The sequence below is a fragment of the Schistocerca nitens genome, chromosome 2, assembly GCF_023898315.1.
Source record: "Schistocerca nitens isolate TAMUIC-IGC-003100 chromosome 2, iqSchNite1.1, whole genome shotgun sequence".
Classification (NCBI taxonomy): domain Eukaryota; kingdom Metazoa; phylum Arthropoda; class Insecta; order Orthoptera; family Acrididae; genus Schistocerca; species Schistocerca nitens.
This window is the reverse complement of record NC_064615.1, coordinates 235,853,595-235,925,683: the sequence shown is the minus strand read 5'-3', so window position 1 is coordinate 235,925,683 and position 72,089 is coordinate 235,853,595.

The following is a 72,089-nucleotide window of genomic DNA, read 5'->3' as shown; positions in this document are numbered from 1 at the left end:
AAGCACAAGTGTAACTGTTCTGTGTGTGGAAATATGACTCAACGTACGCATCTGGCACGGTTCTTCTTCAACAACACAAGAAATTTTAAATATCACTTATACTGAATTAATTAAAGAAAATAAAAATACCATAATTACTCAAGAGAACCAGAATTACACTCTAATCCAAGAACACAAGCCAGATGCTTTGTTGACTGAACCTCTAATGACGCATTATTTAAGACACTGAAATAATAAAAAAAAAACACGGAATATTTTACCTTCATATATATTGACGAAAAGCACTCTGATCATTACAGTATTTCCATTCGAACCATCTGATGTCTAGCCCATCAAACAACTGCATAAAACATGGAACAAGCACTCCTTACTACAACATCTCGACAAGCCTTGCCCACTAGCACATCTCAACACGAACTGACTACCACGAGTCCTCGACAGGCACTGCCCACTACGACATCTCAATGATCACTGCCAGTGGAGGCGGCGGAACAATACTCTCTAGCGCGATCTCTGGCGCTGTGGCTCAGTGTAGCCACCTTTCATATGCCCTTCCTCCACGGGCTAGAATTTGATGGTATTTTTGCCAGCATTGGTGGTGAAAATACCACCAAATTCGTCAAAAAAAATACAGACAAAAGTAAAAGATAATATTAATGCGTAAATATCATATAACTAGATAAAATTTTGGCTTTGCACTGAACTTTCAATAACCTAATATATGCAATACAGTAAGCAATACAAATTCTTTCATACATGTGGCTTTACATAATAGTTTACACAAGTATTATGTGGTTAAACAATTCAATCAATAGCGTCGGCAATGACGAATATGTGCAGGTAAGAGTCTAACTTTTCACAAATAGTGATACACAAAAAATCAGTTTATACAAATATTCACATAAACGCTTTCCATAGCCCAAGAAACAAGTAGTTGACAGTTCCAGCAGTAGCACTCAGCAATGGTCAACAGGTGCAAATACCAACAAGTAACATTTTTTCAATAGAAGCAGTCCATCAGTGGCACCCAGCAATGTTAAAAAGGTGCAGACACCAACAAGTAACACCATTTCAGTATAAGCAGTTCCATTAGTGGCACCAGCAATGTTGAGCAGGTGCACACAGCAACATTGCTATATTCTGAATTGAAGAGTAGTTATGACAACAAAACAGAAATGTGTAAATATGCAATCCATACGCAAAGCAGCAAATATGTATCTTACATAATAAACAGGTCATCATCATCATATCAGCATAAGCAAATAAATGTTCATACGTAATCTTAATAAGTAAACATGAAGGCGCAAGCAGATAAATCACAAAGTATAACTTACATACATAACCACAGTCAGCACAATTAATCAGTTGACAATTACAATTTAAATAAATAAGCACAGCAGGCACATAATAAAAAAATATGACATCAGTGAAAAAGCATAGCAGCCAAGCGATGCATAATATACGCAAGTAATAACACTGTTCATTAATAAAACATTGTCAAAATCAGTAAATGTACGCAAGCACTTCGCTTCACAAGTAAATTCATAGAACATGAAATTAGCACGTAATCGTGAGCAGCAAATTACATCTAAAATACGTACCTAAGTGGAATTATGTTACCTGAAAAATAAACTCAATTAATAGTTACCCTTTTTTAATTTATTACTTCTTTTTTTTTGACATTACATTCTTCCTGAAATTTTCTCCATAGCAAGTCGTCTTAACGTCGGACACGCACAGAATTTACCTGAAGGTCTTAAATATTTTATACAACGATATCCTGAAAAATACTGAATGTTAATAACATAATTTATGAAGTCACCATAGCTTCATACAGAATTTAGTCGGAGAAATTAGACTGTGTATTTGTTTACGTCTGTCAGTGCATTCGCACTGTGCGCTCGATCAGCTGTAGGCGCGTGACGTAGGAGGTGATTGTTTGCGGTCAACGACTGCTTTGTGCGGCGCGCAGACTTCACTGTTGCTTTGAGTATCTGCCGCCGCCGGAACACGGCGCGGTATCCTTGTATTCTCTGCATGTTTACATGTAGCTGTTAAGTTTCTCTAAAGTATGTCATTCCACAAAAATTTTTACGTTCGATATATGATGTATTCCCTTAGAGCGTCGAGATTTAAGAGTTTCTACATCAACAGTGTTATCATGGATAATTTTGCGAATTCTGTATGGACCGTTATAAAGCAGAAAAAATTTGCGACATAAGCCTTTTCCTTTATGAGACAAACGATGAGATTTAATTAACACCTTCTGACCAACTGACAAAATTTTTAAACGACCAGGACGTTTAGCTGATTTCTCTCTTCTTGCAGCCGCAGACGCAATATTTCGTAGAGCCAGGTTGACAACTTCAGAATGCCGCAGTTTCCGTGAAGGCGGAAAAGGAAAGATTTCAGAAATGCGATTTGTTGGTACTTTATTTTTTAATATCAATAGAGGCGGTAAAGAAGTTGAGTCATTAGGAAGTTCATTCAGAATGTTTTGAAAAATATGAAGATACAGATCCCAAGTTCTGTGATTCTGATGACAATACAGTCGACACAATTTATTGATTTCCTTCATCCATCTCTCTGAAGCGTTAGATTGAGGGTGAAAAAGTGAAATAAAAATTGGTTTAATCTTACGACGCCGTAGAGTACGAAGCCAAATTTTAGAGCGAAACTGTGATCCAGTATCTGATATAACCTTGTCAACATGACCCACTTCTTTAAGAAAATGTTTGATGAAAGCGTTAGATACTGAACGAGCTGTTGCTTTACGTAAAACACACATATTTTGATGTCAATTCCACTGCTACGAAAATGTACGCAAAACCATTAGTAGAACGAACCACCGGACCGAACAAATCGACTGCAGCCATGTCCTTTAATTTCGCTGGAATGATAGGAAACAACGGTGCTCTGTGAGAAATCGTTGGAGGCTTAGCCTTTTGACATAATTTGCATTTGGCCAGAACCGATCGAATACGTTTTTCCATATTACTGAAGTAGCAATTTTCTCGTAATTTATGAAAGCATTTTCTGGGACCAAAGTGCGCATAACTGAAATGTGTAAACGAGGTGTGGCCAAATCATCCAATCTAACAAAGCGTCTAAGACAATTACAGACACCAAGGAAACTACGAACAGCACGTTTTGTGGAAGGAACAGCATAATTACGAATAGCGTCTAGTTTCTCTGGATCAGGGAGAATACCTTCTGTAGAAATAATGTGACCGAGAAATTTCACCTGAGAACGACCAAATTCAGATTTTTCCAAGTTCACTGTAATGCCAACTCTTGCAAAGATACGTAATAATGAATCCAAAATTTTGTTGTGCTCACTCCAAGAATGTTTAGCAATAAGAATGTCGTCAACATATGAAGTAATATTGTCACGAAGATAAACAGGTAAAATTTCGTTTAAACTACGAATGAATGCTGCAGAAAATATAGTAAGTCCAAACGGTAATTTCCAAAGTCAATTTTGGGTAAAACAGCCAAATCCGGTTATTGTTTACTTACTGTCTACATAGATGGATAGTAGAAGAATTGTTTTTATAGGTGCAAAGAATAGTGAAAGAGTAGGCAGCGGTTCAGAAAACTAAAAGGGAAATAGCACCACTACAGCTCGGGGCCCTGTGAACGCTACGGCACATATTCACTTAGTATAGTGAATCCCCTGAGGACTTTAATAGCTGCACATAATTTCCAGTTTGTGACTTTGTGGCAAACATGGCGGAAGTGCGTACGTAAATTGATCTAACCATGCACATGGATCTATGTCATTCTTGGAATTGCGGAAGATCTTAAATTTCCGAACAGTTAAAAAGTGTTTATAGTCAAAGTTTTCGCCTCGTGGCGACAAAGACCTACCGCGTCTGTCCCAGTCCCAGTGTTGATTATTGTCAAGTTCTCGCGTCTGGTGCTCTCTTATTGCATACCGTAAATGAAACAAATTACTTTCTTCAAACCCCCCTGGTATCTGTGATCCTAAATTTCTTTTGCTGTCTTTTCCTACGATTTCGCCTTCAATTTGTTTGACTTGCTTCCGTAATGCCTCAACTTCCCTTTTAACGCGTTCATTAAATTTTCCCTGATTTTCAACATGTTTATTTATGTTCTGGTACTCTTCAGTTTCCGCAAATGGCGATGGAGCTGTATCATCCGAATATCTGTCCCCATGTAAACTAAGATTTGTCAATTTATCAAAAATCTCCTCAACTCTTTCCGATAAGTCACCTATTTTTTCTTTCTATTTACTTACATCTTCCGTAAGTGTCGCGACTCGGGTTTCAGTGTTGACACATTTGGTAGTTAACTGTTCATATTGTTGTGTTAGATTCTTTATTCTGTCATTTGGTACGGATTCCTCGATTCTCTCAAATATTTCTTCCTTATCGTGTGCACGTTGTAAATTTAACTCTGAAAATTTTTGTACTATCACGCGATCTCTTTCTTCCTGTTCTCTATCCTGTTCCCTTTGTCTAATCTCTACTGCAATTAATCTATTATTGTGAGCATTCAAAATCGGTTGTACTTCCTCTCTAATCTCTTTCTTTAATTCATCCTTCATGTTTTTGAAACATGTCCCTATTCGCGAATCTAACCGTGTTTCCATTGTTTTTAATTCAGATCCTAACTGTGATCCCAGTGAGTCAAAACGTGTTTCCATTGTTCCCGTATCAGTTTTAATTGTTCCTATATCAGTTTTAATTTCAGATCGCAAAGTTCCCATCTCTGTTTTAAATTCAGATCCTAACTGTGTTTCCATTGTTCCCATCCGTGTTTCCAGATTTAATATTGCACCCATCAACTGCTCCATAATAGCCGGTTCGAAATTCTTTTCGCCCCTAACATTTCCTGCGAAACCAACTTCTTTCGTCATAGCTGTAAAGCTATCTGTGTTCGATACTATTCCAGAATCTTCTGTCGTTAATCTCGAATTCTGAAAATTTTCTGATTGAGAAAAGTTTTGAAATGGTTCCGGATATTTTCCCGACTTATTAAATTGTTTTCCACTTCATTATTCATGATACTGTTTTCCTCTGTTGGCGAGTTCGCCATGTTAACAATTTCGTCATTCTCACTATTCATCATATTTGCCTTTTTCATCGATCACGTAATCATTTACAAAATATACAAAACTCGTCACTATACGAAATTTACACACAATGACACTATATCTCCAACAATATCATTCACACTAAATGCTTCCCTCAATCACGATTAACGAACAATTGAAATCTTCCTAACTGCACAAAATTGTCAAACCCGTATACAAGATAACAAAGTTAAATTCTGAAAAAAATGCCATTAGGAGAATGACAATTACCAAATCTACACATGCAAAATAGACTACAATTACTAAACTACCAATTACTACAACAATACTACTGTCTCCTATTTTTTCAATCAGAAGAATTCCAAGGGACGATCTTGGCAGGGTCGCCACGTGCATGGGGGCTTAATTAAAATAAAATGCAAATAATTTTAATTTTTCGTAGCTGTCTGTCCGATTACGAAGTCTCGTAAACGGTTGGCCCTGACTAGTATTATTACGCAATCTGACTGCATAGAACAACAACAAAGAATGAAATGGAAATTTTCGTTAACACAATTAATTAATTAAGTCCCCAGCAACTATAAAACCTACGAAACCAAAGCACAAGTGTAACTGTTCTGTGTGTGGAAATATGACTCAACGTACGCATCTGGCACGGTTCTTCTTCAACAACACAAGAAATTTTAAATATCATTTATACTGAATTAATTAAAGAAAATAAAAATACCATAATTACTCAAGAGAACCAGAATTGCACTCTAATCCAAGAATACAAGCCAGATGCTTTGTTGACTGAACCTGTAATGACGCATTATTTTGACACTGAAATAATAAAAAAAAAACACGGAATATTTTACCTTCATATATATTGACGAAAAGCACTCTGATCATTACAGTATTTCCATTCGAACCATCTGCTGTCTAGCCCATCAAACAACTGCATAAAACATGGAACAAGCACTCCTTACTACAACCTCTCGACAAGCCTTGCCCACTAGCACATCTCAACACGAACTGACTACTACGAGTCCTCGACAGGCACTGCCCACTACGACATCTCAATGATCACTGCCAGTGGAGGCGGCGGAACAATACTCTCTAGCGCGATCTCTGGCGCTGTGGCTCAGTGTAGCCACCTTTCACCACAGAGCTTTTGAATAATGTTGTTTCTTGTCATTAATTTTTCGGCAGTCTTTGTTAGGTGCTCTTTAAAAGATAGTGTTCTGTCCAGAGTCACCCCCAAGCACTTCAGAATTTTATTGTGCCTGAGAATGGTGTTTGAAAACAGAATGTTGAGTTCCTTTCCAGCGTGTTTGTTGTTGAGATGGAAGGAACTAACCTCTGTTTTGGAAGCATCTGATTGAAGTCTCCACTTACGGAAATATTCACCCTTTATCTTCAGGTCTTTCGTTAGGAAGTCCTCAGATGCTTCAATTGTGCTACATCTTGTAGCGAGGGCCCAATCGTCAGCATACCCGAACTTTCTTGATTGTGTTTCCGGCAGGTCTGCAATATAGAGGCTAAACAGCAGTGGTGCGAGCACTGATCCTTGTGGTAAGCCATTCTTTAGTTTTTTGATGGAGCTGTAGTCAGTGCCCATACTTATTTGGAACACGCTATTATTGAGCATGCTGTCTATTAAGTGTGCTACAGATCTGCGAGTAATTACTCGGATAATTTTTTACATGATGCCTTCTCTCCACACAGTGTCGTAAGTGTAGTGGACTGTTAAGGCAGCCAGTCCACAGTGAAGTAGCCGAAAGGGCACGCGTCAACTCACGCCGTCTGGCGTTAAGTCTGGAACAGGATTCGTAATGAATGTGATAAAGAAAAGAACGTAGCTACTAGAACACTTAACTTTTATATTGTCCTTTGGTATACAGCATTCTGGATGATACAAGTGAGACTCTATCTTGAGGTACATGCAACGTTACAAATGGTTAATGGCGCCTTGCTAGGTCGTAGCCATTAACTTAGCTGAAGGCTATTCTAACTGTCTCTCGGCAAATGAGAGAAAGGCTTCGTCAGTGTAGTCGCTAGCAACGTCGTCGTACAACTGGGGCGAGTGCTAGTACGTCTCTCGAGACCTGCCTTGTGGTGGCGCTCGGTCTGCGATCCTGACAGTGGCGACACTTGGGTCCGACATGTACTAATGGACCGCGGTCGATTTAAGCTACCACCTAGCAAGTGTGGTGTCTGGCGGTGACACCACAGTAAGCTGCTGAGAGGTCAATAAAGGCCACTAATGTTTTCAATTTTCTCTGGAATCCCACCTCAATGTAAGTAGTGAGTGACAACACCTGGTCAGTACAACTTCTTCCTGGCCAAAAGCGTGCCTGTTCAACTAGTATCACCCTGAACAATTCTGGGCTAATTCTGTTATATATAAGCCTCTCTAGTAATTTGTAAATTACAGATGGCAGGGCAATTGGTCTGTAGCTTTTTGGGTTGTCAGCTGGCTTCCCAGGCTTTAGAATATATATTTCCTCAGAGCGTTTGAGTTCTTGTGGGATATTGCCAGTTTGCATGAAGTTTGTGAAAAATCGAGCCAGCCATACTTTTGTATACTTGCCACAGTTTATTATGAATTCAGGGTGAACATTGTCGAAACATGATGCCTTTGTTGGTTTGACATCTTTCAGAGCTTTCTCTATGTCTTCTCTAGAGAAAGGGCGAGAGTGTTCAGGTTCCGTGGCTTTATTTTTTTAAGATTTTGAGTTCTCGCTTCACTTGGATTGTATGTGTTTTACCCTTTGGTGTCCTAGACGTGTTAACTAGATGTGCAGCTATGGCATTTGGTCTTACAGCTGCTTTTTGTCGTTGTGCTGGTGGGCCGCTCCCTAGTTATCTCAGCAGTGACCATGCTTGCCTGCTAGATGATTGGAAATTGCGTCTTTCTACAGTTTCCGTCCACTTTTGTCTTCTGGCAGCATCCAAGATGTGAAGCAGTTCATCCGCTATTTCCTGATCTCCGGATTCAAGGAAGCTCTGGTATAACGCTTCGCTGGTTTGGGGCCATCCAGGGATGTATTCTTTGCGGTACCCTCTTGGTATGTGCTTCTTGGCCGTGCTTATCATGGCACAAACAAATCTTTGGTAATTTTTGCTAGTAGGTGGTATTCATCTCAAAGATTTGTCTAGATCTGCGGAGAACCCAGTCCAATTGGCTTTTTTAAAATTCCATCGTGGGCGAGGGATAGAGGTAATTAAGGAAATTTGAGTTCCTACCTCTGTTATGATTGGACGGTGTTGACTGTGCGGGAAGTCGAGCAGAACTCTGCGCGAGGCCATGAGAGGTTGGTCTCTGTTGTTAGACGAGACGAAACACAGGTCAGGGTTGTATTCCTGTCTCCAGGCAGCTGATCTAAACGTAACTCGATCCTTAGCATCGAATACATGGTATAAGTATTCGTCTTCTGCCCATTTTGCTAATGCTTCTCCATTTACATCATTGTCTTAATACTTCCACTGTTCATGATGACTATTGAAATCCTCAACGTATAGAGCAGGATGTGGTTGAGTTTGGAGAGCGTGGGCTGGCCAATGTGTAGCAGGTGGCTTATAAATACTGGAGACGGTAATGGTTCCGATTTTTGTGACAACAATATGAATGTCTTCGTTGGTGGATGTAGAAATTAGGAAAGCGTTTTCAATATCTTGTTTGACATACGTGGCTACTCCATAAGTCACTCCATATGTCACTCTCAACTGCTTATAGCCTGGTATTATGCACTTTTTATTTAGTTGTTGCACTGTATCACAATGCGTTTCCTGTATAGCAACCAAGTCAATGTAGTCATTTTTTAATATTTTTGATAGAAACTGGCATTTAGCATAGCTTATGGCTTCTATGTTTATGTGACAAATTCGAACCACAGGTCCGAGTTTCCTGGTCAGAGGGACCACAGAAGGGCCGTTTGGTCTGTCTGGTGACATAACTCTTTCTGAAAGTGTATTATAGTCAGGAGATCCTCAGATTATCTGACTGCCAGTATGCGCTAGTTCATTTAGCGTTACCCAGGGTGCACGTGTAGTGCTATACTACGGACGCGAACTAGATTTACACCCGAGTACCTCGAAGAAAACGATTTATTGACACATAGCACGGATTCAGAAAATATCGTTCACACGAAACGAAACTAGCTCCTTATACTCATGAAGTAATGAATGCTATCGACAGGTTATGTCAAATTGACTCCATATTTTCAGATTTCCAGAAGGCTTTCGCCACCGTTCCTCACATGCGTCTTATAACCAAACTGCGTGCCTATGGAATATCACCTCAGTTATGCGACTGGATTCGTGATTTCCTGTCAGAAAGATCACATTTCGTAGTAATAGACGGAACGTCGTCGAGTGAAACAGAAGTAACATCCGGCGTTGCCCAAGGATGTGTTATAGGCCCTCTATTGTTCCTGACCTATATTAGCGACATAGGAGACAATCTGAGTAGCCGTCTTAGATTATTTGAAGATGATGCTGTCATTTACCGTCTTTTAAAGTCAATAGATGACCAAAACGAATTGCAAAATGATTTAGATAAGATATCTGTATGGTGCGAAAAGTGGCAGTTGACCCTCAATAAAGAATAGTGTGAAGTTATTCACATGAGTACTAAAAGAAATCTTGTAAATTTCGATTACGCAATTAAGTCACACAAGTCTGAAGGCTGTAAATTCAACTAAATACTTACGGATTACAATTACAAACAACATAAAGTGGAACGATCACATAGATTATGTTGTGGGTAGAGAAAACCAAAGAATGCGATTCATTGGCAGAACACTTGGAAGGTGCAACAGATCTGCTAAAGATACTGCTTACACCACAATTGTCCGCTCTATCCTGGAGTAATGCTTTGTGGCGTGGGATCCGCATCAGGTGAGACTGACGGATGACATCGAAAAAGTACAAAGGAGGGCAGCTCGTTTTTTATCATCGCGAAACAGGGGAGATAGTGCCAGACATGATATGTGAATTGGAATGGAAACCATTAAAACAGAGGCGTTTTTCGTTGCGACGGGGTCTTCTCATGAAATTTCGATCACCAGTTTTCTTCTCCAATTGTGACAACATTCTTTTGGCACCCACTTACATAGAGGAAAATGATCATCACGATAAAATAAGAGAAATCAGGGCTCGCGCAGAAAAATTTAAGTGCTAGTTTTTCCCGCGCGTTGTTCGAGAGTGGAAGTTAGAGAGACAGCTTGAAGGTGATTGATTGAACCCGCTGCGAGGCACGTAATTGTGAACAGCAGAGTAACAACGTAGATGTAGCTGTAGATGTCTCTGGTGGAAAATCAACATTAAATTGGACCCATGAATATGGAGAAGAGTGAGAGAGTGACTCGTTCTCTTTCAAAATAAATGCAGTTTCTTCTTCGTTGGTAAGATGGCAGAACAATGGAACGTGTCGCAAGGGTCGCAGTGGATGTGCGTGGTTCGAATAGCAGCAGGACAAGTTTTCTGTACTCCGCTTGCCACTAAACATGCTGGATTAAAACCCAGTATAGAATCTAAGGGGCCAACTCGATCATACTGTACGCGCCATAGATCCTCATCCGAGGAACCTAGTGTATCTGACCACGACAGCGTAGTCATCATGGCTCAACGTCCTTCACGCCTTGCAACGGTCTTCCCCAGGAAGAAATTTCATTCGGGTTTTTGACCGGTCGTCACACTTGCGTGACTGTATTTTAATGTTCAAATATACGCAGCTACTGTACTTGGATTGCTTATTTGTGTAGTTGTCTCTGACATTACACTGACGCAACCTAAAGACTCGCCTAAATTAGAGTACTGGCGGGCTACATCCGTGGCAAATGGTTACTGTGACAGACGTGTCGATAAAGCAGCAGTGATACAGTCTACACACATACAACAGCTAAGGTACTAGATAAGTGAAACCTAAAACGTCGGTTTTAATGAGTTAACTTTGCCTCTAATGAGAATTACTAAGGTGTATGTGCACTGAGTAGCTGATGAAGCTGACACGTCTTATTGCGGTGATGCTGTTACCTACACAACAATTGTGATTCCCCTTTCGGTGATTTCCTCTGCAGCATACACACCTGCCCTGAAGAAACGAAGAGTGTTTATCAGATAAACTGCTGTAAGAAACTACCAAATGAAAGAAAGTCGTAGAACGGAACCTCGGTTATATTGTCTCTTTTAAATACAACTTGCGGTGCCAAATCCGTAATAAGTACAGTCTGAAATGCGACTGTCAAACGTAAAGCACAATCACTCTTCGTATTCAGTTTAAATTCTCAACCGTGTCCTGGTACCGCAAACACATACGGAATTTTTTATGGATCAAATACTGTCTCAGCACTCTATGACTGTTCACTTTGAACTATCAGGTACGACTAGACAGCAGAGAACGTTATATTACATTTATATGAAATGGAAAACTTTGCCATTTACGTTCTGGGGATGTTATACGTCCGAATTTGTGATGTGATATTCACCTATAACTAGAATGACAACCCAGTTGTATTCTGCCCTATTTACCAATATAATAAGGAGCTCACGAATTGTCCGGTGCATAAGAGGTTGTCGCTGGTGGGAGTGAGGTGTGGGGGGGGGAAGGAATGAAGCAACGTTATGAGGAATATTACTGAAGAACATTTGCTGTTCACATACTCTATTTCCCTTTTTAATTTCTCTAGCCTACCTTTCTGATAAATGGAGGTAATATTCCACGCTTTATACCAGTAGAAAGCCAATACAGTTCTTTTTTAATTCATCCTCTTTTTTTGTCGCCTCAGTTACACATTTATTTTAATGATATGGCCAGTTTCAATCTAATTTTGTTCGTTTACGATTTCAGTGCGATGACTTGTTTGATGCAGCACTTCACACTCCTTTATTCTGCGCAAGACTCTTCAGCTCTGAATGACCACCGCCATCTACATCCAGCTTACTTTATTCATCACTTGGTGTCCTTCTACAATTTTTACTCCTCACACTTCTCTCCAGTAATTAAATGATGATTTCTTGATGTGTCTGAATGAGTCGTATTAACCAGTCTATTCTTTTAGCGATGTTGTGCCATAAATTTCTTTTGTCCCCAATTCTACACAATACCTCCTTATTAGGCACGTGATCCACCCATATGATTTTCAGCATTTCAAAAGCAAATTACTACATATAAATAAGCTTTAGTATCTGTATAAATGTGTGTTAAACGTTTCTTTAATGTCAGTATAGCCTGATGACGAGGTATCACTCCGAAACATGTCACTAAATAAATAACTTAGTTGTCAACAAATTTCATGACTGGTAACGGTATTTGAAATCTGTTTCATATTTTTGAAATAGTAACGTTCGATTAATCGGCAGTATGGCTTCAGTCTATAGTTTATATTCCCTTCTTGACCGAACTGCTGACTGTCCACGTCTCACTTCCATATATGACTAAACTCCAGCCAAATACCTTCAGAAAAGACTTCTAAAGACTTGGATTTATATTAGATTTTAACAAATTCCTCTTTCTTAGAAATGCTTTCCTTCCTGTGGCCAGTCTTCATTTTATATCTTCTCTACTTGATTCATCATCAGTTATTTTATTGCCAAAGTCTCGTTTCCAACTAAATAAATCTGAAGATGATCATATATTGATCATAATTTGTTACCCCATAGAGATGTAAAAATACAGCTGAGATGGTAAAATGAGGGATAAATTTCAACATAACTGCGGACATGACGAACAATAAATTTTGCTTCTTAACAGACGATTTCCAGAGACGGGAGTACGGGTCTATTTTATCCCCAGAATATTTTACCCAAGTGATCGCCATCATCATTAATCCAGCTGAGGATCAAAATGTCCTAGAGTAATAAGTTCCTGGTTTCCACTTACTTTTAGCCGTTAGTAGTATGAATATAGCAACGTTATGTTAACTATAATTACAAGGCCATATCAGTCACCCAGCCTTGTGCCCCTGTAGCCACTGAAGAGGCTTTCCCACCTTCAGGAAATATATATTTGTCTGCCCTCTACAAAGGTACTCCTACGATATGCGTGAAAATGCGTACAGATGTCAATATCGTTAAAGTACGAATGCGACCTCATCACAGGTAGATCCGTGATAGACAAGTTTTTTTTAAAAAAGAAAATGAATTCGGACTTGTAGAAAAGAATGTTGGAAACTGTCGATCCTGCGTACCATATGCGAATTGAGTTGAGGTATGAAAGAGAAAGATGGAAGGGGCGAAATTAATGTATACAGAATCATATACAGAATCACTTTACATTCTGCAGTGGAGCAAGCGGTAATTTAGAACTTCCTAGCAGATTAAAACAGTGTGCCCGACGAGGACTCGAATCTCGCACGTTTACTTCCACAAACACGAGCACTACCCACTGAACGACCGAAGCATGACTTAGGACCAACCCTCACAGCTTTATTTCCGTCAGTTGCTCCAAACTTCGGAGTTTTCACGGAGACGTGGCTGAGCCACGGCCTGGGAGGTTGTTTACAGAATGAATTTTCACCCTTCATCGTGGCGTGCATTGCTTTGATACTTCCTGACAGATGAAAGCTGTGTACCGAATTGGGATTCGAACCTAGAATTTTGCTTTTCGTGCGCAAGTGTTCCACCTCCTGAGCTATCCAAGCACGATTCACCACTCTCCCTCACAACATTTTTTCGCCACTACCTTCCACAGACAGGAGATTGGGTATAGTGCAGCATCCACCACACGCGAACAGGACCTGGCAAAGTAAATACGAATGTGTTGAACTTTGTCCAGCACATTACTCGAGTAAACATCTTTTTTAGTCATCAGTCTTCTTATTGGTTGAATATGAACCGCTAAGAATTCTTATCTTCTGCCAACCTCTTTATCTCAGAGAGCACTTTCAACTTATCTCTTCACATTACTCGGCAAATGTTGAGTAGGTATTGCACGTTCTTAGGATTAAGATGCTTTGACCATTAAGCTTTGGCGAATAACGAGTAATCTTCGTACGTGTTCGAGGAATATCATTAATTTGAAACTGGAGTATTGTAAGCGTATTCATTAAAATTCCGGAAGAAGCGAATTTACATAAATATGTAATCCAATCGTTTGCTTCTTTTTACCATGTTTGTTTCGTCGCTAACACCAGTCGATAAAATTTGACCCTGTCTATGACTGGTAAAGGAACCGGTGGTTCCCTGGTACAACATTAGTGTATTATCCGTGCTGACCTTTTGTTTAAATGAAGTCATCCGCCCACAGTTATGTTTCAGTGTATGATTTAACTTCATACTCGGAGAACTCAGTTTTCTTCGAAGACAAGCTCTGCCGACTCGTTTAAAATGAAAATTAAACATAAAGTTAATGAATCTACGCAAAGCGCGATGGTCAAAGACGTCGATGATCTCTGGAACAGTCTCAAGAGTGAACCGAGAATACCACATTTCAAGCATTACCTCTGACCACGGACAATGTAGTGGTGTTTTCGTAGAGTTGTCGGTGCTAACAGAGAACCAACACTACGCGAAATAACCTCAGAAATCAATGTGGGACATACGATGAACGTATCAGATAGGACAGTGCAGTGAGCTCGTTACGCATCGGTAGGATGTTAGACGACTAGAGTCCCGATTTTAGTTGGTAAGACCTTATGGTGGGGTTCGAGTGGGGCGCAGATCCCAAGAGGCCAAGGACCGAATTTGTCAACAAATTGCTGTGCAAGCTGCTAGTGGCTCTATATTGCTTTGAACTGTGTTTACATGCAGTAGACTGGGTCTTCTGGTCCAATTGGACCGATCACTGACTGTAAGTTCAGCTACTTGGAGATCATTAGCAGTCAATTATGGACTTCATGTTCCCAAACAGCCATTGAATTTTTATGGATGACAATGCGGCATGTCACCGAGCCACAGTTGTTCGCGAACGGTTTTTAAGGAAACATTCTGGACAGTTCGAGAGAATGATATGCCCACCCAGATCGCCAGATATGAGAACCATCGAACATTTGTGGGACATAGTTGAGAGGTCAGTTCGTGCGAAAAATCCTGCACAGCAACATTTGCGCAGTTATCGAGCTGCTACACCACGCCAGCGAAAATGTGGTCCGACACGATATTGAGAGATAGCCCGTGACTTTTGTCACCTCAGTGTACAGCGACTATGAGCCACTGTGCCGGCCGGTGTGGCCGTGCGGTTTTAGGCGCTTCAGTATGGAACCGCGTGACCGCTACGGTCGCTGGTTCGAATCCTGCCTCGGGCATGGACGTGTGTGATGTCCTTAGGTTAGTTAGGTTTAAGTAGTCCTAAGTTCTAGGGGACTGATGACCACAGATGTTCAGTCCCATAGTGCTCAGAGCAATTTGAACCATTTTTATGATCCACTGTATTAGGAAAACTATTCAGACTGCATTATTTCATCGTTTCACTATATTCTTAGACCTTAAGACCAGTTAACATGGGTTTTGCCTTGGAATTCTTCTTTTAAGACTTTCATTTAACTCGGTACATTTCTACATTTCTCTCAAGTGGTCGCTTCCAGCTTTTCTTTACCTCCTTTTCCTAGAAATCGTTGTACATGTATTTTGTTAACCTGGTGTCATCTACCACATATTTTTAGTGAATTCCAAAGGAATAAAATGTGAATGTCGTGTGACTAGGGCCTCCCGTCGGGTAAACCGTTCTCCGGGTGCAAGTCTTTCGATTTGACGCCACTTCGTCGACTTGGGCGTCGATGGGGATGAAATAATGATGATTAGTACAACACAACACCCTGAGCGGAGAAAATGTCCGACCCAGGCGGGAATCGATACCGCGCCCTTAGGATTGTCATTCTGTCGCGCTGACCACTCAGCTACCGGAGACGGACTGCATAAGGAATAACACATTTCATTATCTTCCTTACTTGCGAGCATGTTTCCTTTATTCGCTTAATTGTGTCCTAGATTCTCTACACCACCACACGTCCTCCTTGTATTTGGCTGGAAAAAATAAAAAAAAACTGCTCTAGAGATCAATCAGATCCCCAACTGGGCGTTTCAGTACGTGGGGTAAGGAATGAAACGGATAGTTTTGAGGCAACCTGATGTGCATGCCGTTTCATGTTACGGCAACTATGTTTTGGCGAATTTTGATGTACATAGTAATTTTTGTTTTGACTTGCCAACAAATCTCCGATTTCATGTTTTATGTACCTGGAAATTCAACTGAAGGATTTTGTGTGTATCTGGCACAAGAGGTTTTGTAATGACCTGTATGAAGATCGGAAATGAAGTTTTTACAGCGATCTCGGCTAAAACGTTCTTCTTCTCCTAAGGGTACAAAAAATATTCAGACTTTTATTGATCCACAAAGTTCTTCAAAATTTTCTCATAATTCCTCTCTGTAATACACCATCTGCAACATGTAATCCGTTGTTTCCACAGAAGCGTTATGGCTTCACTATGATGATGTAAATTGTTATGTTTTACGCTCTGGAAAGGATACTTTCCTTGCCAATCGCCCTCGTAATTCTATATTCAAAATTTATATAGAAGTGCATGCTCTAGAAATATTTCCTCTCGTTAACCTAAAACCGAGGTCTTCCACTAGAGGATTACCGCATCGTGCACCGTAAGGAGAGGCTGCGCTACATGTAATTAGCCCATCGACACGTTTACTACCATTAGATCACCGGTTTGAGTTTCGCTTCCGTGCTGGAGTTTGTTTTAATGAGCTACTCAAAACATATTTCTCCGATGTCTAATTAGAAGCCGCTGGTAGCTTTATAGTGCTGTCGGGCAGGTTGTTATTGGATCCGCAGTCCGGAATAATTGGGCTCCTGAGTGATGGATCACTGCAAGAGGCCAATTTAGATCGGCCGCTGTGATTGGGGGCGCGGAGCCTAGCGGACGGAACCAAACAGGCGGATACCGGGGATTTGCGCCAGCGGCGTCAGCCCGACGCCCGTAATTTCCATCTTTCCACTTGCTTGGGAAATTATTTGTTAAATTCTGTTCCCTTCTGCTGGGAGCCGTCAAAAGGAGGAACGTCGCCCACGCCGTTCGCTCACGCCGTTGATATCACAGCTTAACCAAGCCTCTGAGTAATTATTTAAGGGTCCTTAATTAGTCTAATTTAGTTTTTGGGTCTTGCTGAACGGTTACTCAATATTTAACACGATTTAAATAAAAAGAGGTTGTAACTCCTCTCTCATCCGTGCAGCTGTCGTTATGAAGACGGCTTTCGTATTAAGGGTCATTTCCCTCGACCAGCCCGCAAAATAAGGGTCACAAACGATTTTTTTGTTTTTCGGCCCGCAAAATAAGGGTCACAAACGATTTTTTTGTTTTTTGAAAAACTAATGAAGCAATCAACACAAATCTTTTTGCACATTATTTATTGATTCCTGGACAACCATTTTTTTAAGGAAATTATTTCATCATTAACCCCCCCCCCCCATACGAGGAGTTAAATGTGCTCCGTCCAAATGAGAAGCGCCCATGACGGCGGTCCTGAAGTATGCAAATGTTATCTGAAATAAACAAAAATAATAATAATTTTCTTAAATATTAGCAATTTTCGCACGGAGTAGTAGCACGTTTTTTAATTTGAAAATTTAATAACATGGATGACCTTTGAGATAAAGATGTACTTTTATCATGTGTTTTTCGTCACGTTTTTCGAAATAACTAACGAATAAATTAAAATGAAAAGAAATTAGCCTTTATTCATTGCAGACACACACGTGGAGTACTCAAATAAATTTCAGAAAGATGTTTTAATTAGTACGCCCGCAGTCTGTCCCCTCAAACTACTGTGTAATAGCACAGTTTCTTGATATTTGAATAAATAATAAAATGGCGGGCGTTTGAGACGAATAAGTAGTCTTGTCTTGAGTTTTTGGCCAAGTTTTTTTTTAAATAACTAATGAATAAATTAGCCTCTTACACCTTTCAAAACTACCCAAGGAATAATTCAACAAAATTTCAGAAATATATCTTTATTAGTGCACCCACAATCGATTTCGTCAATTTGAGATACACTGTAAGTTAACAGAATGGATAGTGGACACACTAATTAAGATATTTTTCTGAAATTCGGTTGTATTTCTCCTTTGTCATGTTCGCAATGAACATTTCTTTTCATTTTAATTCATTCATAACTTATTTCAATAAACGTGACCGACGTACCAGAAAAACTACATCTTGTTTGAAACGTCCGCCATTTTATTACTTTTCTCAAATTTCCAAAAAACTGTGCTATTATTCAGTGCAAAGTATCCTATAGCTTAAGAAAAGTGTTGGTTTTTTTATTTCAAGTAATATTTGCAGACAGCATGGCTTCCGTCAGGGACACATCTCATGATGACCATATTTTTAAAAAATCAGGAAACGTTCTCCAAGAATTGATAAATAGTACGGAGAACGAGTTACGTTGATTACTTATCTGGCATTTAAAAAAGAAGATAAAAAAGGTTCTTAAATGTCGCTTATTTTATAGGCTGGCTGAGCCGAATGGACCTTTAAACAGCCAAGGTTTGGTTCCTTTTCTGCGTCATAACAACAGTTATAACACGATGACAACCGAAAAACGTACAGCGCATTCTCATTTCTGGAATAAAGGAAACGTAATGGATGATAGACAAGGGATTAGCAGAATGAAATGGAGAAAACAGAGAAGAGGACATAATGAAATTAGTAATAACTTTGCCTGCTGCCAGTCTAGCGGTAAGTAATCGCATTCTTCCGGATCACTACATTATAATAGGAGTCAGCGACACGAGGGCTAAAACAGATATTGATATGACGCATTAGACAGATCTAAGCATCTCCCCTCCTTGTAACCGACTGAAGCGCAACGACTTGATGGAAAAAGAGCTCCAGAACAAAAGAAGACGAAAGCGAACTGCGCAGTGTTTAGTCATGGGTAGCTACAAATGTTTCCTGTGGTTCCTGAGTTACCTTTGTATTATTATTATTATTATTATTACTGTTATCATTATCTTGGAGATGTTGTTCGTCTATGCAGCTAAATAAAGGTTGTTTAGTTTTATGTACTAGGCGTCTCGTTTTCTTTTATTTGTCAAGCTTCCTTAGAAGCACGTAATAGATGTTGGTGTTTGTACACTGTGTAATAAATGTGTTCTATACCGTTTCCAGATCCACTATGTGATCAAAAACATCCGGACACTTGGCTGAAAACGACCTCCATCGGTAATACTGGAGTTCAATAAGGTGTCATCCCACCCTTAGCCTTGATGACAGATTCCACTCTCGCAGACATGCATTCAGTCAGTTGCTGGAAGGTTTCTTCGGGAATTGCATCCCATTCTTCACGGAGTGCTGCACTAAGAAGAGGTATCGATGTCGGTCGGTGAGGCCTGCCACTAAGTCGGCGTTCCAAAACATCCCAAAATTGTTCTAAAGGATTCAGGTCAGAACTCTGTGCATGCCAGTCAATTACAGGGATATTATTGTCTTGCAACACTCCGCCACATGCCGTGCATTACGAGCAGGTGCTTGATCGTGTGATGCAGTCACCATCCATGAACTGTTCTTCAACAGTGGGGAGCAAGAAGATGCTCAAAGCATCAATGTAGGCCTATTGTCTGATAGTGCCACGCAAAACAACAAAGGGTGCCCCCTCCATGGAAAACACGACCACACCCTAACACCACCGCCTCAGAATTTTATTGTTGGCATTACACACGCTGGCAGACGACGTTCACTGGGCATTCGCCATAACTGCACCCTGCCATCGGATCTCCACATTGTGTACCGTGATTCGTCACTCCATACAACATTTTTCCACTGTTCAATCGTCTAAAGTTTATGCTCTTTATACCCAGCGAGGCGTCGTTTTCCATTTACAGGTATGCTGTGTGGCTTATGAGCAGCGGATCGACCATGATATCCAAATTTTCTCACCTTCTGTCTATCATAGTACTTGCAGTGGATCCTGATGCACTTTGGAATTCCTCTGTGATGATCTGGATCGATGTCTGCCTACTACTCATTAAGACCCTCTTCAACTGTCAGCGGTTTCTGTCAGTCAACAGGCAAGGTAGACCTGTACGCTTTTGTGTTGTACGTGTCCTTCACTTTTCCACTTCACTATCACATCGGAAACAGTGGACCTAGGGATGATTAGCAGTGTGGAAATCTCGCGTACAGACGTATGACACAAGTGACACCCAATCACTTGACCACGTTCGAAGTCCGTGAGTTCCACGGAGCGCCCCATTCTGCCCTCTCACGATGTATAATGACTACTGAGGTCGCTGATATGTAGTACCAGGCAGTACGTGGCAGCACAGTGCACCTAATATGAAAATCGTATGTTTTTAGGGTGTTTAGATATTTTTATTACATAGTGTATGCTGTTATATTGTACCTTTCTTCGATATTATCTTGTTGTTAGACAAGAAATAACCGGAGGGAACAAAAATGTCGTAATTACTGTTTGGTTATGTCTTCGATTTTTTTGAAATTTTATTTCCAGATATCACCGTATGAAAGGCGTGATGAGCAGGATTTGCTTCGGCTGACTCCAGTTACACGTTGCAAAAACGAAATTGCAGATATCTGCCGAAACACGAGAGTAAATACGCGTGAGTGTTTATAGGAGAGATTCCCGGTATATTTCACAAGCACATATAACACGTATTTCTTTACACTATCTGATTAAATGTATCCGGGCAGCCGTTAATGGACATTAATATGGGGTGTGTCCACCCTTCGCATTTAAGAAGGCTTGAGCTCTAATGAGGACACTTTCAATGACGTATCAGAATGTCTGTGGAAGAACAGAAACCCATTCTTCCTCAAGATTCAATACTCCAGAAGGTATTGAACACTATGGTCAGGAATGGAGTCGACGTTCTAACAAATACCCTAGATGTCCCAGTGGTCTGTGATCGGGACTGTGGACGGCCAGTTCATTTCAGGAATTGCAAACAGGTTGTGTGAAAGGAGTATACTAGGGCGCACTTGAATGTGACACCAGAATAAGATAAGAATACTAATAAATTAAAATGAAACTAATGTACTATAAACAATGGATATCTCTGAGAGGCTCGATAATGTGGATCGCTGACTGTGCGCGACCACAGAACCGAAGATACTGTACTGCTTTGTTGGAGTAAGAGAGCGCTGGGCGCACAGTCGTAGGTAGCTGTTCATGAGGGAAAGACGATGGAGTGAGCTGTTTCTTTGGTGTGCTGTGTGAGACCACCAAGAGTTAGATTAATGTAGGTATGTCAGTATTGTTGAACATGGAAGCAGAAGTCTTCGGGTAGACATGGCAAAGAATTAAATAATTATGATTTTTGTTTTTCGACAGAGCGTTAGTATAGAAGAGTTGGCTGATAATTTGTAATTGCTGAGTAACCCCAGAATGTACGTCAACTTGTTTTGAGAAAAAGACTAGTTAGATATTTCACTTTTATAACGCTTTTAAGATTTGTTAACAGAACTATGTGAAATTTGATATTTTGCATTTATGTTGGATTATTGAAGTTAGATGATACTTGCTGTTTAAATCTCACTGTTTGTGAATCAATTGTGAGTAATGTAGTATCAATTGTCAGATGTTTTTAAAAAGACTTGCAACGTATTTTTGATATAAAAACCCGATTGTTAGTATTCACCATAATCAGTACCGCCTCCCAGTCCAGGTCATATTATTTTGAAAGAAGTAGAATTTTCTTAACTGTTCTCGTTTATTAGCCAAAAGAATGTCATGTGCATTTCAAGCATTATGACCAGCATTGCACACTGCTCAGCCTGTAGTTAGCATATTCATATTGTTTTTGAGAGACCATAATATATCACGTTACTCCGTTGCTGCTTTAGAGGTAAGACGATTTTATTTACATGTTATGTGAATAGGGCCACATGATTCAGTGCCTAACAGGCTGAATGTATTTTGCAGTGACCCATTTCTTTATTGGTATTGAGAGTTGCATTGCCCAATCGACTCGTGCAAAGTTTTCCTAACAATAAGACAGAGTAAGCACACCACGTGCAGTTACAACACGCCACACGACAATTACAGTTTAGCATCCATTCCACAGATCAGACTTCATTCAACGTAATCGTAAATTTAATTATTTCATATTTTTTATGGAAAGTTACACTTGGTGACAGCTCTGCCAGTCTTTCGCTTTGTGAAATCTCTGACACTAAAATAGTCAGATAAATATTCTGTTCTCTCAATTACTCTGTATCAATAATAGTAGTTAGATTTTTTTGGCGCAACTCAGTGTACTAACTTGTATAAAAATTTTCCCCAGTTCATCGGCATTCTTATAATCTATCTTGTTTTTTTCGTTTTTTTTTTTTCATTGAGTTGAGTGTTGAAATTTTGTCTTAGGATTTGTGCTCTGTATTTGGTTTACGATGTCGCGCAATAGTGTCAAGGTCCCGGCGTGTAATCTCACTATTAAAGATAGCGAAATAGTCGATCTTCGTATTGTTGACAACAATGTTGAGATTGATAGTGACCACTCTTGCGGCGCAACAGCTGCAAAGCACCACAGAAAACATGAGTTCCGTTTCCAAAAAATAATGAACAAGCTCCTGCCACTATAATTTCACACACTAATTTGACTAGTAATCAGACGGTAGATTGTTTGTGAGAAACGCCTTTGCGATAAAATTGAAGCGAGATCCAGGCAATGCGCAAACAGTACTAAACCTTTGCGAGATGAAATTAATGCTTTAAGATATCAATGTAGCGAAACCTATAAAGAGCTTACAAATGAAATCCAATCAGTTATTGAAAGAATAGGTCAACAAGACACTCGATTAGCTGCAAGTCTTAACGTTCACACAGAGGTCTCAGAGAAGCGATACCAAGACTTTATCCGCAAACACACTGACGAAAACAATCAGTTTGTACAGTCATTAGCCGCACAATGACAGGAAGTAGAACAGCAGTTGCTCACTAGTCTTACAATCCATGTTGACGCTTGTGTAGATTCCGTCGCAGACGTTGCCACGTCGCAAACCACACATTCTGTTGCAAATTCCATCGAGAATACAGACCAACATTTTACTGAGGAATTAATCATGACCTCTGTTAAGCAGCATGACACTCTCAGTTTTTTCTACGACGCTACAGTTAGCGACAGCATTTTGATAATCTCGGAAAACATTAATGAACCCATTGTGCTCACCAAATCGGATAACAGAGCTAAGTTTCCCACGCCAGAAATTTCATTCCATGTCATTGATACTGACGACAGTACCGTCTGGGGTGACGCACCATGACCGTTCTGCTGAGCCACCCACGCAGACTGAAAGAGTCAATAGTGAAGTTATGAAGCCTCATATTAAGTATCCTCTCTGGAAACGATACTCCTTCCCACTTCCATACAGTTTCTCCATGTGTCCTTTTTGCAACGAGCGCTATTATTGGCTGGAGCGCTCCCACCCTGTCTTCAAGCAACACATACACACAAACATAATGAAACATATTCGAAATATTGGATTTACATTTAAATAACTTGAAATTAAATAAATATTCCTATGGCTGGACCATAAACACGCTCTAACACATATTACTAAATACATAATCAAATTAAATAAACATATATCAAAGGAATAGCAAGCAAAAGTAGGCCAGTAGCCTAATGTCTCTGTGCTTTCTAAAACACAGTAAATATTTGACCAATTTCTTCATGAATAGTATATATCGGATATAAACAAACACATAAATGAATAAATATATAAGTATAAGCATGCTGCTACCGTTTTTTCGTGTAACTGTGGAGTACTTATGGCCTGACATGATCGATAGTAATCGGCCACTTTGACCACCAATAACTCATGTACTATTCAAGTTAGATGCCTGTAATTTATACCAATTTCGGTTTACACTAATAGCTTTTCAATGACATGTCGATCGACAAAAATCAGATGAACCGTTTAGATTCTAGAAATTCGTTGCTGGGCGTTACTTGTAAAATTTATCATCAGATTCTAAACTTTAAACAAATAAAGATATTGAAAATCTGATTACACCATCAGAATCATCCTGCAAATAGTGGTAATGTACATGTTTCTTTTTGAGATATCATGATTCATCTGGCTACTATTAATTTCTATACGAACTGTGAGATGTCTGCCATTAAGGTTTCACAAAGACGGCCATCTTCGGCACTCCCGGCATGTCTCCTTCATCGACACAGCGACACCATGGAATTCCCAGCCACGTGGTGGCTGGACCAAGCGCTGGGGCTACCCCTCTTGCTAATCTAACATTCGGCACCAGGTGGTTACTGCTGGGCGGCGACTCGCTGAAGAGGCCCCAGCTCGGCGACGCCAACTCCGAAGTTAGAATATTTTCAGGGCGCCACAACTCGCCCGTTACCTGACATTATTTATTTGAAAACATCTATTTCCGTTGGCTGGAGTGGCCAAGCGTTTCTAGGCGCTACAGTCTGGAACCGCGCGACCGCTACGGTCGCAGGTTCGAATCCTGCCTCAGGCATGGATGTGTGTGATGTCCTTAGGTTAGTTAGGTTTAAGTAGTTCTAAGTTATAGGTGACTGATGACTTGAGAAGTTAAGTCCCATAGTGCTCAGAGCCCATTTTTTTTTTTTTTTTTTGAGCCATCGATTTCCAAAACTAAGCACATCTACATTAATATCAAAAATATTATGTCAGCCAAACACACAGCTGGATCAAGTATATTGCTCTATGTAAATACAACATATAATCAAAATGTAAGTGAGTTTAGACGTTGTTATATTCAGTGCACGAGTGATGGGACACCGCATCTCCGAGGTAGCGATGAAGTGAGGATTTTCTCGTATGACCATTTGATGAATGTATCGTGAGTATCAGAAATCCGGTAAAACATCAAATCTCCGACTTCGCTGTGGCTGGAAAAAGATCCTGCAAGAACGGGACCAACGACGACTGAAGAAAATCGTTCAACGTAACAGAAATGGAACCGTTCCCCAAATTGCTGCAGACTTCAATGCTGGGCCATCAACCAGCCATTTGAACCATCAGTTGTGTAACCTTGATGACTGCACAACACAAAGCTTTACGCCTCGTCTGGGACAGGCAACACCGACATTGGGTTGTTGATGACTGGAAACATGCTGGCTGGCCGGATGAGTCTCGTTTCAAATTGTATCGAGTGGACGGAGGTGTATGGGTATGGAGACAACCTCATAAATCCATGGACCCAGCATGTCAGCAGGGGACTGTAATGCTGAGGGGAGTGTGCAGTTGGAGTGATATGGGACCCCTGGCACATCCAGATGCAGCTTTGACAGGTAGTATGTATGTAAGAATCTTGTCTGATTACCTGTGTCCATTGATGTCCATTGTGCATTCCGACGGACCTGGGCAAATCCAGCAGGACAATGCGACACCCCACACGTCCAAAATTGGTAGAGAGTGGCTCTAGGAACACTCTCCTCAGTTTAAACACCTCCACTTGTCACCAAGTTCCCCAGACATGAACATTCTTGAGCATATCTGGGATGCGTTGCAACGTGCTGTCCAGAAGATATATCCATCCCTTCGTACTCTTACGGATTTAAGGACAGCTCTTCAGTATTCATGGTGTCAATTCCCTCCAGCACTACTGTATACAATTATGGAATCCATGCCACGTCGTGTTTCGGCACTTCTGCGCCCTCGCCGAGGGTCCACAGCTCGTGGTCGTACGGTAGCATTCTCGCTTCCCGCGCCCGGGTTCCCGGGTTCGATTCCCGGCGGGGTCAGGGATTATCTCTGCCTGGTGATGACTGGGTGTTGTGTTATGTCCTTAATTTAGTTAGGTTTAAGTAGTTCTAAGTTCTAGGGGACTGATGACCATAGATGTTAAGTCCCATAGTGCTCAGAGCCATTTTTGAACCCTCGCGGAGCACTACATGATATTAGGCAGGTGCACTTGTTTCTTTCCCTCTTCAGTGGATGTATACAGGGTGAAGAAAAATTCACGCACTCGGACTTCGCAGCGTAGTTCCCCACATACCAGCAACACAAGAACGTCTTTCTCACAATTTCGTCCTGCGCATATTTCCGGCATTAAATAGACGTCAGAGATTGACAATCTGGCAGCACTGCGATCACGTGTATGGTAACTACCCATTTCAAAATAAAAGAGGAGTCTTGTGCAGTTGGTATAGTGAACAGCATTTTGGCTTAGCATGCGGGGTTCGATTCTGGGTCGAAGCGTATTTGTTTTTATTTGCAAAGTCATTCTTCCGTATAATACTGTAGTATATGCCGTTTCTTAGGTTGGTTGGTTTGGGGGATGAAAGGGACCAGACGCCGTTTCTTAGGCCATATGTATCCGACATTTACATAGTACGTGTTAGGAAATTGTTTGCAAAGCACGTTGCTATCCCTCCCTACTCGTAACGTAAGGCTATAGTGAAATGTAATGGACCTGAACGTGGGAAGAATGCCGGCCGGAGTGGCCGTGCGGTTCTAGGCGCTACAGTCTGGAAATGCGAGACCGCTACGGTAGCAAGTTCGAATCCTGCCTCGGGCATGGATGTGTGTGATGTCCTTAGGTTAGTTAGGTTTAAGCAGTACTAAGTTCTAGGGGACCGATGACCTCAGAAGTTGAGTCCCATAGTGCTCAGAGCCATTTTTGTGGGAAGAATAATCGATGAGACCAAGGGGAAGGGTGCACTGAAAACTGATTTGGAATCTAGTAGCTGTAGTGTTGTGAATCAACTAACGTCCACGACGTGCAAAAGGCTTCTTTAGAAGCTGACCAGTGAAAACGATTGTACTTGCATTTCTGTGTTCTAATCTGTAACTGCAGATGTTTTGTAGAAGACCCACTGTAACCGCTGTATGACGTTTGAGACACCAGATACCATACCGCGTAAACTATTTAGCAATTAAAAACAAATACGATCCAGAATCTAACCCTTGAGCTTTTACATGCTAACTCAAAACGCTCTCCACTGGACCAACTGCACAGCACTACTCTAAATCGCTGACAGAGGTAGTTACCGTACATGTGACTACAGTGTTGCCATACTGCCAATCTTTAACGTCGATTTACTGCCAGAAATATGCACAGGACGAAATTTTGCGAGACACATTTTTGTATTGCAAGTAGCAGAGGAATCGCGGTGCGAAGTCCGAGTGCGCGAATTTTTTTCACCCTTTGTATATAAGGATGGTACTATTATGTACGAAGTCTGGAGCACAAGAAACGTGAATAAATGTTATTAATTTAGTGTAAATGGAGGACGAGATCCGTAATTGTTCGATTATAGTGCCACTGAAAATAAGAACACCCAAGGATAGCTGCCTGGAGCGAACTTAAATGGACGACCACTCAAAATTTGTTCTAGTAGAAGGAGATGCCAGACTGAGAAAAAAACGATAACTAATCGATCAGTTAACTAACTGATTTACAAGGTACTCGCTCGATCGATTCTTAAGTATTAACTGACTGAATGACTCTAAACGTGGATCAGTGCGCCTCAAAAAGTGGCCGAGACCGTAAAACTACTTGGGAAGCAAATCTAGTAAAACAAATATAATGCGTACCTGAAATGTTTCTGTTTCCAAATATATATAGGAGACGCTGAACAAACTGCTGTGGTGGTCGCTGTAACAGAGGCTGAATGCATCACAGTCACGTAGAAATTCCGAAAATAAAAGATGAGTTGGTCAACATATTATTTCCTCCCACTCACATCTGACGAAATGGCCACGACTATAAAATCAGGGAAGTCTGAGCTGTTACGGAAGTTTAGCGGCATTCAGCATTTCGACAGGCCTCCAAAGTTGAAAGAGGTGTGGAATCACAGTGGTACTGGTGCGCAAAGTACCCTCAGCCACACATCAAACGGTGCCTTGATGAGAGTAGATGTAGATGTAGGAAAATTTGATCATTAGTGCGTCTTCAGTAGTAGCAGAAGGAGCCTTCTAATTATAAACAGATCCTCCTGTGCAGTGCCTGTGACCAGTGCCCCTTTGTTTGGCGCCTGCCGTCTCTGTGACCAGAGAACTAACCGAATCTCTTGTTGTTAGGGGAGACTCTGCGGCTTTAACGACGACCGTCCATTTCGGTGCGGTAGGGCCGGCAGTTCTGCTAGAGTTACTGCGGTATCGGTCGCCCCCTGAGGATAGAATAGGGCAGGCTACCCGCGAAGCACTGAGGGCCCATTCTACGTCTCAGATTAACGAGCGGTTAATGCACGTTACTCTATCGGACGATAACTCTCTGTCGGACGATGACTCCTTTTCCAGTGACAATGACTCCTCAGATTTTTGGAAAACCTGTTTAAGGAACTGCAGCCCACCTAGGTAATCGATTCAGTCTAAGTGTCTCCTCTGCTTTGAGCTACTTTGCAAGGCAGTCTTACACAGCTACCCACAGCTAGCCATCTCACTGGACGAATACTTAATCCAGGTCTCACGGTGCTTCCACACGTGCTAATAACTTTTTCTCGTACGAATATAGGGTCGTTATGAAAGGGAAAACCCATAATTCTACCTAACTTGTTGCCTGCCTTGTCATTACAACAGATAAACAAGGTGATTTTTTCCACCGTGTACAAACTCTAGGGATTGGCCGATAATAGGATACGGAACAAAAAAGGGCTAATGAACTAATGTCTGGGAATGCATGATTTCTCCATGCTAGAAAATGGTTTTCATGGAACTCAACGCATGCGTGTAAGGGCCACAGAATGTTCTGTCTCACACATTCACATGGGCCAGGCAGCATCCGAACGTTTCAAAGACAGCATGAATACTCAGCTCCAGTGTATCTACATCTGGAATGGGCTCTGCATCCATTATTTGAGATAGCCTCACAAACAGAAATCGCACGGTTTGAGATCCGGTGAACGACCAGGCCATGTAAATGGACTCCATCGTCCGGTCCACACACGAGGGAATACAAGATTGAGAGGCGTCCGGACGTTCACGGCAGCCACATAACCCTTCGAATCATCAATGGAACTTCTTCCAGCAGGGGACTCAAAGCCACCCGCATAAAACATCGATACTTATGACCTACTAGGCTTGGAAGGAAGACTGGTCCCAAAATACGATCGCCAGTTATACCGGCCCACACATTCCAGCTGCCCCGATGCTGATGACTGGCTGTCATCATACCGTGGGGGTTCTGCATACTACCCCCGGTGACTGTTATGAAAATGGAAGATACCACTCAGTGTAAAGGCGGCCTCATCTATGAATAGGATGGATGACATAAATCCCTGAATCTTGGTCGCCTAGTGAAAAAACCAATGACAAAACTGCTCCCGATATGTCTGTCTTGCACACGCTGTAAATGGTAAAAGTAATAACAATTGCCATGGAGAATGTTCCACACGGTCGTCTGACTTACCCTGTACTGGTGGGCCAATTGCCTGCCACTGACACGGCATTCGCCTTCCACAGTGTTAATCACATTTTCCTCCAAGTCTCGTGACCGAACCTTACGGGTACGTCCTTCATGATTTCCTGATTCCCGGCCGGCCGCGGTGGTCTACCGGTTCTGGGCGCTCAGTCCGGAACCGCGGGACTGCTACGGTCGCAGGTTCGAATCCTGCCTCGGGCATGGATGTGTGTGCTGTCCTTAGGGTAGTTAGGTTTAATTAGTTGTTCTAGGCGACTGATGACCTCAGAAGTTAAGTCGCATAGTGCTCAGAGTCATTTGAACCAACCTGATTCCCGAAGCGACCCTGTCTCAGACAAACGGTAGAACACTGGTGCAAACCGTGAATACTATGGTTCTGTCGGCGAGGATACGTCTCCAGATACAACCTTGCTGCCACCGCCTGTTGCCATATGCCTTTCGATACGTAAACACCTTGTCGGCAAGCTCTCGATCCACAGCAAGGCCAGTCAGCAAGAGAAGTGAATCGGATACAACAGTACCAGTTACTGTGGCAGGAGAAGGCGCAATGGCATGACCTATGAGGGACAGTTACACCCCTCTAGGAGGAAACCATTCATACTGTAACTGTGGCAGCTTAGTACAGGACTTATTAGGCAGCAGTCTCTGTAACGAATTATGATTGAACAAATGGTCTCTAGCATATAAACCACACATTTCCGGCCATAAGTTCATTAGACCATTTTTTGTTCAGTATCCTCTCATCGATCAAACCCTATAGTTAATACACGGTGGAAATAATCACCCTGTATGCATTTAAATTGACTACATGTATTCACCTGGGTCTTCAGCTGCTTTCTTGCGAGTAGTCAGACATCGTTAGTAAATTAACGATACAATATCTGTAGTATGTAAGTCTGTGGCAGCCAAGCCGTTAATGATCTCATATTCTAACTGGAACTTAAATGCAACGTTTCATTCGCCGCAACTTTCAAGCTCATTGACTCGGTCTCCTTTTACCCCTGGGAATGATTGCCGGTTCTCATTTTGGTAGCAGGGTAAGAGGAACAGTGGTCGTCTTGGAGGGATTGGAACGAGAAAAATCTCGGCTGCTATCTAGGGTTGAACCCAGAACGTTCATGGCCGGAGACCAGACCCGCTAGACAAACACAGTCAATAATAATAATGATAATAATAATAATAACAATAATAATAATAGGAAGAACAAGAATAAGGAGGAGAAAAAGAAAAGAGAGTGAAGGACAACAGAGTACATAAAATGGTAAGGGCATTCCATATGACAAAAAACATATATTAAAAAATATTTTTTGTCCTTAAACATGAGACGTCTCCTGGCAAGACATTCACAAAATCGTAATATATGTGAAAAAAGAAACATTTATCGGTATTATTATTATTATTATTTCATTTCTGTGTGAACGGTTGTCGACTATGTAGACGCTGTAACAAGGAAATATTTTTTTTTCATTTTTATGTTTGTGCAATAATTATGGATCTATATTTTGCAAATAACGTCTGTGGTCGGCGAGAGTAGAAATCGAAACAGACAATGATTATTAAAAAGGATAACAAAGACGCATATTAAATTGCCTACAAATAATGGAGGTTAATACATTACTGTCTCTGTCTTCTTGTAGCCGTCAAAGTTGTAAGAGCCTGTAACGCTCGATTGAATGCTTGGTTAGCTTTCTTTTGTTCCTTGTTCGAGAAAGACGGCAGTGGAGGCTGTTGATTGTAAGAGGTGTGTACTTTAAATTTATGTTGATTTTTGAGTATAGAGATTGTTAAAAATACTTGTAATCATTTATTGCTAGCTTGCCCAGTATTTCATTCCACATTTTTAGCAATTTTCAGCATATTTAGAATTTTTCATGACGCAGAGCTGTGCAGCGATCGCGGGAGTCAAATGAAATTGAATGAAAGCAGTTTTCCCGCAGTTAAGCGGGCAGGTAACGGTACATTAAAATTATTTCTTTCAGCTTCCCGGAGACCTCAGAGGTGAACGGTGGATTTTATTATGTCATTTTCAGGTGAACATGGGCAACTGCTATTACAATATCAGTGACGTAAATAATTTCAGTGCAATAAAATTTTAGTTGTGTGATATCAAAGACTGCTGTGATGAAACCTGTTCTGGCTAATAATACAAAAACCAAATTTAATTTTTAGTCTCATGCTCTCGTGAAAGTCGTGGCAATCGATAGTGTTCATATATTAAAACATCCACTGCAGCTTTACATAGCATACTGTAATTTCTGTACGTATTATAAGAGTAATTTTCAGTGCATTTCAGAGATGAAAGTAGCGAAGGACATGTGTAATTTCATAATTAGTTACGGTAATGATACTGTGCTCCATTTCTAACAAGCCTGATCAGGGTTACACAAAAATAGTTTGCAAATTACAAGATCATACGTGCACAGCAGGAAATCTTTTAGTGTTGTGCGGATCCCCACGTAATAGATCAAGGTGCACAAAGTTAAAATATTTTCAACTACAGAAACTAATAGTCAGAATCTCATTTAATCTTTTGTGCTCGTAACAATAACCAATACACAAGTAATTAAAATATCGTGCCATATAAACTGTATATAAAGTCAAAAGCGCGGTGGGGGTTACGCGACAAACATAAAACTAAAAAAGTCTCAAACAACAGTAACTGTCAAACAATGGCTACTGTATGTAGCAGAAAAACAACTGGGAAAGTTGAAAGAAGAATTCTGAGGAAAACACTGGAACCTACAAGTACTAGTAATGAATACAAATTAAGATAAAACAGAGAGTTCGAACTGAAAATGGGAAAACTAACTGATGCAATGAGGAAACATATAACAAATGGACGGTAACAGACTAACAAAGCGCATCTGCAATTTACTGAACAGCTACAAATCAAACCCACATGGTTCACCGAAATTGGCAAACATACAAAAAACACTGAAATTAGATTCGGAATAATAGACAACAGAACACTTTCCAGAGAAGCAACACAAAAGGCAGGATTTCAGGAATGAAAATGGTCTGTAAAAAGAAGATAATGGATTCAGGAAGAAAAGGAAAGGCACTCTCGAAGGATGAAGTCTGTGAGAAACGAAGATTAAATTCAGAAAAACAAAACTATTGTTAATTTATCGTATCCTTTAAAAAGGTTATTCTAATAAAGAAATAATATTTCCTGTACACTAGGGTCGCGATGCAGAATGTTGAACGTTAGGAAAATGTCGTTCTTGACTGGGATACAAGATGAAATAATATCCTGAAACAGTAATAAATATAACTATAGCTATAGGACGTGTTGGGATAAAAAAGGGACGATTTCACAGGTTTGTCCTGCTGTAAACCACTGCTACCGACGGAGTGTTTGGAAAACGTTATAACGATACCGGCTACTATTAAAATAGTAATATGCCGATAATGTCATCCCAGGGAAAGGATTTTTATTTTGTGACCATGACTGAGTGTAATGGAAAGGAGTCGGTCTAAATTTGTTTCCCTATTATTTCTAATGAAAGAAAGCAGTAGCAAGGTAAAACGGAAACTAACCAAGTTTCTATTAGTAATTAGGTAAACTGTAATTACCTAAAGAGGAAACGGTCGACAGTCTAACTAGGCAAAGTTATGCCCAGCACTACAGTCATTCACTAAGACGAAAGTTATCATCGTGATCTGACTTTACTTGATACTAAATTTCTGTTTTGCTAATAAAATACCAGACAGTTGCACAATTTATCAAGTAATGTGTCACTGATTCGACTTGAAGTACACTGAAGAAGTACTAATGTTTTTAGGCAACAACTGGCACTAAATTACACATACTATCTGTACATTACAGTAGAAGATGATGATCATATAGGTAAATGTCTACTAATCGTGCAGTACTACTGGCGTCTACAAAAGGTTCTTTTGCAAGTTCAATTATAGAAAATTATTACTATTGAAATAGATATAAAGTAAGTGTACCTTTTGTATTCATTATTATTTGCAATCTCAAGGAATATTCTCTACCTTCTATTATTTCGCTCAAAAAAAGGTGGTATAAGAATCCATGGCTCTTACTGTGTGAAAGGCTCTGAAAATTCTCTTCTCAGCGTCGGATTTTCACAGTACAGAGTTAGCCAAAGTATTCTATCAATAATAAACCTCATTACCTCAGCATCAGAGGCTATATTATAAAGTCTTGCAGTTCTTATAGCCTCTTTCAGTTCACAACATGCACACTCTTTGCCTACTAGCCACCGACTGACCCATACGCCACATAGGAGGCTTGCAATTCGACCGCCAGATCCACCTTTTCTATTCGCACCTATCCTGTTCCGTTACGGACGGACTATCCTCCAAGTTTTACATGTTTACAGACCTACTTTCCCTATGTATGAACCAGTAGAACATAACAATTTCCGTCTGCTACAGCATATTACTTTTGACATTACATCTGTAGATTAATTACAGCTACATAAATTATCATAAATAATCAAACAAACGTTTACGTTGATGTTACATCATAGAGCATAGAGCAGAGTTATGCAAAAATCACATTAAGTAAAACCGACAAAGAACTTAAAGAAGACCATTATAGGTAATACCTGTAATAGTGTTACAACGTGACAAGGTCGCCAAAGTAACTCACCAGAATTTGGGAGAGCAGTACCAATAGATTAAGGACTTTCTTTCAGTCCGGAGACACGAAAACATAATCCGTTGTAACAAACTTAGTAGAACAGTGATCCACCCTCATAATAGATCTCGCTGTGCCCAACACCCATACTTCGCAAGACATCAGCAGCGAGAAGATCGCCAAACACCAAGATCTGGGAGGTAAGACCCATGGAAATACAGAAGTCATCCCTGTTCTAATATCAGACAATGGGAGATGACCAAGAACGAACAGTGAAGAAATTACGAGATTACAGAACCTAAATCGGCACTCTTCACCGTTATGGCAGCTAGAGAAAGCAGTTTACTGACTGCAAATTAACTCGACAAGTTCTTAGAGATCAACGTCTTCTATAAACATTGTACCACTTCGTGTAAAATTTCGTGACCCTATAAATAATAATAAACGATATAGTAACGATTATACAGGGTGTTTGTAAATTTCCGTTACGGACTTCTAGGACTTGTAAAGGGGAGTGAGTACATAATACTTTGAATAGGAACCGATGTCTGGAAAAACGCCGTTTACCTTTCTACGACGGTTTCACTTTAGATGTGTAACGAGTCCAAGTTTGCTGAGGTAAAGAGAAAAGTCTCAGCGTTGCTTGTCCTTGTATGTAATAGGGAAGACAGGTTGACGTAAGTAAGTCAGTTACCTGCTACCCCCTAACTTTTTCGTCCCAAAGTTTGATTTACGAGATTCCTGTGGAGACGGAGGAAGCTCTTCTGACACGGGTTCTGGACGCTGCGCCAAAAAATGAAGAGACGCCAGGTGGGATGGAGAGTGTGTACCAAAACATGCTTCGTGTGTACAATATCTGTAACAACGTTGGTGGTCGCCACATCGAGCAGCTTTGTAATGCATCAGTACTGTGTTGTATGTATAGTATGCTGGCTCCTTATTTATTCTGGAACAGCGAAAACACGTAACGATTAAGTTAAAAAATGGTTCAAATGGCTCTGAGCACTATGGGACTCAACTGCTGAGGTCATTAGTCCCCTATAACTTAGAACTAGTTAAACCTAACTATCCTAAGGACATCACAAACATCCATGCCCGAGGCAGGATTCGAACCTGCGACCGTAGCGGTCTTGCGGTTCCAGACTGCAGCGCCTTTAACCGCACGGCCACTTCGGCCGGCCGTAACGATTAAGTGTTAATACAAACAAGTATGTGTAAGTGATAAATGGATGTTTCCCTATGTTTCATTTAGAATTGTTATCTAACAACTGTACAGGGTCACCTCTAATTCAATTCCTCAAGCAGAAGTGGATTAGTAAAACGTCTGAACTGGAACCGTCGTAGAATGCAAACGGTACGTTTCCAGACATGTCTTCCTGTTGAGAGTCTTATGCATTCACTCCTCTCCGCTGGCCCTAGAACTTCTTGACGGGGATTTCCGAACACTTCGTATAATACATCAAACATATCAGTCAAAGTGACGCTGTTTTACGGAGTTCTCTAGATTTCGGTCGTGTATTATTTCATTTTATAGAAATGTATGCCAGCAGTGCAGAAGTAAATAGTGAAGCCTGAAACTTTCAACGAGGATACGGCGATCTTAGTGTAATTTAGTAAATAAAATATTTTAATGCTAAAAATGTTTAATTCATACACCGTAACTTTCAGTAAACAATTAAAGCACGATCACTAATTTCGCTTGGTTTCTACAACCACCTACAGATCGTTCAGATCTTTAAAAAGCGTATTATGGACCAACACGAATGTGACATACGTAATTAAAAACGCCATCGTGAGAGATTCATGTTGCTAACCATAATCTCGCAAAATGAAGGTAATAAAGAAGGAAAATGGCCAGGTGTATCAGTAAAAATTCCATCACAAGCTCATTATTTCATCCATTTTTTGTTAACAGATCTTTTGGGTTTGTGGAGATATGTTTCTAGTTGCTGTAACAGATTTACAGTCTTACTACATGCTTCATTGTGTAGTACAGGCAAATTGGTTTCTACCCTATTGATAACGTAGTACTTTTCTGTCATATGCTGGGCAATAACCTATTTTTCAGAGTGGTTGAGTTCAATTATTGCACAGCACATGTCTCCACAAAATAAAAAAGCCATAACAACTTAAGTAATTTTCAAGACTTATTTTAAATTTATTCTTTGCATATGACAGCTTCTTAAAACTCAGATCTTTGACACTACGCTACAAAATGCATCTTTCATGACATCAGGTCAAAACACATTTGTAAAGTATTTTTAAAATGAGTAAATTATGTACGCCGTGGGTGATGTGCCGTGCGACGACGGTATGTATCCGCATTCCATTCACAAAATACAAAACCTGACATCTTTCTCATAACAGGAAAATGCTCTTCACCTCTGTCAAGAGAATATGTAAATTATGTATTAGACGATTTGCACCTGAAGGTGGATCCACAGGTTCCGAAAAGCTTAGTGTAATTCAATAAAAAGTAAACAAAATTGTGACTGAAAGTGTTTTTACTCCAATTTCCTGTGTAGTGAATACAGTCATATTCACATCTGCAAAATACGGATAAAATTTCATTGATAATTTAGTTTTCACTTTGAAACAAGAGAACACATCAGATGTGCGACCTCGCCTCTACACACAGTTCGTTTCGATACAAGACCCAAACTCATAATAAGCTGTAATGGTTACACTATAGTGGAACGTCGCTTAATTACATTAATAATAAAAATGTTTTATTGACATCGTCAAAAATAATCATTAGCGGATAACTGTTAAAATGTACAAGCACTATAAGTACTAGCATTTCTGCCGTGTTTTAATTTTTGTTATGTATTTAACTGCACGTAATTATGAAAATCTTTAGTGATACTACGTAACTAAAAAGGTTAATTAGAATTAGAAAATATAAGCTTTGCAGCAACACACTCCTTTCAAAAACATTATGGCATGGACTGCAGCATTGCATCTGTGCTTCTGTTAATCTAGTCCTTTACTCCAGAATTAATATTATATTGCTTATTTTGGTTTCAGGATGGGACTTAGCTCTGATAGCAAAGACTCTCTAACTTACGACAGCTCGACTCCAAATATGCATTCTATCGTTTCTTCTTCTTCTTTTCGCTTTAGACATCTGAGTATCACGTTAAAATCGGGTCAACTTTGTTTCTGAATGGTTTTTACACTTGGCCAATATTCTTTCATTATTATATTTTTCAACCTTCTTCGCTATTTTGCCCATGATGATTTTCCTCTGGGACTACATATATTCTGGAAACCTAAGAGAATCTCAATTTCTGCTTTGGAAGTCACCCTTTCGCTGAACTTGGATTCCTGTATTTCTATTTCTTCCATATCCCTTTGCCCCTCTTGGATTTCGATTCCTTTTTTGAATTTTTCAAGCCATACTTCAAAATCTACGTTGAGGAGGCTGCTAGTTAGCCAGTTAGAGGGATAGATCAATAGCGGCAACCTTAGCAGCATACACTAAGGGAAAAGCTTCTATTATTGGCACCAAAGCTATATCCAGCTCAGGAGTCGGCGATATTTTGTAGTAGTGTGCCACACTGGCAAAACATGAATTTTCTGTCGGCCGCATATATTCCATAGTTGATATCTGAAATATTTTTCCTTAAGAAATAAGATAAAATTCAAGTACTTCTTCGTTTAGCTTGTGAAATTCATGGAAATTCACTACAGTGATACATGTATAGTAGTACACTTAAAGTATCACACAGTATGTTTTTAAATTAAAATTTGTTTGAGACGAAAAACCTTCGGAGCAATATAAATTAGCATTTAACTAGTTAATCGGAATAAATAATCGACATATTAAAAGTTAGTGCAATTTAAGAAAAAAAGAAATGCAGCGTAAAGAGGAAGAGTGAGAATTTGTTGGTGTTCGGCAGTAGAGAGCTTTGCGAAACCATAAGGCTGGAAATATTATTCTCATGTGGTATCATATGAGTACAGTGTAATTACAGAGAGAACGTGTATCAGATCTTAGTTAAGACTGAAGGTAATTCATGTGTTTTTGTTTGCAGAAAACGATTGGTGGTGACTTTTAATGTCATGTGGTATCAGTACATAAGACACAAAGCTGACTAGGCTGTAAATTTTTGTGACAAATGTGCACCTCAGTCTTCTCAATAAATGAATGCTCCAGCACATAATAAGTTCGGATATGTGCAGGAAGTTTAACATCTCTTTCTGAAACTTCGGGAAACAATTAGATAAGCTTGTATAGTAACAACTAGGTTGCACATAATCTGTCGGTGGATAGAAATTCCATTTTCGAAAAACAACTGAAGCGGAATGACTTTTCACAATTTTTTAGAAGTTTTAGTTATGGGCCACAAAACCTTGCTGCGTACAGTAATGGTGGATGAAGAAAATGGTGATGGATCTAGTGCTAAGTTCTCTTGACAGACGAAAAGCAGGGATTGGTGCTGGAAAGATTTGGCTGCCGTGTGTAATGAGATGTTGTTTTCAAATGAATTTTCTTGTGTAAGATAAATAAACTCCTAACATCTGTGGGGTTTTGTCATCGTATCATGACCGAAACAGCAATGAACATGTTATTATAAGATGTGAAATGGGTAGGTCCATAAAGTAAATATTTCCATTCAGCAGACGTTTCCATCAATTTCGTTTCTGATTAATTAAATTTTAATTAATTAATGGTTGGGTCAAGCTGTATGTAACGCAAGAAAGTTATGATCTCGGTAAGTTAAATGAGCGTGTTCTTTAAATGAGACGGTAGCATATAAGTTGAAGCAAGAACTCAGAATTAAGTCAGATGGACATTCAAGTATCTTAATAATTCTGTATATTACTTTACCCGTTACGCGTCTTGATCATGTATAAAAACCACGCGATTAATGTATTCTGTTATTTTCGAAAAAAAGATAAGTAATTTATTATTAATTAAATGACATAACAGTGATTATTATGTGATGCATAGCAAAATATATTTTCGAGACTACACGCTCATGTCTGATGTTATGCAATCGTCAAATGTTATTGTATAGGCCGCATCGTATTTCATTTTACTTTTCAAAGTTCAGTGTAAATCAGTTTCGACACAAGTTTCCATACAGAAGAGAGTTGTGCAATATTGTTATTCATATGCAGATACTGCCATTTTACCCGGGTTCCATGGTACCATGGCGGGTGGAAAGTTTTAGAGTTAACATTACATAATGATAATTGTGCAATATTTGTTCATCAGTATTCTATCACATTACGTTGTTTCTGAGACCATACCTTCCGTACGCGTACAGCACTCGATTGACATGGACATATTGTTTTAGTGCAACAGCCGTCAACATTCACACCACCATAGTTAACTCTGTTTTCATAAGTGAGCCGCGGTAAAAATTGCTGTTTTGAAGAGCGCGCCGCAGCGCGTAGTGTGAAGCAATCGCCCTCCGTTTCTGGCGGTGGCGCCGTTGTAGCAATCGCAGCTTTGGTGTCTCCCTCTGGTGGGAAAGGGGAAAGGTTCCCTGTTCACGCGCATTTAATGGGCGCTATGAGCTCGCCAGTCGGTCAGTCGGGGTAAGTCTATCGTCTCCAGCTTGCTAGTCTGTCTCTCGTCCGCATTTGTTAGGCAGTTAGTGTCTGTCTGTCGTTTGGAGTACTACTATGTCTGTCGTTCGGATCAACCTTTAAAGCCGACAAAATGAGAGTCTTTCCACTCCGCCAGTAAGAGAACTCAGCGAGTGGTCGCCCGGTCGGGGCTTAGTTCCTGCATGAGTCTGCGCGTTAGGCCGCCAGTCTGCTCGAGTTTGCTCAGGCAATGGTCATTGGCGGTTGGATCGATCGGTTGGTCGGTAGCGCATTGAGACACAAGATGACTTGTCCGTCTTGAGCATCAGCGCATGTGAGGTCGCCATGTGAGTCCAGCGGGCCGCGGTGTATAGCGAGGGGTAGTGACTTCGCGGTCGACACGAGAGGAGTCAACCCACGACATCAGTCTAGCCGGTGCGAGCTGCGACGCCGTGAGACGGGAGATCGGCGCGCCTTCCTTCGTCCGTTCAAGCGGCTGGCAGCGGACGGTTCGGGAGAGCGATTTGGGGGTGCTGCGCCAGGTCTTCTCGAGAAATCGCAGTTTATTAGAAGTTAAGTGAAGGGGATATGTTGTTTTCTTGGTGAGGTCACCAGCCGTTTAGCTTTGGGGTCGTTCCACCATTCTTCTCCGTTTGCCCACCCGCAGTAAGGTGGTTGTCTATAAATTGGGTGGTCCGTTTTTCCCTTGTGGAGTAGGGGCGGGTTAGAGCAACCAGCGGTTCGGGTTGTTCGGTAATGTCCCTATTAATCTACCGTGCGTTAGTAGCTGCCTCTGTCATGTTTGTCGGATTTGGTGTGTTAACGAATTTATTGCTTGTAGTGTAACGGCCTAATATCTGAAATATGTTTTGATCTTTGGAAACTTTGATATTATTGCCTATAATCTTGAGAGGCGGTATCTGTGTACTGTAGGGCATCTTAACTACTGTTTGGCCAACCTTGTAGAATTTTATATAAAATTGCATTTCATGGGCTTTTATTTAAATGATCATTTTAGTATATAAAGTTGCCACCCTTTCACCATAAGACTTTCCTTAGAAGTTAAGATCAAGTTGCACCTTCGGTGGCAAGGTTAATATTCTCATTGTTAGTGTTTTGTATCATTTCCATCCCTCCTATGGGGGTGCATAGTTTATGTGCTTGTGTAAATTGTTAAAACTCTTAGTTAAAGTAATCTGGTGTGTTGCAGATTTGCACCAGTGTAGTCTTTGAGAGGCAGTTGTGAGCGGTCCTAACTACGGCCGTGTCAAAAGGGAGTGACAAGGTTCTCTGCCCGAAAGCTCATACAGTCAAAACTTGCTTCTTTCTGCCTCTGAATAAACTGTAACTTTGATATTTAGAGGGTGCTTTCTGACTATAATTATAAATCTGTTTCTTTTAAAAATGCTTTTATTCACTATTAAGGTGAATAAAATTCCCATTTGTTAAAAGGAATTTGGTTATGATTTCATCAGTCACTCCCTGGAAATTACGTCCATGCTTACATAGTGTGATTAAATGTATTAATATTCTTGATGAATCGCTAGTAAATAAAATAAATTCTTAAGAATATTTTTTGAAAATAAATCACAGTTCAATAAGCATACGACATGCTCACTTATATTTTCTTGTCTCCTTGAGTCCTTCATTGTCGAAATTAATTAATTTAAAAACTTTAATAACCACAACTTGGGGGAATCACTGAAAAAATGGAAATAACTTGAAGTTCTCCAGTAATAAATTCAGTTCTTGTAAAAAATCAAAAATGTCCTCTAAAGGCAGATGAACTGTGATCGTAATATTTGCTGGATAGAGCAACGGAATCTCCGTTCAGAATGAACATTTATGAACAGACAAATGACACTAGAAAACGTACATCGCAATGGCCTTGTACAGCCTCATAACACGCAATTTCTTCCCAGCATGCGGCAGCAATTTCGTCGCAGTTTTAAGCCCCGCTCCGGGTACGCACTGTCAGAACGACCTGGCGTTAATCCCCGCCTAATGGAGCTATTACACTATTAGCAATACTGGGTGATTTATCGCTTCGTGCGTGGAACGAGCAGCACCGTTTTCGGCCTTTACGTTCCAGAAGAGGTGCGCTTAATCGGTCCGTCCACGCCCGCAGCATCCCTTAACGCCGGCGGGTTCGGTGACGCTGTGGTATCGGAAATCGGATAACCGACACAAGACGGGCAAGTGCTGTTAATTAAACGCCTGCACGGACAGACGCTTGGCGAGTTTGCAGGACGGACCAGGGCACCGGTGGTAGGGGGAAGTCCTCGTGGTTTGCCGCCACTAGCAGCAACCTTGTCGACAGAGTGCGCCTCTCAGTCACAGGAAATTAGTACCCTACAATACAGATACCTGAACCACTCGTTGTCGTCGTCTTTCTTGATGCATTTTATAGTAGTAAAGGAGCCATAGAATTTGTGCTTCAGTTTTTCTTCACTCAGGAACACACATATAAGACTTTCATAATCGAGTGTGTTCTATCCAGTACACTGATCTGCTGAACTCAAGTACGAGACAGATAAAGTAACGTAAAATATTAACAACTCGGTGGAACTGAACGAAAGTATGAGAACACGCTGCCAAAGCTCTGCTCGTCGTGCACATAAAACTGTACGTCAATTGACGTGAGGTAAGAATGACTGTAGCGCCAGATTGGGATGGTTGTGTAACATGAGGTAGCTGAAGGAACGGGCAAAGGCAGTGTGTCTCAATCAGCCAGCGCTCTGTAGTGGTATTCCCTGTTACAATGTGGCATGCACGCAACATTTGGAAGACTTCATACGGAGAAGAATCATTGGCAAACTGGACTAAGAACGAAGAACTGCGAGTGTAGCCCAGGACACTGGTATTGCACAGAGAATTGGTTCACGTGCCTAGGGAACATTCCAAACCACAGGAAGCGCTGCCAAAGGAGCAAAAGAAGACTGATACATTGTGTAACAGGTAAGAAGAGACCAACGTCAAACAGCTGGTGTAACTGCAACCACCTTTAACAGGACTGCAAGACACGTGATCTCACGCTTCACGCAAGTCTTCACAAAAGAAGACAAAGTAAATATTCAAGAATTCGAATCGAGAACAGCTGCCAACGTGAGTAACGTAGAAGTAAATATCCTTGGAGTAGTGAAGCAACTTAAATCACTTAATAAAAGAAAGTCTACTGGTCCAGACTGTATACCAATGCGGTTCCTTTCGGAGTATGCTGATGCATTAGCTCCATAGTTAACAATCATATACAACCGTTCGCTCTACGAAAGATCCGTACCCAGAGACTGGAAAGTTGCACAGGTCACACCAATATTCAAGAAAGGTAGTATCAGTAATCCACTAAATTACAGGCCCATTTCGTTGACGTCGATATGCAACAGGATTTTAGAACATATATTGTCTTCGAACATAATGAATTAACTCGAAGAAAACAGTCTATTGACACACAGTCAACATGGGTTTAGAAAACATCGTTCCTGTGAAACACAACTTTATCTTTATTCACATGAAGTGTTGAGTGCTATTGACAAGGGATTTCAGATCGATTCCGTATTTCTGGATTTCCGGAAGGCTTTTGACACTGTACCACACAAGCGGGTCGTAGTGAAATTGCGTGTTTATGGAATATCGTCTCAGTTATGTAAGTGGATTTGTGATTTCCTGTCAGGGAGGCCACAGTTCGTAGTAATTGACCGAAAGTGATCTAGTAAAACAGAAGTGATTTCTGGCGTTCCCCAAGGTAGTGTTATAAGCCCTTTGCTGTTCCTTATCTATATAAACGATTTGGGAGACAACCTGAGCAGCCTTCTTCGGTTGTTTGCAGATGACGCTGTCGTTTATCGACTAATAAAGTCATCATAAGATCCAAACAAACTGTAAAACAATGTAGAAAAGATATTTGAATGGTGCGAAAAGTGGCAGTTGACCCTAAATAACGAAAAGTGTGACGTCATCCACATGACTGCTAAAAGGAACTCGTTAAACTTCGGTTACACGATAAATCAGTCTAATCTAAAAACCGTAAATTCAGCTGAATACCTAGGTATTACAGTTACGAATAACTTAAATTGGAAGGAACACATAGAAAATGTTCTGGGGAAGGCTAACCAAAGACTGCGTTTTATTGGCAGAACACTTAGAAAATGTAACAGACCTGCTAAGGAGACTGCCTTGTCCGTCCTCTTTTAGAATACTGCTGAGCGATGTGGGCTCCTTACCAGACAGGACTGACGGAGTACATCGAAACAGTTCAAAGAAAGGCTGCACTTTTTGTATTATCGCGAAATATGGGAGAGAGGGTCACAGAAATGATACAGTATTTGGGCTGGACATGATTAAAAGAAACGCGTTTTCCGTTAAGACGGAATCTTCTCACGAAATTCCAGTCACCAACTTCCTCCTGCGAATGTGAAAATATTTTGCTGACACCGACCTACATAGGGAGGAACGATCACAACGATAAAATAAGGGAAATCAGAGCACGGACGGAAAGATATAGGTGTTCATTCTTTCCAAGCGCTATACGAGATTGGAATAATAGAGAATTGTGAAGGTGGTTCGATGAACCCTCTGCCAGGCACTTAAATGTGATTTTCAGAGTATCCATGCAGATGTAGATGCAGATGTAGAGGTATATGGAAGTGGTCTCTGTGCTTCAAGACCGGTGCGATGTATTCCCCCAACACCCTCACATCGGCGGTACCATTAGCGAAGGTGCCAAGAGCTTGGAGACTGGGCTGCCAAGAAGTGGATCAGCGTAGTCTTCTCAGATAAGAGAACCCATGAACATTGTCGAACATGATCGGTTTGTTGCTCCATGTGTTACGTTGTGGGGAGGTATAATGTTGGATGGGGGCACTTGTGGCGACGCAGAACAGTACAAAGTTCCAATCACCTGGTAGTGAATTTCTTCTTACACGCACGCCTCCTTGAGGTTGCTCTCATGCAATTTTCAGCCGGAAAAAACTATAGCAAACACAGCTGAACATATCATAACCTCAAGTTACACTAAAATCGTTTTGTCGATGGAAGGAATAATTAAATGAAAGTATTTATGTGCTAAATATTTCACTCTATTATGATAAGCTTGCATACACCAGTTAATACCAAGCCTTACTCTAAGCTGTACGAAGTCTGAAAACTTCACACGCACACATCATTCGTAGCCGTAGATGGTTTATAGTAATTAGGAACTATCCTTCACAGAAAGTTTGTAAACGGATAGCTTCTTTCAGAATGGATCCCTCAAATGTTGCTAATATCAGCCTCATGGAACAAAATGTTCAAGTTTGCGAGTAAGCAACACACCACTCGGTGGTTAGTTATCTAAATGTCACCAAATGTTCCGAATTTCACACTCTGCTTTAAATCGAACTACGTTTCACGCTTTACGGCACGTGTCAAACTTTTGGTACTGGAATATCACATCAATAATTTTCAACGGGACACACATCAATAGGTCTGGTCATTATGAAATCCAAGCCCCGACTCTACTCAGCTCTCTACACAAAGAAAACTTCTACTTCCCAAAATAAGCGAAAATATGCTAATTTCTGTTTGGCAAAGAACCATCGCAGCCAGTAAGAAAGCAGCATCAAGCCCGCTCAGTCCCATACAAATGTACAGGACCAATTATAATTTGGCATTGAATCAGAACAGCAAATTGCCCTGAATAAATTTAGATAACCGACAAATATAAAAGTCATTCCCTCTACTTTTCGTAATCATAATATCTTTTCCCCAGAACTATAGGGTGACGAAATACTTTATAACAAATATCCGAGTACGAATGACTAACACACACGTCGTCTCGAACATTCCTCACGTGACCATTTACTTTACTGTATAGTATAAAAATCTGGCATAAAACAAATGTGTCTGTGTGTGTTTCATATCTCCTCCTGTCCGCGCCCGGTAGCTGAGTGGTCAGCGCGACAGAATGTCAAACCTAAGTTCTCGTATTATGACGTTCTTAGATAATACAAATCTCCTTCATCATAACCAACATGGATTCCGCAAACAGAGATCATGTGAAACTCAGCTCGCCCTATTTGTCCAAGAAATTCACAGTGCCGTAGACACTGGCGAGCAGATTGATGCCGTATTCCTGGACTTCAGGAAGGCATTTGATACGGTTCCGCACTTACGTTTAGTGAAAAAAATACGAGCTTACGGAATATCGGATCAGGTTTGTGATTGGATTCAGGATTTCCTAGAAGAAAGAACACAACATGTCATTCTTAACGGTTCAAAATCTGCAGATGTAGAGGTAATTTCGGGAGTACCGCAAGGAAGCGTGATAGGACCTTTATTGTTTACAATATACATAAATGACTTAGTTGACAACATCGGTAGCTCCGTGAGGCTATTTGCAGATGACACGGTTGTCTACAAGAAAGTAGCAACATCAGAAGACTCGTACGTACTCCAGGAAGACCTGCAGAGGATTAATGAATGGTGCGACAGCTGGCAGCTTTCCCTAAACGTAGATAAATGTAATATAATGCGCATACATAGGGGCAGAAATCCATTCCAGTACGATTATGCCATAGGTGGTAAATCATTGGAAGCGGTAACGACCGTAAAATACTTAGGAGTTACTATCCGGAGCGATCTGAAGTGGAATGATCACATAAAACAAATAGTGGGAAAAGCAGGCGCCAGGTTGAGATTCATAGGAAGAATTCTAAGAAAATGTGACTCATCGACGAAAGAAGTAGCTTACAAAACGCTTGTTCGTCCGATTCTTGAGTATTGCTCATCAGTATGGGACCCTTACCAGGTTGGATTAATAGAAGAGATAGACATGATCCAGCGAAAAGCAGCGCGATTCGTCATGGGGACATTTAGTCAGCGCGAGAGCGTTACGGAGATGCTGAACAAGCTCCAGTGGCGGACACTTCAAGAAAGGCGTTACGCAATACGGAGAGGTTTATTATCGAAATTACGAGAGAGCACATTCCGGGAAGAGATGGGCAACATATTACTACCGCCCACATATATCTCGCGTAATGATCACAACGAAAAGATCCGAGAAATTAGAGCAAATACGGAGACTTACAAGCAGTCGTTCTTCCCACGCACAATTCGTGAATGGAACAGGGAAGGGGGGATCAGATAGTGGTACAATAAGTACCCTCCGCCACACACCGTAAGGTGGCTCGCGGAGTATAGATGTAGATGTAGATGTAAGGGCCTGGTTCGATTCCCGGCTGGGTAGGAGATTTTCTCCGCTCAGGGACTGGGTGTTGTGTTGTCCTAATCATCATTTCATCCCCATCGACGCACAAGTCACTGAAGTGGCGTCAAATCGAAAGACTCGCTCCCGGCGAACGGTCTACCCGACGGAAGGCCCTAGCCACATGACATTTCGTCCGCCCCCAGTAGCTGAATGGTTAGCGTGACGGATTGTCAATCCTCTGGGCCCAGGTTCTATTCCCGGCAGTGCAGGGGAATTTTCTCCGCCCAGGGACTAGGTGTTGTGCTGTCCTCATCATCATCCTATCATCCTCATGGACTGCAAGTCGCCGAAGTGGCGTCCAATTGAAAGACCGGCAATAGGCGAACGGTCTGCTCGACGGGGGGCCCTAGCCATACGATTAAATTAAAACATCTACTCCTAAATCACTTGACCGGTGTCAACCAAAGTTCGTGTACATATCCCTTACCGCCAGGCAACAATCACTGTATGCGTAAGAATCATCTATCTATCGTAACTTAGGAGATGTGACATCACAGCCAATTAGATGGGTGCTAAACTGCCACATCATGCACGACATTTACATTTATTACTACTGTGCTATTAACTCTATTCACAAAAAAATTAGCAGACAGTATCCACATACGCCGCTAAACGCACCTACAAAATCATATCGTGGTAACACACATGGTTCCAGAGGTATGACATTAACACTGCAAGGCGTGAAGAACTGCAGCTCTGTGGGTAACGTTTGAATTTGTTACTTCCTTTCTACTAACTCTATACGCAATGCATTTTACAGACAGTATTCATGTATGCCACTGAATGTATGTAAATGAATAAATCATTGTAAGGTATATAGTTGAAGAGACATGACGTCATAAGCACTGAGATGCGTGAGAAACTGCCGCATCATACATGAATTTTTAACAGAGTTATTCTTTATTACTAACACAATACACTCGAGTCAACTAAGGGAATCCCTGACACCTGGGAGCACATTTGACAGCATTCAACTGCGGAACATAGACGACTGTAGGCGAGAGCCGTCTACAGAGCTACGAAGAGGCGTTGCCATAAAACGTTTACAAAGTCGCATACCAGACACGCAAAGCCTCTGTGCCCAGCGTACACAAACTGTCCGGGATATCGGACTACAGACACAGTTGGTTTTTTATTTTCGTTTCTAATAGAAAATTGAAAAAACAGTACCCGAGTTATGTCGAGTTTGTCAGCTACTTGTAAACGAACACAGCAGGAAATTCCGTTACAATGCCTTTATATATTTCCCGATGCTGTTATTGCGTGTTGCTGAGCTGCAGAAAACTTTAGAAGCTACTGTATAGTTTCGTGACTCTGCTTAGCCATGACATTTGCCCTGTAACAGGAAAGGAGGAGGTAGAGTGTGGCGACGCTTTCCTGGCAGAAGTTGGACGCCCAATGTCGGCGTGCGGCGCGGCTACAAGTAGTTTTGTTTGCCGGGGCAGGAAGTTCGTCCTGCACGGGAGTGTGACGACTTCCGGAAGACGGGACTAGAAGTGCAGCGGTGGAGGTACGCCGACACAGGAAAGCCACCTGCCTATCGACCTGTGGGGGTGTCTCACCAGCTTTGGTGGACGTCGAACGCCGTCCACTGCCATAACGGGAACTCCAGCGTCAATGGTGGGGACAGCAGCACTTGGCCATCGTAAAATGGCTCAGTTTGACGCTAGGAGCAATATCGCTATATCGAAAGTTTCGACGAAAGGAAACTGTCCAGCAAAAGCACAGAAGTTCTCGGAAGGTAATGTCTGTCCCGGCACTATGCGAGAACTCTGTGATCTAGGAGTCAGCACTGATCCTCACATACACTCTGGAAACCTCATACGATAACTCCCACATACATCTACATACATATTCAGCAAGCCACTATATTGTGCAAGGTGGAGGGTAGCTTGTAACACTGCTAGTCATTCTCTTTCCTGTTCGAATAGTAAATAGCCTGAGGGAAAGACGACTGTGTCTATGAGATTCCGTACTAGCCCTGACTCCTCTCGTCGTCACGGTCCTTGTGCGATATGTACATGGTGGTGCAAGATAGGTATTAGAAAGTGTTCGTCGGCTGCAGTTTAATCGTACGCCATAAATGCGCCTTCTTGTGATATTATTATATTGTAGTTGATATTGTTGTATTGCAGCTCTGTATGTATCTCATTCAACAATGTTTCACTTCACTTTTCAAAATGGAAGCACCAGGGTTAGTACAGCGCTTCTTTACCATAAAGGCATTTTACATATTTCTTGGCGTATTATTACGGTGGGGCGAGCATTCAACAGCACATTTCATCCAACAGCACCATCTAGAATGACCACTTCTCCGTGGGATTACAGTACTATGATAACAAAATTTAAGCATTCTCTTACACGGATTTTGTGTAAAGTTCCCCGCTGGCCGTTGTGGCCGTGCGGTTCTAGGCGCTACAGTCTGGAACTGAGCGACCGCTACGGTCGCATGTTCGAATCCTGCCTCGGGCATGGATGTGTGTGATGTTCTTAGGTTAGTTAGGTTTAATTAGTTCTAAGTTCTAGGCGACTGATGACCTCAGAAGTTAAGTCGCATAGTCCCATAGTGCTCAGAGGCATTTGAACCATTTTTGTCAAGTTCCCCCTTTTTCAGATGGGGAGGGGGGGGGGGGTTGATGAGACGCTTTGAAAAAACTGGATCATTACATGAGCCAAGAAAGGGCCACTCTGGATGACAAGAGTCTTCTGATACGATGGAGAATGTGGAACGAGTGAGAACCCCGTTCAATGAGGAGCCCAGTACATCAAAAAGACATTCATTCAGTACAGAAAATCAGAAAATCGCTACCGTCTCTTCCAAGGATAATGAAACTTAACCTTTTCCCTTACAAAATCCAACTGTGGCTACCCACCGAGGACAGTGATGTGGAGAAGCGAAATTCTTTTGCAAATGAGATTACCGAGTCCTTTGATAATGGAACAGTCGTTAAGGTTTAGTGATGAGACACACTTCCATCTCCATGGGGACGTCAAATAATAGAGCTCGCTCCACCGGGGTACTGAGAATCTACAAGTTCAAGCTGCTGGACGCGGCGTGGAATGGTCCCTTTATAGTTCCGATCTCAAACCGTCTGATTATTCCATTTAGAATTGTCTAAAGGACCGAGTCCTCAAAGTTGTACCTCAAACACTCGTGGACCTCCGTACTGCAATCAGTGCAGTGATGATTTTCTATTAAATTTCAATTTCAGGTTACCTGACACGGCATAAATCTGGTAACAAGAATGTGTCATCGCGTATGATGTAGCAGACAGAAACTTTTTAACACCTATTATGCACCACCCTGTATGTTGGTGGCATAGGATCGTTTTGGAGTCTGCCTCAGACGTAGATCCTCAAAAATTTTTCAACAGCTTTAGACGAGAAGGATTCCCATTTAAATTCACGGAGCGTTTCCGTAGAACCGGGTAACAAATTTGGCAGCACACCCTCCGCAATCGGACCGGATTAGTATCCCCCATACTTAGGTAGTACTCAAGGATTGGTCGTACTAGTATTCTGTACACCGAAAGAACTATTTTCCTTCCCTACAACCCACTTTCATTCTATTTCATGTCGCTTTGTAACGTTGCGCCTAGGTATTTAATCGACGCGACTGAGTCAAGCGGCGCGCTACTAACACTGTACTCCAACATTACATGATTGTTTCTCCTACATCCCTACTTTGGCTTACATTTTTTCACATTTTGAGTAAGCAGCCATTCAACATACCAAACAAAAATTCTGCAGAAATCGTTCTGTCCTCCGATAGTGACTCAACCACGACAAATCGCTGATGTCGCTGTAGCACACGGGAAAGAGCCGCACATTACTGCAAACCCTTCCCGTGAAACCATTTGCTTCTACAGAGAATAATATCGGCTCTATAACACTTCCCTGTGACATTCCTGGCAATACTTTTGTCTCAGATGAACACTCACTTTACAGGAGGAAATATTGTTCAAATGTGTTAAAACGGCTCTGAGCACTATGGGACTTAACATCTGAGGTCGTCAGTCCCCTAGAACTTAGAACTACTTAAACCTAACTAACCTAAGGACATCACACACATCCACGACCGAGGCAGGATTCGCTTCTGCGACGGTAGCGGTCGCGCGGTTCCAGACTGAAGCGCCTAGAACTGCTCGGCCACACAGGCCGACAGAGGAAATATTGAGTTCCGTCACTTGAAAAGCCTTAAAGTTAAGTCCATATTCAAGAAAGTCTTCGTGCCACTCCCATACATGAGAGCCTGTTCTGCATACTCGAACCTTCGTCAAAAGTTTGTGTGGTGGCACACTTTCCGGGAATTTAGTAGTATGGAATCTGCCATCTATTGATCGCTGGATGTAGTATGGATATTGTACAAGAAAAGGTTAAACCTGAGTTTCGCGCGAGCGATGCTTTCTACTTTATCTTTTGTATTTCACTGTGTAGGTGAGCACAGCCATCGAGTGGCATAGGCGAACATGTCGATAAGATTTCAGAGTGGTCCAAAATTGGAAATTTGCTTCAAATATTCATAAATATAAATCTAAGCAATTACCTAAGCGAAAAATCATAGTACACTATGACTATAATTTCAATGAGTCGTAATTGGAATCCCTCAACTTATACAAATACCAAGGTGTAAGACTTTGTGGGGATATGAAAGGAAATGATCAAAATAAGTTCAGTCATGGATAAAGCAGTTCGCAGACTTTGATTTTTTCGTAGAAATTCTGGGGAAATACAATCAGTCTACAAAGGAGATTGTTTACAAATCACCCGTGCCACCAATCCTAGAATGTTGCACAAGCATGTTGAACCCGTACCAAATAAGACTAACAGAGGATATTGTTGAAAGTATAAAGAGAATGGTAGCGCGTATGTTCACAGATACGTTCGATCGCTCCCGTGAGGATCATGAGGACAAGATTAGTTAACTACAGCACGCACGGAGGCATTTAAACAATCACTTTCCTGCGCTCCATTGTGAATGGAATGTGAGTAATTCCTAGTAACAGGTACAACTGGACCTTGCCTCTGACATGCACTCCGCAGTGGTTTCCAGAGTACAGATGTAGAAGTGTCTAGGTTAAAACAACCAGTTATTGCACACTCCAAAACCTGTTTAATATATCAGCGGATAGAACATCGGTCAAAATGCTCATAGTGTTTTTCCATAAAAAGTCTTTCCACTCATGTGACACACGCACCTCTCTCTACTACTGCCGCTCACACAACGGCCGTACCACGTTCGTAGATATTGAAACAGATCCCTCCTCTGGCGGAAGTGTCGTCTGCTCGAACCATCAAATACTTTCTGTACATACACCAGAGAAAAACGTAGGGGACCGTGATGCCACATCTTCCACCTGAAAATATCTCCGGGGTGGAAACTTGACATTAAATGACTGCCTTATGAAAAAAAAAAAAGGAAACAAAGCTCCCATATGACTCAGCAATCATTGTGAAAATTTTATGAATAATAGCGTCTGCATTGTTTAATACACTGTCCTTATGTATAATGTCATTTCAGCAGCAAAAAACTTTTCGTATCAGTTAAAACTTCAAAGAATGTATTCTGTAATGACATTCGTGATGAACCACTTTCAGAAAAAACGAAAAAATGGAAGGAATGGAAATGCTCCGTTTCGGTAGTAAGGGAAAATTTCGAATCAGTTAAAACTGAAAAGAATGACATTCGCGAGAAAGCACTAACAGAAAGAACGAAAAACTGGAAAGAATGGAAACGTTCCGGAGTGAATGAACAGTATAAGACAATTAAACGCACAGGAATTCAAACAACAGTAACAGAGTGCGTCAAAGGTTCGTTCAAGAATCGAAAAATTGCGAAGGTGTTACAGAGCAATCTCTTGAAAAATAATGTGTGAAATATCAAACTGACCTTCAAGAAATACGTAATGTTTGATGGTCGTAAGCACGTTTTTCAGAAACGTAAATAGTAAAATTGAACTTAAGAATACCAAAAACTATTAAATTCTTTGAAAACACTTCGAAGTCTTTTGTAATGCGTTCAGAACCAGATATAGGGAAAAATATAAACTTATTCATTACCTATTGTGGAAAAACCACTAAAAACTTAAGCATTTAGGAATGATATGTTACAATGAGATTTAACGGAAACAGTGAGAAAGAAGATATTGTTTTTCTGTCGACATTCATAAAGAATGGATGACAATAGATTAACTGAAAGGATCTGAAAGTAACTGTGGAAGAACGGAAGTCAACAACTATTTGATTCAAGAGGTCAAAAAATACTTGAAAAAATTTAACAATTAAAGTTTTCAGTGGGAGGATCAGTGGGAGGAAGAAAACCGAAGCAGGTATAAAGTGGTCTTAAGAAGTCAAAATAAAAATGAAACAGAGAAGGAACACAGGATGAAAAGGAAGGAACAACGAACGGTGAAGAACAGGAATTGAGCAGTGTTACCCAAGGCAGTAAGGCCAGTAGTCAGTAACGCCAGCAGTCGAAATACGCCATATTTACATATTTCTCGTTAAATTTCATGGCTCCCACATCAAAATTTTCACTAGCGACTTCCCTCTGTTTAGCTTCTGCGTGCCTTACAGAATTGCCCTACTTATGATTTGTGTTTTTCCCCGATGTTCAGCCTCACTCGTAGAAGCACGTGACATCCTCCTGAGAATAATCTTCCCATAGGCATTCCCCTCTTTGAAAGGAACAGGTGAACTTTGCTCCACAGAAGGCTGAAATCGATGTAAGGAGGCTCCTAATTTGAATTTCCTGGGCTCATTATCGGTCTTTCGGAGTGGTTGCAGCAAGCATTGTCAGGCACCGCTCAACTCCACAAGTCTCCGCGACCTTTCCTTTGAATATATCGTCAGGTTTCCTGGAAATCTCAAAGTATCTGCGGCTTGGATACAGTCCGTCTCCCGATCATTAATTATAGTAGCCTACAACACGAGTCATTCTAAACGTTTTTAACCACTTACTCTTACGTCCTTACTTCAGAAAGTGGGTTACAGTTGTCGTCCCACGCTAAGATCGCAGAGGTGCATTGTCAGATGAGAGTACATGTTCCTGGTTTCCTGAAGACAAAGTTTTGCTGCGTTGCTTATAATAGCTGCAGTACAGTGAGAAACTAAAATAGTACAGCAACAGGAAACGTACTCCAAAGATGAATCACTTGGAACAGTACTATTCTTGTTGTCAAAGCTTCTAAATTTCCAGCAGATTTACCGTGAAATTCTGGCTGCTTATGGACCAGATACAATGCAGCACCCATCCTCAGTGAAATGGAGCGGTTGCTATAGCTCCAGTTGATGTTCGTGGAGCTATAACAGTCGTTCCATTCACCGCCACTGCCTACCATCATGGTGTGAGGTCTGAAGATGGTCAAAAGCTGACCGAAACCGATCACCACAAAATAAATGGATTGATCTTTTGGGGGGGGGGGGGATTTGTGGTCCGCCAGTTACGCAATACACCGTTTTTCTTAGTACCTAAACATGTTTCGGCACCACTGTGCCATCATCAGTGGGTTTTCGTTTTTATTTATTCTGCAATGTGAACATTTTTTTACATCGTTATAAAATTACGTGCATTTTTAGTTCAAGCAATACATCGTTTCTTTTAGTTTTTCGCGATGTTTTCGCGCCTGTTTTCATATTTACTTACGTTTTCGTGTGGCAAGCACTTCCATTCTCCGCATCACGCTGTAAGTTGTTTATTTCATTGTGTAGGTGTTCTATGTGTGTATGTGGTTCATTAATCAGGCATATTATGTCATCGAATTGACGGTATCAGTATGTAACTTTGTAGTTCTTTGGTTTTATTATGTTTCTAAAGATCATGTTCTCCAGATTGTTCATGAATATGTTACCTAGGAGGCCACTGATTGAAGATCCCATTGGCAGTCCTTCATGTTGAGAACAAAATTCTTTGTTGAATACAAAATAATTTTGTGATTTTATGGTCTTTAGTATGTTTGTTATTTCATTGATTTGTATGTCTGGTATGTTTCCTTGTTGTTTTAATCCTTGTGTGATGATGCTGATTGTTTCATTTATTGGAATGCAAGTGTACATTGATATGACGTCGAATGATATGAGGGATGCTGTGTCCGGTATGTGTATGTTCTTGATTCTATGTATTAACTCCTTTGAGTTTTCCAGATTCCTGTTGTTATCAAACATGTACAGTTTTTTCAGTAGTGTGTGTGTTTGTTGGAAGTTAATGACGGGTCTTAATGGGATGTTATCCTTGTGAACCTTTGGTAGGGCATCTAGGGTGGGTGCCTTTGGATTTTTCTGTGTCATCCTCTTTATCTGGCCTTTTGAGAATGTATTATTGATGTTTTCAGTGTCTGTTGAACCTTTTTCTGGTATCTTGCTGTTGGGTCAGTGATCAGTTTTGTGGTGTTGTTGTCTTTGAGAAAATCTAGTGTTTTCTCTATGTATTCCTTTTCATCCATAATTACAGTAATATCCCCTTAAGTGCGATTTGCAGAGTATCCATGTAGCTGAAATGTGATGAAGATTTTTTCTTTTTTTCAGGAAGTTCACAGCTGCGAGTGAATTATAGATATTTGCTAACCGCTGTGCTGGTGACACCATGCTTCCTAGAACAGCGAATGGAAATTTTGGCAAATCACATTTCTGGGATGACGTGCGACCAGATAAAATAGCATTTGCTCGACGAAGCAAGGACGGCCTAAGAAACAGGACAATGTAGTCAGAGAGAGCAAACATCACCAAAATAAATAGTGTACCAATCAGAAGGACTTAATCCGAGAAAAAAATTTTGGAGGCTGTGCATCTGGTGTACACCTTTTGTAAGTAGGCTGTTTCTGTTTTCTTATTGGTAACGCCACGTAGCGCTATGTATGACAATCACTGGCTGTGCTGTGTACAGTCTGTGGCTAGTTTGCATTGTTGTCTGCCATTGTAGTGTTGGGCAGCGGCAGCTGGATGTGAACAGCGCGTAGCGTTGCGCAGTTGGAGGTGAGCCGCCAGCAGTGGCGGATGTGGGGAGAGAGATGGCGGAGTTTTGTAATTTGTCATGAACTGCTATATATATTATGACTATTAAGGTAAATACATTGTTTGTTCTCTATTAATATCTTTCATTTGCTAACTATCCCTATCAGTAGTTAGTGCCTTCCATAGTTTGAATCTTTCATTTAGCTGGCAGTAGTGGCGCTTGCTGTATTGCAGTAGCTTGAGGAGCGAAGATTTTGTGAGGTAAGTGATTTGTGAAAGGTATAGTTTAATGTTAGTCAGGGCCTTTCTTTTGTAGGGATTTTTGAAAGTCAGATTGCGTTGCGCTAAAAATATTGTATGTAAGTTTAAGCACAGTCACGTGTATAATTGTTCAAAGGGGACGTTTCATATGTCGACCCTTAGCCAAGGATACCTCACTGGAATCTTCTGATTTATTTCTTGTAGTTTGTGTAATTAGTGTAGCTTTTGTTTATTGCCAGAGCGTAATTATAGAGAGAATTTCTATTGTAGTTGTAGTTTTTCATTGTTGTACAGTAAAACAGTTGTGGCATGCATGTAGATTTGCTCAAAGTATTTCGCAGCTGCGCTTGCAATTAAGTAGACATTATTTCCATTGCTATGTTGTTTTATTTTGCTCTTCAAATTGTGCTTTTCTGTGTTGTCGTGTGAAATATTGTGACAATAATGGCGTGTGAAAAACGTAATACTACGCTCCAAAGTAAACTGAGAAATGACAGTGAAAACGAAAGCAGTGTGTTAGCGCCACCGAGTAATGAATTAACTAATGATCAAAGCAGTAATTTGGTAATTGTGCATAGGGAAATGGAGCGGGCGGCAAACAATGGCGTAGACAGTGAAACAATTAGTAAAGAGGGAAGCATTATTGATCGATCGGTCGGTAACAGCTCGCCTCAGGAATCGGGAATGACAGGACACAATTTTGCAAATATTGTAGACTCAGGTTTTGGGTCCTCACCGTTTTCTCAAATGAGTCAAGACACATTTTCTGCTTGTCAAAATGAGAATGTTGCCGGTGAAAATGCACTGCCAAAAAGCATAGAGAAACAGATTCCAGACACTAATACATTATTATTGCAATTAATGCAACAAATGGAACAAAATCAGAGACAAATGGGACAAAGTCTTCAAAAGTTAGACACAATGGAACAAAATCTTCAAAAGTTAGACACAATGGAACAAAATCAGAGACAAACACAGCAAAAGCTTCAAAAGTTAGACACAATGGAACAACACCAGAGACAAACACAGCAACAGTTAGACGCAATGGAACAAAATCTTCAAAAGTTAGACACCACGCTTGAACAAACACGTGAAGATTTAACTACTGAGTTACATAACATTGAATCGAAATGTCAAAAAGTCTGTAATGACGTAAAAACACAAATTTGTGAGCATTTTCAACCTGTTTTTTCGCGGCATGAAAATGCATAACAGAATCACGAAGCAGCGATAAAAGAACTGCAAATTATTGTTCATGAAAGTCATGAGACCTTGCAAGCTAAAATTGACTCAGTTGCATCTACCGATACGGTTACGCAACTTGCAAAAACTCAGGAAAACATGAAGGACACAGTAGATTCGATTACAACACAAATGGACACTCTGAAACTTGGTTCAGAAAAACAGACTGAGGAAATGTGTTCACTATCGGAGAAAGCAGCCGAACTTTCGGATCAGGTCACTAACTTATCTACAAAGGTAGATGATGATCTGAATGACACAAGACCTGTAGCCTTCACTGACACAGAAGAGTATGAACAAATTAGAAAATTCAAACAAAATCAAAATCAAATCAATACACAGTACAAAAGAGAAATCCGGGAAGTACAAGATCAGTTGACGCAGGTAATACAAGAATTACATATTTCAGAGGACACTCGCGCTCCAGTACGGGAAGAGGGACATAGAAATACGGAACAACCACAAAATAATAACACAGAACATTTCGGAAATTGGCAAGGCGCATTGGATTTTGAGATGGAACCGCCGACACGACGTAATAATGACCGATATGCTACTCGCCGACACGATGATTTTGAATATAAGCTGTTCATTACTACACGTAAATTCAAAACGTTTAAGAATTCTGCCAACGACGTTCATCCACAAGCGTGGCTCCATCAATTCTCTCATTGTTTTCCTCCCAACTGGTCATTGGAGCACAGGTTAGAATTTATGTGTGGCTACTTGGAGAATGAACCAGCTGTAAGAATGCGATCGGTCATTCACGATTGTCACAGTGAAGGAGAATTTTATCATGCCTTCCTCTCAGCGTGTTGGTCTCAAGCTACACAAGACCGAGTAAAACATAGCATCATAATGATGAAACGTTTCGAACAATCTGAATTTTCCAGTCTTATGAAATATTTTGAAGACATGTTGCATAAGAATCAGTATCTTTCAAACCCATACAGCCCCTCAGAACTCATCCGCATTTGCTTAATCAAATTACCTGAACATTTACGGCATATTATTTTAGCAGGACATTGCAAAGACGACATTGAAGCTTTTCAGGGACTGTTACAAGAACTGGAAATTGACACTGACAATCGCGGAACGCGAGAACAGGAGCACAACAATTACAGGTCACATCTGTCACAATTCCGCGATGACAGAAATAATACACGACAAGGCTATTCTTATAACGTAAATTGTGACCAAAGCAGACACCACCCGTATGACAACCGTTGGCAGAGTAGTAATAATTACAGGGAAAGATCACCTCTCCGCGGTAATGACTATTACAGAGACAATCAGAGAAACAGACAATATGGGAACCAAAATAATTATTATTACGGGAGACAGAATAACTTTAGACGCAACGGTCCAGTGCGCAGTTACGATTCAGGGAGAAATTCTCCACCACTTAACCGACAAGAAAGAAACTACAGGAACTACCGACATGACGACAGACGATGTGATCGTAACGACAGACCTGAACTGCATCAGAATTGGCGGGATTTAAACAGGGCAGGGCCCTCTCGTCACGGTGAATTTGTAGAAGTTAGGTCTCCAAATCCCAATAACGACGCGCGCCAACAAAGAGACAATAGGCAATGACTCACACCGCTGGCAGCCACAAAACGTACTTATGAAACTGACGACGCAGCTGCCGTAGCTAGTAATTACGTAAAAATGGAAGACATTAGGGACATCTTACTCCAGGAACACGACGTAAAACTTAACAACATTGCATATCCTGTGATTCACATTACTGTAAATGACGTAAAATTTACGGCAGTACTTGACTCTGGCAGTCCCATTTCAGTAATTAGTGAAACAGCTTTTAGCAAATGCAACAAATCGAACGATTGCCCCACACTTCCGTTACGTAAGATTAAATTACAAGGTGCAATCTTTGGAAAAAGTGTAGATGTACGCCAACAAACCAATTTAGAATTCTTTTGTCAAAGCCACAGCTTCTCTATGAGCTTTCTTATTGTTCCATTATTGTCGACGGAAATTATACGGGGAGTAGACTTTTTGAATGAATACAAAGCAATCTTAAGCTTTCACGATGCTGAAATAAGTTTAGAAAAAGAAGGTAAGTCAGTAGCTTTGAAATTTGAAGATTGGCTCTCAAACCATGACGAAGAAATTAATCGGCTTTACCTCCTGTTAGACAACAGTTCGGAATTTTTGACGGAACTTGACACTAACAATCACTCTGCAAGTACTGACAGGGATGATATCGACGGCGCATTTGACACTAATAATTTAATTCAGAATAATATTCAAACAATTGAGGATTGTAATGACACTGATAGGCAGGACCTTTTTGAGATTTTACAAGCACATTCCACAGTTTTTACTCACAAAACAGGAACAATCAAGGGATTTCAATACCAATTTCGTGTTCGTGAGCATACTAAATTTTGTGTTAGACCATACGTAATTCCAGCACATTATAGGGACCGTGTTAGAACAGAAATACAATCTATGCTTGACGAGGGCATTATTGAGCCTGCAGTAAGCTCATACAACAATCCGTTACATGTTGTTGAGAAGAAAAATGGATCGATCAGACTTGTCTTAGATTCGAGACAAATCAATACTATCATTATCCCTGAAATAGACAGGCCGCAAACGTTGGAAGAACTTCTTCAAAATTTTAATGTCGCAAAAGTGTTGTCTTCTATTGATCTCAGATCCAGCTTTTATCAGATCGAACTTCATCCAGAATGTAGAAAATACACAGCTTTCCTTTGTTTCGGCATTTGTTATCAGTTTCGGAAACTTCCTTTTGGTTTGAACATTTCTTTGGCAGCATTCATTCGCGGGCTAAATTCCATATTACCTGAGTTCTTAAAACGTCACATCACCTTATATGTAGACGATATTCTGATAGCAGAAGCCTCATGGGAACAACACAATCGCATCCTCAACAGCGTGTTACATATTTTTGCGGAATCTGGAATTACAGTTAACTTGGAAAAGTCTGAATTCGGTACGACAAAGGTGAAGTTTTTGGGACATATTATTTCTTCTGAAGGCATTCAGCCGGATCCTGAAAAGTTAGAAGCAATCAGAGCCATTCCAGTTCCATCCACAAAAAGACAAGTCCGCAGTTTTCTAGGTCTCGTAAATTTTTACCGTCGTTTTCTGAACATGCAAATTCTTGTTACACCAAAACTTTGTTCTCTCACTGGAAAAAATACTATTTGAAACTGGGACGAACAAGCACAGTTGGAATTCAATTCTTTGAAAGAATCGCTACTTAACGCGCCAATACTAGCTCATCCAGATCTGTCACAAGATTTCTGCCTTAGCACGGATTCTTCTAAAGTCGGTCTTGGTGCCCATTTATTTCAAGAAGCCACAGAAAACGAGACTACTGTTCAGAAAACCATTGCTTTTGCTAGCCGAGTGCTAACCAAATCTGAAAAAAATTATTCCGTTACTGAATTAGAAGCTTTAGGTATCGTTTGGGCATTTAACAAGTTCCGTTTCTTTCTTTCTGGTAAGCACGTAAAAGTATACAGTGATCATCGTGCATTACAATTTCTTATGTCTTCAAAATTAAATCATGACAGGTTAAAACGTTGGGCATTGTTTCTGCAAGAATTCCGCTTCACAATACTCTACATTCCCGGCAAGGAGAACATTGTTGCGGACACACTGTCACGCGCACCGGCTGGGCTTGAGAAAAGTAACACAGAAGGTAACCTCGAGAAAAATTTCAGTATTCTTTACATTCAGAAAGTCGCCTTTGAAAACTTCATCACCACATCTTTAAAGGACATTGCTCATGAACAAGATAAAGATCCGATTTGGAAAGACATCAAAAGCAAATGCCATGAAAAGACACACACACAGATTCGGCATTATTATCTGGTTAGAAATAACATACTGTTCAAACGCTGCACTGTTGATGACAAGCTATGGGTACTTTGCATTCCTGACGATTTTGTTAATAAGCTCATTTGGTACATTCATTTCAGCTACGCACATATTGGTCCACGAAATTCTTCGAACGACTTGTTATTTTAACAATATGGAAAAGAGAATTCGAAGAGTCCTGTCTATTTGTAAACTTTGTCAAAAGGCGAAACCATCTACTATCTTACATCGTGCTCCGTTGTTTCCTATCATTCCTTCTAAATTAAAAGAATTTGCTGCAGTTGATCTATTGGGACCCCTTGTCAGAACATCGAATGGATTTTCGTACGTTCTAGTCGCTGTTGAACTTACCTCAAAATTTGTTTCTTTCACACCGTTACGTAAAGCCACTGGACGGTCTGTATCCAACGCCTTTGTTAAAAATTTCTTACGTGAAGTTGGACACGTTAGTAAAGTCATTTCAGATAACGGACCGCAATTCAGATCTGCTGTTTGGTCACGCATGCTTCGCAATCATAAAATCAAACCTGTTTTTCTTTCATTGTACTCACCACATTGTAACCCATCTGAACGGATTATGAAAGAAATCAATAAGGTTTGCAGACTTTATTGTCACAGAAAGCATCAGCATTGGGACAGATATTTACACTTATTTCAAAACGTGCTGAATGAAATGCCTCATGACTCCACTGCTTTACCACCTACTCTTGTACTGAAGAATGAAAAACCACCGAACAGAATCAGAGAGCTTGTACCTTTCCCGAATACACGTAAACTTCGACACAAAGACATAATTGATTTGGCTATTATAAATATAAAATCTGCAGCAGACAAAAGGAGAAAACTACACGGTAAAGAAAATGCAAAGAAATTATGTATTGGTCAGAAAGTTCTCATTAAAGCTCATTCATTGTCACATAAGAAGAAACACTTGAGTCACAAATTCTTTCTAGTTTACAATGGACCTTACAGAATCCGACGTATACCACATGATAATTGCGTTGAAGTTGAAACTCTGCGTACTAGGAAGAGTAAAGGTTTACACCACATTTCACATGTAAAACCGTTTATTGAAACATAATCTGCTTTTTAACTTTGTCTTTGCCATATAACTTTTCACTTTACATTACTAGTATGCTTGTCAAACTTAGAAACTGTTACCATGCAACAATGTTTGAAGTTAAATATCCAATCAAGAACCAAGAGAACTTATTTAACCCTAGGACTCACTCTGGGGTCATAGGTGACCCCAATCATCTTTACTATGGATAAAATAATATTTCTATTTCTTGTAAAAATCCAGAATTTTATGACTTTTACCACACAGTATTGTAGTTCTCTCACAAAAATGTTTAGAGCGCTTGACGCAACATTTAAATCAATAATTAACAAAAACTACTGTTGGGGTCAATTATGACCCCAGATAGATTATATGGAACATTCATAGAAGGTATAGATTATCAACTATCAATCTCTTTCTTAGGTATTTTGAGTTGGTAACACTGAATTCAGGTGTTACTCAGAACTAACCTCAAACTGGAAGTTCGTTTGTACGTTTGTTGTTGCAGTGTAATGTCAGCATGGATGGAATACGTTTTGCTCCTGGCTATAGTGTAGAACAAGCTATGGAAGACTTATTTCGTAGCAGTAGTGATTCAGAAGGTAGTGACGCCGAAGATGATGGAGCAGAGACACAGGTAGACCAAAGTGATGAAATGAGTTGACATGAATTAGAAGCAAATGATATTCTTGCTGAAAATGATGACAGTGGAGAAGATGAAAGTGCAGTACTGGTAAACAGGGGTTGGGATATTGCATGGAGTACAAAAGAACCATCAATTCGTAGATTTCCAATCTGCAACATACAACGATTTTCAGTAGGTATTCCTAGTACAGTTAGTGTTAGCTCAGCTGTTGACTGTTTCAGGCAGTTTATTACTAATGAATTGCTGGATATAATAGTTTAGTTCACAAATCAATGAGGAAATGAATTGAAAGTGTCTGGAAAATTAGTTGACTGGCGTGATACAGACAGATGCGAGCTTGTTTCATTTTTAGGCTTGCTGATTCTGTATGGCGTACAGAAGAGCCGGGGGAAACCTATTGACGAATTTTGGGATTCTGAATATGGCACTCCTCTATTCCGTGCTACTATGTCGAGGAGACGATATCAGGACATTCTGCGTTCACTTCGTTTTGACGACCGCATCACAAGACTTGAAAGGAAAGAGAGGACTGGAAATAAGGCTGAAGCTGTACAGGAAATATTTGATTTGTTTGCCGTGCAATGTCAAACATCATTTATACCTTCCAGCAACATTACTGTTGATGAACATCTTTGCGTATACAAAGGTCGGTGCAGTTTCAAGGTCTACATTCCTTCAAAGCCAGGAAAGTATGGCATCAAGATATGGTGTGCAGTAGACTGTGAACATGGTTATCTGACAAATCTTCAAATGTACACTGGAAGGAGTGGTGATGTGAGAGAAGTGAATCAAGGCAAGAGAGTGGTCTTAGATTTAGTGCGTCATCTGGCTGGCAGTGGTAGGAATATTACCACTGACAATTTTTTCACGAGCTATGACCTTGGCCAAGAATTGTTGAAAATGAAGGTGACACTTGTAGGTACTCTACGTTCTACAAGAAAAGAAGTCCCAAAAGAGTTTTTGCCTTCGAAAACTAGGGAAGAATGCACTACCAGATTTGCATACAGTGGAAAAACCCTATTAGTTTCGTATGTTCCAAAAAGAAATAAGGCTGTGCTACTCCTGTCAACACAACATCAATCATTTGAAGTGCCCAAAGAAAACAACTTGAAACGAAAACCAGAAGTAGTCTTGTATTACAACTCAACGAAATCAGGTGTTGATACGCTAGATCAAATGAGCTCTTACTATTCTGTGAAAAAGGGTACAAAACGTTGGCCATTAACAGTATTTTATGATCTTGTCGATCTAGCTGCACTCAATGCCTACAGACTCTTCTGTGTTGCTGTTGAAAAAACAGAGAGACGTCTTTTTCTAATGAAGTTGGCCAAAGAAATGGCATAGCCCCAAGTGGAACGTCGTTTGAGTTTACCACAAGCAAGGAACAAGGATATTATTAGCAGTATCAAACGGTGTGGATTTGATGATCTGTTAGACAATGGACATCCAGACGTGATACCCGACAATCAGAAGAGAAAGCGAGGCAGATGCTCCATTTGCCCCCGATCAAAGGACACAAAATACAGTTCAACATGCAAAATGTGTAACAAATTTGTTTGCAAGGAACATTCTGAAATAGTTACTACTTTCAAAATTATTAGTAGTATCAAACGGTGTGGATTTGATGATCTGTTAGACAATGGACATCCAGACGTGATACCCGACAATCAGAAGAGAAAGCGAGGCAGATGCTCCATTTGCCCCCGATCAAAGGACACAAAATACAGTTCAACATGCAAAAAGTGTAACAAATTTGTTTGCAAGGAACATTCTGAAATAGTTACTACTTGCAAAATATGTGCAGATGACTATGGTACGGATTCCGGTTAGAATTATGTTTCCTGTTGAGTTGTTCATCACATTTTCTGTAAATTTGAAGCCATTGTGAAACATTTATGAGTGAAACAAATTATGACTCAGAGTAATATTGTAACTTCTGATATGTAATTACTCTGCCATATGTAATTTAATTCTACTATGTACATACCTGTTAAAAAAGCTGTGAAATGTGTCTAAATAATAAATAAAATGTAAACAAACAGTATTAAATGACAGTACGTTGTTCTCTGAATGATTAGTACACACAGTCAATTATATATTGATTGGGGTCATGTATGACCCCAGATGGAGTACTAGGGAAATTTTAGCAGAGTGAGTCCTAGGGTTAAACAGAAATTACGATTGCATTGTTATAGTGAACAGACTACACAGTGTTGTATTTGTACATTCTTGCTTCTTAGTTGCACAATTACGTAACGACTATAAGGCTCACATACTTAGAACATTTACCAGTACTGCTAATTAGATTTTAATGCAACATTTTGGTTTATTTGAAAATACATTCTGAATTTAAAGTGCTTTCTGAGAGATACCAGAGGACACAGTGGTTAGTTTATGTGACAGCTACACGATGTTATCACGACGCTACTAATGAGTGACAATTTACAATGTTGCGTTTGCAGTGTATCTGTTTTATATCTGCACAATTTTTCTGAATTCTTCTGGAAAGTAAAACATGTTTTAGTATTTAACTTTTGTGGTATAGCTACAATGAGACAGCCTTTTCTGTGGCACAACAATACGTCACAGCACAGTACTTTCTTCATCACAACAATAAGCGTAATAACTAAGCTATCTATACGCAAAGCATTTCACTTTTGTATATCATGAGGTAAGTACATTGACTTCTGCAGAACTTAGCTTTCGGAGGACGATAACTACGAGACTTCCACAGAGATTATCTTACAACATGACGCACAGTTTAGCGCTACAGGACACGTATTTGAGTGATTAATTTTGTACTTAAAACATTTATTTTTAAAGATTTTTGAATTGCAAAGAAAGTTTTCCGTGATACATTTCATTCCATTACTGTAATCTGTAACACCTGAGGGTATAATTACATTAATCCTCAGGGGGGTACACGCCTACTTTGTGTACCATGTGTTTGGCAAGCACAAGGAGCCCTAGCTAATATGGTATTTGCTTATACAACTTTACACTTCGGTACCATATTTCTCTAACACATAAATTACACAGCTATCTGATCATTTAACTGAGAGAGACAAACATTTTTTTTACTACATCAGAGACTCATGCTTGCGCAATTGCACAGTTGGATAACTTCACGCTTACGAAATTGTATGTTGTTTGTACTTTGTGAACTGTTCATGTTTTTTTTGGAACCATTGTGATACTGTGAGAGCTTTGAATGATGTATTTGGTATGGGATCACGATTTTTAAAGTACGTTTGAGGCAGATAACACATTTGACATGAGCAGAGAATTTTTTTTTTTAGGTTTTGAAATTATTGGAGGAAGCTACGACGATTTTGAGAGTTGACTGAGGTGTTATGATATTATTACGATGACTATGTGTATTATGCTGTTGCGATATGTTTATGATCAACAAGCTGATGCTATATGAGTTATTTGAGTATGCTACGTATCTGTTATCATAAAATATTGAAGAAGTGTCGACGAATAAGGTGAGGAATAATGAGTAGTGGTTAGGGACTCTGGTTTGTGAAACAGGTTGTTGGAAACCAAGAATCGTACTTTAAGAATGAAATGTATGTAAATGGGTGAATGTATTACAATGCCGACGAAAATTTTTTGGACTCTGTTATATCAATAGGTTTTTGTTTCTACAGATTTGTAACGCAAATTCTTGACCTGTGAAATATTTTTATATGAGACTGCCACTGTAGCGGAAACTGTTGTCGTAAATATTTCGGTAAGAAAGGTAAGTGACCTTGACGTAATGCGTCTTGAGCGGCCACCTGTGCCAGCCACCTGGAGAAACAGCCATTAGGTAAAAAAAAAAGAGGCCATTAACATCGCTATTGACATTCCTTTGTAGAAAGCATCGCAAATACGACACGCTCATTACTTGGAAACATATGATTACTCGTATTTTGTGCTACTTACTGAAATGCTTATGAATTAATGGGAAATATTCGTACAACTGCACACCTGATTAGGACAAGTGTCTTTCTACGAGAGTTGAGAGAATTTCTACTAACTTATGAAATGTCACATGACTATCGAATGATATTTTTATGCTTTGCTTTTCATAGTTGCTTATTTCATTTGACATCTAATTTCCAGCTGTGTTGCAGCATTGCTTTTATAAAATAAAATTCATTTGCTAATATGAACACTTTCTGTCAACAGATCTATTAAATAATAATTTTGTAATCCACATTCTTAAAAAAAGGAGCTCTTGGAATGGAAAGAACAATAAGAAGGGAGTATAACAGTAACTGCATATATAATTTTCTTTTCGAGTACTTGGTAATTTTTTTAGAATTAGTTTTGTGGTGCACCACTTTAATTGCATAGACATTAAGATGTGAATAGACATTTCCCATATCTGTCTTGTTGTCTTTAGTGTAATATTTTTTTCTGCTTGAGCTTTGTCATGTTTAGGTATAAGCTGCTGTTTGCCAGGCATAGTGTTACTGAATTTGACTTTGTGTTACTCTGCTAAGCCAGTTTACTACTGATTTATTTTTCTTGTTTGCTGCTCATTACCTTATATTAGTCATAATATTGCAATTGATTTGCCCATGTCCATTTTTTTTGTCATTGCTGTTTGTGTTATTTGTTTTGTGCTGCTGCATTTCCTCGTCCCTTAGTTTAGCATCTGACCTCAGTAGATTTAAATTAGCTTAAGAGGGGGTAGCCTATAAGAGAATGAGTTGCGATGAATTTGAAGAAATGCACTAAGAGGTTATACGAGAAAAGTACAGAAAGCAGGTATAGATAGGACTTTTTGGAAATAATGAAGAACGAAGGGAGATCTCCGAGAAGTAAAGAAAGTTTTGTTATGCAAAATACTGCAGTACAACAAACCCTGTCCTTTCCTTGTGTTATTCCCCTATGTGTTTGTGTACCCTTGTGTATTTGTTTTCTTCCTGTCTCTGTGTACTGTTTCATAGAATTTTTTTCTCTTCTAATACTAAGCTACATTCACTATGATGAGGAATACTGTTATTCTCAAATATAATTTGCATTAATAATATGTTATTTACTTTGTAAAGATGTTGAGACATTATTTATTCTGTTTTGTTGCTCATATGTGAAGGTGATGTTTCAAAAGTTATTCTGATCTTTTATGTATTTACTTATGTCATAATTCCTGTAACACTGATGTATATGTTTATTTCTATTCTTTTGTAAAGCCTTATTACTACAAATGTTATCTGTATTATTATGTTTTTAATGATGTGTTCTGTACCTTTGTTATTGTGTTCTTATGTTATAAAATTGTACTTGACACCAGTTCATCAAATTAAGTAACTTGTAAGTTCCATTTCACTGCACACATTTCTGTTGGTCATAGCATATGGACAATATGTGAGAAGTAGGGACTATTAGTGTTTGCACGTGTGTTAATAATTCAGCAAGGGACTGGATAACAGCATTGCTGGTTCTGAGGACAATTCCAAAAACTTTGTGAGTGCACAAGTGGTGGTTTATGGACTTGCTATATTGTCCGCAAGACTCTTCGATGGTGATTGTGCACCTGTACAGTTGCAACAGCTGGCTGCTGGCCGTCTCTACATGGACTACAGTGGGTGTGCATCTTTGATGGCCCACCAATACCATTATTTCTACAAGGACTACAGTGGGTCTGCATCTTTGATGACCCACCAATACCATTATTTCTACAAGGACTGCAGTGGGTCTGCACCTCTGGTGGCCCACCAATACCACAATCTCTACCAGGACTGCAGTGGGTCTGCACCTCTGGTGGCCCACCAGTACCGTAATCTCTACAAGGACTACAGTGGGTCTGCATCTTTGATGACCCACCAGTACCATTATCTCTACAAGGACTACAGTGGGTCTGCGTCTTTGCTGACTCACCAGTACCATTAGTTCTACAAGGACTGCAGTGGGTCTGCGCCTCTGGTGGCCCACCAATACCGTAATCCCTATCAGGACTACAGTGGGTCTGCTCTGTGATGACCTACCAAACGATATTCTTCAAAACTTCAATTGACTCCGCTGTGGGTTTGCTCTGTTGTGGCACATTACCTGTCAGCATGTCAAGAGTCAGCACTGTCTTTCCATTGGAAGGACAACACTGCTTCTTCAAGACTGCATGGAAATCCGCTACTTCTGTGTGCAATTTCTTTTACTAATGAGACTTTGTGAAAAAAAACTGTAATTACTATTATGATGAATGATCAGGACTATCTTTATGGACTGTGAGAAAATTTTAGCTTTTGACCAACATTGTATCAATAAGTGTGTGCATTTGATTTCTTTGTTATTGTAATTACGATTATGAAAAATTTTAACAAATATGTATTGCCCAGTGCCCAAAACAATTTGTAAAATTTTTTGTGGGGAGCATGGGGGCTATGTAAGTAGGCTGTTTCTGTTTTCTTATTGGTAACGCCATGTAGCGCTATGTATGACAATCACTGGCTGTGCTGTGTGCAGTCTGTGGCTAGTTTGCATTGTTGTCTGCCATTGTAGTGTTGGGCAGCGGCAGCTGGATGTGAACAGCGCGTAGCGTTGCGCAGTTGGAGGTGAGCCGCCAGCAGTGGTGGATGTGGGGAGAGAGATGGCGGAGTTTTGTAATTTGTCATGAACTGCTATATATATTATGACTATTAAGGTAAATACATTGTTTGTTCTCTATTAATATCTTTCATTTGCTAACTATCCCTATCAGTAGTTAGTGCCTTCCATAGTTTGAATCTTTTATTTAGCTGGCAGTAGTGGCGCTTGCTGTATTGCAGTAGCTTGAGGAGCGAAGATTTTGTGAGGTAAGTGATTTGTGAAAGGTATAGTTTAATGTTAGTCAGGGCCTTTCTTTTGTAGGGATTTTTGAAAGTCACATTACGTTGCGCTAAAAATATTGTATGTAAGTTTAAGCACTGTCACGTGTATAATTGTTCAAAGGGGACGTTTCACTTTGTGTGGAAGTGTATTATAGAATGTGGAAAAATCAGGAGAAAATTGATAAGTTTGGTAAGTGGTGTTAGAGAAGGACACTACACATTATGTGAGCTCAGAACAAACAAAGAGATTCTTTGCAGAATGAGTGAGGAGACGACTATATGGTGAATATTAACTAGGAAAAAGAATAATGTAGCAGGAATTGTTCGAGAAACGAAACAAGGGATAAATTCCGTCATGATACAGGAATTCATAAAGGGAATACGTTATAGCTAAGAGAATATTAGGCTACATACGTCTGAGGGCGTCAGTTTGTAAGTCGATGAAACCGCAGTGGAAATCGTGTTGATCCTCTCAAACGTGTGACAGGAGACACCAAAAGCATAAAAATATTTCAGTGTTCCGTTCATTGAAAGAGTAATCAATAAAACCATTAGTTTGTTTAAAATATTTTGCAGTTGAATGTATCTCTGCACTAACTAAATAAAGCATGTTCTTCCCAGTAGTTGTTTCAAAACTGACAAACTCCCAGATGTTAACAACACTACATCACCAGGATATTTCTGTTTTAGGTATACAGGGCAGGCAAATCAGCTGACATACAAAACAGTGAAATTCTACTGCGTGTTTTTCTGTTAATAGACGCCTAATTATATACTTAAGGAATTTGTGAAATATCGAGAAACATAGGCTAAATACAACTTTCTCGTTATGAGTATTGATGAAAACTGGCAGTAATAATAATCTTCGGCTCCATGAAGATTTATTTTTAGAAAAGGTTTGTCTGTTCCATCTCAAAAAGTGAGTAGCCCTCCTGGATTGTTTGCAAATGATGCTGTCAATTACCGTCTTGTAAAGTCATCAGATGACCAAAACGAATTGCAAAATGATTTAGATAAGATATCTGCATGTTGCGAAAAGTGGAAATTGACCATGGATAAAGAAAAGTGTGAAGTTATTCAAATGAGTACTAAAAGAAATCCGCTAATTTTCGATTACGCGATAAGTCACACAAATCTGAAGGCTGTAAATTCAGCTAAATACTTAGGATTACAATCACAAATAACCTAAACTGGAACGATCACACAGATAATGTCGTGGTTACAGCAAACCAAAGACTGCGATTCGTTGATAGGACACATAGAAGGTGCAACTGGTTACTAAAGAGACTTCTTACACAACGCTTGTCCGCCCTATTCTGGAGTGTTGCTGTGCGGTGTAGGATCCGCATCAGGTGGGACTGACGAATGACATCGAAAAAGTTCAAAGAAGAGCAGTTCGTTTTGTACTATCGCGAAATAGAGGAGATTGTGCCACAGACATGATACGTGAATTGAAGTGGCAATCATTAAAACGTAGGTGTTTTTCGTTGCGGCGGGATTTTCTCATGGAATTTCAATTACCAGTTTTCTCTTGCGATTGCGAAAACATTCTGTTGGCACCCACCTACATAGGGAGAAATGATCATTACGATAAAATAAAAGAAATCGGAGCTCGCATAGAAAAATTTAAGTATTTGTTTTCCCCGCGCGCCGTTCGAGAATGGAACGGTAGAGAGACAGCTTGGAGGTGGTTCATTGAACCATCTGCCAGGCAATTTACTGTGAATAGCAGAGTAAACACTCAGATGAAGACGTAGATGTAGACTGGCAGAGATACTAAAGCTTTTGGTTTTATAGTCATGTTCACTGTTACTACAATCTTCTCAGTAATAACGCACTACAAATAGTGTAATATGTTTTTCCTCCCACAGGATATGTGTTTACTTCTCAACGACTCAGTATAGAAAAACTGATTATAATGGTCCTTATTTACGATCTCATGGTGGACCAGCGAGCGAAGGTGAAAATAATAGCACCGATTTAAATTTCCATTTATATCTTTGGCCTAGCATGCGTACATGAACTTATGATAAAAGGTTTTTCTAAGTTGACTGACATCGCATGTTAATATTGTTCTCGTAATGTTGCTTTCTGTCAGCTCTGCTTTCACATTTGTTCATTATGCAATAATGTCTCACCTTCATGACAACAAACACAACCTAGAAGACATCACTACAGATTGCACAGTATAGCTCAGGAACAAGACGTAACATACTAGAGGTATTACGAACATACAGAGAACAAGCAAACAAAGTTAATTTCCTGTTTCATGGATCATTTTTACGATTAACCGTACTGGTACGGTATGATTCAGTTTACATTCACTTTACACATTAATATATATTGACTACATACAGTTGGTTTTATGTTTTTATTTTTCTACACATGTGAGTTGGTAATTGATACCCATCACATCTTACAAATTATAAAAAAAAGAAATCGTTCTACGGAATAGAAGGAACGGTCAAGGAGAAACTTTCAGTTTATTTC